Source organism: Schistocerca nitens, chromosome 1 (genome assembly GCF_023898315.1).
Source record: "Schistocerca nitens isolate TAMUIC-IGC-003100 chromosome 1, iqSchNite1.1, whole genome shotgun sequence".
NCBI lineage: Eukaryota > Metazoa > Arthropoda > Insecta > Orthoptera > Acrididae > Schistocerca > Schistocerca nitens.
In genome coordinates, this window is record NC_064614.1 from 1,234,332,014 (window position 1) to 1,234,404,102 (window position 72,089).

Sequence of the window (72,089 nt, forward strand, 5' to 3'; positions counted from 1 at the left end):
AGCGTGGACGTGAACCGTATGTGCAGTTGACGGACTTTGAGCGAGGGCGTATAGTGGGCATGCGGGAGGCCGGGTGGACGTACCGCCGAATTGCTCAACACGTGGGGCGTGAGGTCTCCACAGTACATCGATGTTGTCGCCAGTGGTCGGCGGAAGGTGCACGTGCCCGTCGACCTGGGACCGGACCGCAGCGACGCACGGATGCACGCCAAGACCGTAGGATCCTACGCAGTGCCGTAGGGGACCGCACCGCCACTTCCCAGCAAATTAGGGACACTGTTGCTCCTGGGGTATCGGCGAGGACCATTCGCAACCGTCTCCATGAAGCTGGGCTACGGTCCCGCACACCTTTAGGCCGTCTTCCGCTCACGCCCCAACATCGTGCAGCCCGCCTCCAGTGGTGTCGCGACAGGCGTGAATGGAGGGACGAATGGAGACGTGTCGTCTTCAGCGATGAGAGTCGCTTCTGCCTTGGTGCCAATGATGGTCGTATGCGTGTTTGGCGCCGTGCAGGTGAGCGCCACAATCAGGACTGCATACGACCGAGGCACACAGGGCCAACACCCGGCATCATGGTGTGGGGAGCGATCTCCTACACTGGCCGTACACCACTGGTGATCGTCGAGGGGACACTGAATAGTGCACGGTACATCCAAACCGTCATCGAACCCATCGTTCTACCATTCCTAGACCGGCAAGGGAACTTGCTGTTCCAACAGGACAATGCACGTCCGCATGTATCCCGTGCCACCCAACGTGCTCTAGAAGGTGTAAGTCAACTACCCTGGCCAGCAAGATCTCCGGATCTGTCCCCCATTGAGCATGTTTGGGACTGGATGAAGCGTCGTCTCACGCGGTCTGCACGTCCAGCACGAACGCTGGTCCAACTGAGGCGCCAGGTGGAAATGGCATGGCAAGCCGTTCCACAGGACTACATCCAGCATCTCTACGATCGTCTCCATGGGAGAATAGCAGCCTGCATTGCTGCGAAAGGTGGATATACACTGTACTAGTGCCGGCATTGTGCATGCTCTGTTGCCTGTGTCTATGTGCCTGTGGTTCTGTCAGTGTGATCATGTGATGTATCTGACCCCAGGAATGTGTCAATAAAGTTTCCCCTTCCTGGGACAATGAATTCACGGTGTTCTTATTTCAATTTCCAGGAGTGTATGTAGTGTCTGTTCTTTCAGACATGTTCGAAAGAACAGACACCACGTATGTAACTAAGGCGATGACGACCATTGACCGATTCAGTTCCGATGCACACCATGCTAGAACTCTTACAGGAACCGGCGAAATGCCGGACGTAGTAAGGATAATGGGCAAGGGGCACTACATGAGTTGTGTGTGGATAAGTTGAGAATCTGCGTCTGATGGGAGGCGCGCTAGGGTATTCCGTGTAGTTACAATGGTGACCGTGTCCGGATGGCTCAGTCGGATGCAGGCACGATAACTCAGCGTGTTCGGTCTGAGGGTTAGCTGCCCTCTGTAATAAAAAAACTGGGTTAATGGATCAACGACGACCCGAAACGGATGTCTTGCGACGTCCGCCCCGAGCAGATACAACGAACAAACTGAGATCAATTAAAAAAAAAATGAAGTGGACAGCGCATCTGCTTAGTAAGCAGGAGACCTGGGTTTGAATCTCGCTCTGGCACAAATTTTTAACTTCCCCAACGATTTAAATCAATGCCCATTGGTAGCTAATGTCATTAATTCCTTTGTGTCTCGTTTCTACTGTCTACTGTATTTCTACGTCTTAGTCAAATCATTTCACAATACATTTGACCATTTTTAAATAGTTTGTAGAAAGTCAAATAAAACAAAACATGAGAAGTAGAAGTCGAAGTCCATAAATTCATTCGAATCAGCACAATTACTGTCACTTTCGTCCTAATGATTGAGATCGAGGATATTCCAGCACACATAAGAACCGAAGAATGAATTACACTATTGCTCTCAAACGTACGTTAACTTATGACGTGGAATAAAGGAAACGAAGAAAATAAAAATAGAGCAGATTTTCTATATTATCAGAAACATCTGCTCTCTTACCGAATGAAAGAATGTTTGAAGAAACCTAAATTGATATTACAGACACCCTTTGCTTGTTCCAGTGACGGCCGAGATCGGTTACAAAACTTAATACCGTTCAAAAATGGTTAAAATGGCTCTGAGCACTATGGGACTTAACATCTATGGTCATCAGTCCCCTAGAACTTAGAACTACTTAAACCTAACTAACCTAAGGACGTCACACGAGGCAGAGAAAATCCCTGACCCCGCCGGGAATACTTAATACCGTTCTTTAAGCACTAATAGTGCTGGAGTGTCGTCGAAATTAGCCATCGCGCCATTCACGAATAAACCGAGGTCACTGCATACAGCTGCATGCCCTTTGACAGGACACAGGGAAAGTTTCGCCAGCAGGGAAGATTTATGCTCGCGCCGGCGGATCGCGGAGTGGGCTCGTGAATACGGGCTGCTGTTTGAACACGGCCGCGCAGATAAGCAGGCGGATAGAGAATTATTTATGGGCTGTCGATGCGGCTTCTGGCAGCAGGGCAGGGCAATGTCCCGGTCAGGCGCCATGTGTGCAGCTGCAGTCCGTCTGGAACACAGTGTCTCTCTGGCAGCTGCGTGTATGCAGTAAGATAACACTTCATAATAACCACTTGAAATAAGCTTCGAGAAACTGCAACCAAGTAGCTCACACTTGCTGACTCAGTGGAGTAGTTTCAATATTCGGCAGGCCATACAATTTTTCTTGCCTGGTACATGAAATATGTGCTTAGAATGTGAATAGAGATGATGTTCCATACGTCGCCACTGAAAGATGCCTAGTATTCTGGTTTGATACGTCACTGTCTACCAAAACTACATGGATTTGTTTCATTATGCTGTGCTGGTTCCATATTTTCATTCATCTCCTTTCACAGATCTCAACGAGAATATGAACATTAAATGAAACTACAAGTTTACTATTACCAGTCACTGTTTATTTATCCCCACGACGCGTTTTAAAGGTTTAAACCTCCATCATCAATTGGGTTTATATTTGTCAGTATGAGCGCACGTGTGTGTGTGTGTGTGTGTGTGTGTGTGTGTGTGTGTGTGTGTGTGTCGTGTTGTGATTTTTTGGAGGAACTTGTGACACTGTCTAGCGGAGAAACAAACAATATTTCAGAAGATGGTTTTGGGTTTCTTTTGACAAAAAACTAAACATAAATCTAATGGTAAAAATAAAATAAGTAAAATAGAGTACCTCCAGTGGTCAAAGGTTCCTTTCACTATCGTAACACATCACATGTATGCTGTCATTTTTTGTAAAGAAATTTGGTGTCTGAAAACTATTAGGTGCAATGATAATATAGCAGAAGAGAAACATTATCACTAAGTGCAAAGAATATACATAGTAAATGTGGGGACAAACCCACTCGTCTCGTGTATGGTGCCTAAAGGAAGCTGCGTTCTCGGAATGCTATACAACAGTTCAAATAATTTTGTTTCAATAAAGCATATTTGACAACACTTAACTCTGGATTTACACTACTGGCCATTCAAATCGCTACACCACGAAGATGACGTGCTACAGACGCGAAATTTAACCGACAGGAAGAAGATGCTGTGATACGCAAATGATTAGCTTTTCAGAGCATTCACACAATGTTGGCGCCCGTGGCGACACCTACAACATGCTGACATGAGGAAAGTTTCCAACCGATTTCTCATACACGAACTGCAGTTGACCGGCGTCGTCTGGTGAAACGTTGTTGTGATGCCTCGTGTAAGGAGGAAAAATGCGTACCATCAAGTTTCCGAGTTTGATAAAGGTCGGATTGTAGCATATCGCGATTGCGGTTTATCGAATCGCGATGTGGTGTCACCGCCAGACACCACACTTGCTAGGTGGTAGCCTTTAAATCGGCAGCGGTCCGGTAGTATACGTCGGACCCGCGTGTCGCCACTATCAGTGATTGCAGACCGAGCGCCGCCACACGGCAGGTCTAGAGAGACTTCCTAGCACTCGCCCCAGTTGTACAACCGACTTTGCTAGCGATGGTCCACTGACAAAATACGCTCTCATTTGCCCAGACGGTAGTTTAGCATAGCCTTCAGCTACGTCATTTTCTACGACCTAGCAAGGCGCCATTATCAGTTACTATTGATATTGTGAATCATGTACCGTCAAGACCGGCGTTCATCATTAATGGATTAAAGTTAAGTATTCCACCAGCTACGTCCGTTTTTCTAAATTGTAATTTCCTTGTCCTGTTCCAGACCTCACGCCAGCCTGCGTGAGCTAAAACGCGTGCCTTTCGGCATTCTCTAGTAACACGGTGTTGGCTCTCCTGCCAACCACAACAGCGACATTGCTGCTCGCGTTGGTCGAGATCCAATGACAGTTAGCAGAATATGGAATCGGTGTGTTCAGGAGGGTAATACGGAACGCCGTGCTGGATCCCAACGGTCTCGTATCACTAGTAGTCGAGATGACAGGCATCTTATCCGCATGGCTGTAACGGATCGTGCAGCCACGTCTCGATCCCTGAGTCAACAGATGGAGACGTATGCAAGACAACAACCATCTGCACGAACAGTTGGAAGACGTTTGCAGCAGCATGGACTATCAGCTCGGAGACCATGACTGCGGTTACCCTTGACGCTGCATCACAGACAGGAGCGCCTGCGATGGTGTAATCAACGACGAACCTAGGTGCACGAATGGCAATACGTAATTTTTTCGGATGAATCCAGGTTCTGTTTACGCAATCATGATGGTCGCATCCTCGGTGAACGCACATTGGAAGCGTGTATTCGTCATCGCCATACTGGCGTGTCACCCGGCGTGATGGTATGGGGTGCCATTGGTTACACGTCTCGCTCACCTCTTGTTCGCATTGACGGCACTTTGAACAGTGGGCGTTACATTTCAGATGTGTTACGACCCGGAGCTCTGCCCTTCATTAGATCCCTGCGAAACCCTACATTACAGTAGGATAATGCGCGACCTCATGTTGCAGGTCCTGTACGGGCCTTTCTGGATAGAGAAAATGTTCGATTGCTGCCCTGGCCAGCACATTCTCCAGATCTCTCACCAACTGAAAACGTCTGGTCAATGGTGGCCGAGCAACTGGCTCGTCACAATACGCCAGTCACTACTCTTGATGAACTGTGGTATCGTGTTGAAGCTGCATGGGCAGCTGTACCTGTACACGCCATCCAAGCTCTGTTTGACTCAATGGCAAGGCGTATCAAGGCCGATATTACGGCCAGAGGTGGTTGTTGTGGGTACTGATTTGTCAGGATCGATGCACCCAAATTGCGTGAAAATGTAATCACATGTCAGTTCTAGTACAATATATTTGTCCAATGAATACCCGTTCATCATCTGCATTTCTTCTTGGTGTAGCAATTTTAATGGCCAGTAGTGTAGAACAAGTGTCGCAAGCGATGGGCGATAGGCAATATAAATCAGAGTCCTGTGATATATGCAATGTTGAGGCAAGTCTGTCACACATTTGTGGATCACTACTAACTGTCGTCGTAGCACTCTTTGCTAGGCCGTGCTAATACTCCGCAAATACTTTCCACTAATGTCAGTATACGGATCGTATCTGAGCGACCGAGGCTCGCAGGAGCGGCGCTTACATTCACTTCGGCTTGAGGGCGCTCCTGTTGTGGTGTGGTCCTATTCCGCGCACCATTGGCCGAAGTCGTTCCACCGCCTTCTCTGGTCTTGCGTTCTTCGTCTTCGTTCCGGCACTTGTGGTTACGCCAGAACAGTAACAAAAATGTTACAGAATAGATTTTAAAGGGTTTTGGAGATGCGTTGCAATAAATATTTCAGGTAGTATGTAAATCCGATTTTGTCATGTCAATATAGTTCAATATTCGTACTCGTTTACATAATCAGGTGACATGTTACAACCTTAAAGCCCAACTGACATTGCGAAATGTTAAATCTCGTTTCTGCTCCCTTCTCCACATCTCGTGGCCTGGTCAGATATTTAAAATGTGAGAGGTTGCAAACATTTTCATCCATCATCAGCCTGAACTGCTAGTACTGGACCTCGATTAACGCTCGAGCAGCATTTAAACTACAAATCTAACCTGACTGAATTAACGAAACACTCCTAAATGCATAACACCTTCTAAAAATATTATTCCAGTCTGTTAGTTTGTTAACTGCGTGTACTTTATGTAATATTACTTCTCATTATGTTCTTGACAACGCATTATTGTCCTTTCTGTGCTACCAAAATATTGCTCCATTGTTCTACATAAGCATCAAACTTTGCTTTGGAGATAATCTGCTCTTGTATGTAAAACAGGCTACATTGCTTATATTTCGTTCATGCCAACCTGGGTTAAATTCTGTTAATGCCACGCAAAGAGTCACTAATCAACTAGTTATATATTCTTTTAAGGATGAAGTCCTCTTTGAACATTTTGAAGAAAAACAATGGTATTTAATTTTTTTATCTTCTCTGGGATGTCTTCTTTTTTTTGTAGCTTTCGTCCCAAGTTCGTCAGTAACTCCGTTACCATGTTAGTGCCTCCGAAAAGCATACACAGGGATGAAAATCGACCCTCGAGGGGACAGCATTGTCACCGGCCGCCGTTTTGCGCTGGTCCGCATACGACAGCTGTTTAAGCGGAAATACGGGGTATGTCCACAAAAGTAAGTTCCGTTTCGTTATATACATTGGTTATATACAACAAATTTTTCTACATAGCTTCCGAAATTTTGTAGGCACTTGTCATAATGTGCCACAAGTTTTTGTATGCCTTCTTCATAGAAGGTTGCCGCCTGTGTATTCAACCATGTGATAACGTGTTCTTTCAGCTCGTCGTCATCGAAGTGTTGACCACCAAGGACCGATTTTAGGTATAAGAAGAGATGAAAGTCGCTTGGAGCGTGGTCCGGGCTATACGGAGGATGATCAAACGAGTCGCAGTGAAATTCCCGAAGAGTTGTTTGGTCACATTCGCCGTGTGAGGTTGGGCATTATCGTGGAAAAAAACACCTTTTGACAGTAATCCTCGGCGCTTGTTCTGTATTGCGCGGCGCAGTTTCTTAATGGTCTCACAGTAACCATGTGCATGGTTGTTTCGCCTCGTGGTAAGAAATCAATCAGCAAAATGCCTTTTCGGTCCCAAAAAAATGGTGCACATGAATTTTCGAGGTGTTAAGATTTGCTTAGGCTTAACCTTTGTTGGGGATGGTGTGTGCCTCCATTCCCCTGATTGCCGTTTTGTTCCAGGGCTGTCGTACGATACCCAAGTTTCATCCCCCGTGACTATCCGAGAAAGAAAACCATCGCCTTCTTCATTGTAGCTTGTCAAAAACTGAAGTGCACTGCTCATCCGTTGTTTTTTGTGCTGTTCAGTAAGAATTTTGGGTACCCAAGGTGAGCAAAGTTTCCGTAATTTCAGTTTTTCAGTAACAATTTCATGAGTTAGTGATCGTGAGATTTGCGGAACTTCCATAGCAATGGCACTAAGTGTAAACTTACGGTTATGCTTAATCTTATCTTCAATTGTGTGAACCACTTCATCTGTAACTACAGACGGGCGTCCACTTAGTTCTTCATCGTGCACTTGATCACGTCCTTCACTGAACAGTCTGACCCATCTTCTAACCATTGAATCACTTATAACATTTTGTCCGTAAACCTCACAGATTTGCCGATGAATTTCCTTTGGTTTAACTTTCTTTGCATTTAGAAAACGAAACACAGATATGATTTCACACGCGGCGGCATTTTCAATTACGGCTGACATTATAAAGAAGCACTACAAAGCACACGTCGGCAGCAGCGATCTGAAAATGGCGTACATGTCATTTCCTTGAGGCAGAGTAACTGCCGCGCATGCTCGGAACTGCGATAGTAGCCCTGCCGCGGATAGAAATAGAAACGGAACTTTATTTGTGGACGACCCTCGTAAGTAGTCCAATTGCAGTCGCAATCCATATCTTGCACAACTCATTATTTTCTTATTTTGCCACGCAACTAGTGTAGCTCACTTTGATTATATTTGTGACGTCTTGTTGTAACACTGTACTTGATTACGCGAACAGCCCAGATAAGCAGTTATTGTGCACCAGTAGTTTGGTACCCGATACTGTGTTATAGACATTTTGTAATTCAATTTTAACTATACAGAAATTTGCTCTCTGTTAGTCTCATTGTGATTTACGTCAATCATTAGAGCAAATAAATAACTTAATCTTAGTCTTAACTTATTTTTCAAGACTCGTCAACTTGTCCCACAGCTTGTCCTCTCTAGACGACCTTTTAAAATAAATTTAACCGATTCTGTCACCAACTGGTTCACTACTCTGTGTCGGCGTTGTTCTTGGGTACAGTGACCCGCCACAAGGATAACCCATGTATTATTCTGTCATAGCAACGTACATTGCATTCGCTCCTTTTATACTCCTACGAGTTAACTTACTCTGATATTCAATATTAGTCCAACGAGCGTTACACTCGCTCGTCCTGCATTAATGCGTTGTTGTGTTGAAGCTACGAACATTGCACACAGCCCGAACTGCACCACCGCACGTGCACAAGAGGCCTAAAGTGCTTCGCTATGCTCCTTGCCTCTAATTTGTAGCTAAATGTTTACTTGATTTGCATTGGTATTTTTCGAAGAAAATTGTTACCTCCATCCGTAGGTACACAGTAGTGTTTACAGTACATTACTACAAATGTTACTGATAAAGTATTAATTATCAGGCTGCCTTCCATTAGGAAAGTGGGTGCACTCAGCGACTGTTAAGTGATTTATAAATTATAGAGCGCAGCAATCAGTCGTCCTTTTTTGTAAGTTTTATTACGAAAAACCAGATTTTGGCTAGTGCCTACCCATTATCAATGCACTATTTTCTAATCTCGATGCATGTTAGTTCCCTCTTGTTTGGGCGTCAGTCACTGTTGTTTGAATACTGTATTGTATTCAAAGAACTGTGACTGACACCCGAACAACAGGGAATCTGAATTTGAAGTAATTATAGGAAACAAAGTTATTTGTTCATTGGAAATCGAGTGAGGTATACGTACAGTATTCGTAACTCATTATATTCCATGAAAACCTGTTCTATGTTAAGGAAAGTACCTATCGTAATAACAATAGATAGCACCAGAAGTATAAACTTCTTAGTCAGAAAATACAATTTTTATGTTTTATTGATTTCGGTGGGGTACGCTGAGATTATATTCAGTTTTTAAGGTCTGCTTCTAATTCGAATTTATACGGTATCTCATCACGAAAATGTTGTAACTTGTCATGTCGTTCTCAAGTTTCGCCTGTGTCTACATTTATTATACAGTTATTAATATCTCATCATATTTTATTAATGCTTTGGACGCAAAAATATAATAAATACCATAAACGCCCCCCCCCTCCCCCCCACCCCTCCGGTTCTGCAATGACTGAAACTCCCATGTATTAAAAAGAAAATCTAGTGTTTCAGACACCTTACTGTTTAAGACCTCGTATCTACTGAACTATGTGTCGCACAATGATATAATTTAGCAGGTACGTTAAGTGTTAACGTCGGTAGTGTCTAGAAAATGTGTTCTGTATAGAGTTAGTTGTAAAGAAGTAATAAATGAAAACTTCGTGCCTGACGCTGAAGTTTTGCAGAATGAACAGCGAAAATGTAGTGAGCGATAAACTTTTTTCCTCTAATATTTACGTGGGTATTGTCAGCGCGAAAAAGTTACGTAGAGTTTTAAACTATATCTGTGGTTTGTTGGAAGTCGCTAAATACTGTCATTCTGAAGTACTGTATGAATTGCGCCATGACTTAAGCTGCCTTAAAACGTAAAGACAGTTTGTGACATTAATACTTCGGTTACTTAGTAAGCATTTAACGCAAGATTATACTTCATAATGACTACTTCATGCCAGCATTCTAAATTTTTTAAGATACAAGAATTTTTTTAAATTTAATCAATAATGATATCAAATTCTGAAAGTAAACTGTTGTTGTTCGTGGGAGCCATTATGATGGCAACGTCCATTAGACATCGGGTGACCGTTTTAGCCGTTTACTGATATAGATTTCGTAGTGTTATGTAGAAAAAGAATTAAAAGCGAAAACTATCCGTACAACGAATACGACTTCCTGCATCGTCCGGTTGGAGCGCTAGTTTCCATTCAGCTGCGAGGCGGCAACTACGTGAGTACTCTGCTATTCACAACAAAGTGCCTGGCAGAGGGTTCGATGAACCACCTTCAAGCTATCTACCGTTCCACTCTCGAACGGCACGCGGGAAAAACGAGCACTTAATTTTTCTGTGTGAGCACTGATTTCTCTTATTTTATCGTGATGATCATTTGTCCCTATGTAGGTAGGTGCCAACAGAATGTTTTCGCAATCGGAGGAGAAAACTGGTGATTGAAATTTCATGAGATCCCGTCGCATCGAAAAACGCCTTTGTTTTAATGATTGCCACTCCAATTCACGCATCATGTCTGTGACATGATATCCCCTATTTCGCGATAATACAAAACGAGCCCCCCTTCTTTGTACTTTTTCGATGTCATCCGTCAGTCCCACCTGATGCGGATCCCACACCGCACAGCAATACTCCAGAATAGGGCGGCCAAGCGTGGTGTAAGCAGTTTCTTTAGTAGACCTGTTGCACCTTCTAAGTGTTCTGCCAATGAATCGCAGTCTTTGGTTTGCTCTACCCACAATATTATCTATGTGATCGTTCAAATTTAGGTTATTTGTTATTTTAATCCCTAAGTATTTAGCTGAATTTACAGCCTTCAGATTTGTGAGACTTGTCGCGTAATCGAAATTTAGCCGATTTTTTTTTAGTACTCGTGTGAATAACTTCACACTTTTCTTTATTCAGGGTCAACTGCCACTTTTCGCACCATACGGATATCTTATCTAAATCATTTTGCAAGTCGTTTAGATCATCTGATGACTTTAGAAGACTGTAAATGACAGCATCACCTGCAAACAATCTAAGACTGCTACTCAAATTGCCCCCTATGACGTGAATATAGATCAGGAACAATAGAGGGCCTATAACACTTCCTTGGGGAACGCCGATATTACTTCTGTTTTACTCGATGACTTACCGTCTATTACTACGAACTGTGACCTTTCTGACAGGAAATCACGAATCCAGTCGCGCAACTGAGGCGATACTCCGTAGGCACGCAGTTTGTTTAGAAGCACTGAGGTGGCGGCCGTGTTAGATACTGGGCGACAATTATTGAACTATATGAAATAAAATCGTCGTAACTTCTGAACTGTTTGTGTTAGGAATTTCAAACTGTATATTTGGCCGCCTGGCGTACTGGGAATTAATATGCGCTGTATGTTTTGATTTAACGATGAAGTCCACTTTCATTCGGATGGGTTCGTCAATAAGCATTTAGGGGACTGAGAATCCGCATTCCGCTATCGAGAACTCTCTTCACCCTCAGTGGGTGACTGTGTGGAGTGAAATGTCCAGTTACGGAATCATCGGTGCGATATTCCTTGATGGCACGATGACTACCGAACGGTGCGCGAAGGTTTTGGAAGAAGATTTCATCCCCATTACCCATAGTGACCCTGATTTCGGCAAGATGTGGTTCATGGGACACGGAGCTCGACCCCATCGAAGCAGGAGAGTGTTTGATGTCCTGGAGGAGCACTTTGAGGACCGCATTCTGGCTGTGGGCTACCCAGAGGCCATTGGCGTGAGCCTCGATTGGTCGCCATATGATGAGGATCTGAACACATGCACCTCCTTTTTGTGGGGCTATATTTAAGACAAAGTGTGCAGCAATAACCCCAAAACCTTAGCTGAGCTGAAAACAGTCTTTCAAGAGGTCATCAACAACATCGATGTTCCAACACTTCAGCGGGTCAAGCATAATTTCTCTGTTCGTCAGCGCCACATCATCGCCAATGATCGAAGACATATGGAACATATCATAACCTAAACCTGAATATCTGTAGTGACGTTTAAATGTTGAATAAATGTGTGAACTCCATAGCTCGTAACGAATTTACGTTTTCTTTTTTTTTCTTTTTTTTTCATATAGTGAATATGTAGACGCAGGGCGTTGTCAGGTGTAGATGGTATCACGACGACAACACTGCCCTAGCCACTATGTATGGAACGTATGGTATTCTGCCTTATGGCAGGTCTTGTCATGGGTTAAGCCACTTCCACTTTTGTCTGTCAATAGCCAGTCTTTTCATTTTAGTGGTCCACAAAGTAATTTCTGTTTCCTCTTGAATCCTTCTTTTGCCATTGCAATTCTTTTCCTAATTTCTGTTGAGCAATATATATCATCCATTATTACACTTCCCAAGTAATTGAAGTTATTCACTTGCTCTATTTCCTCTTCCCCCATTTTCATATGGCATTTTCTCCCCTTTCCTCCAATTATGGTGCTTTTCGTTTTCTTCTTGTTGATCTTCAATCCATATTCTTATAATTTTGTGTTTAGATCATCTAACATTTGTTCCATCTCTCTTGCGCTCTCTGCCATCGCAACCATGTCGTCTGCAAATCTTATACACTCCACTCTACGACCCCCTGTACAAACTCCTCTCTTTCCATCAAAACTTTCACTTATAATTTCCTCCAGATATATACTGAACAGTATTGGTAATAAGCAACAAACTTGTCTTACACCTCTTCCCAGTTCAAATTCTTCACTCATCACACCTCCTGTTCTTACTCCATCTCTCTGGTCCAAATATAAATTTCTAATTAGTCGTCTATCCCTCCAGTCAACTCCATGTTTCCTTAGGGTTTCTATCAGTTTGTCCCATCTGATACAGTCAAAAGCCTTCTCAAGATCAATGAACACAACATACACCTTCCTTTTCTTCTGCATGTACCTCTCCCCTATCACTCTCAGTAGCCCAATGGCATCTCTTGTTCCCCCTCCTCACCTGAAACCAAACTGTTCATCTCCTATTACGCAATTCAGCTTTCCATATAGCCTTCTGTAGAGCGTCCTCAGCAAGAATTTGCCTGCATGCGATATCCGGCTCACTGTTCTATGTTCCTCACACGTTTTGCTGTTCTGTTTCTTTTCTACAGGTATTAAGACTTTCTGTAAAGTCCTTTGTCCACTTTCCTGTCATGTATATTTGATTACACAATTCAATCCACTCCCTTTTCCCTTCTTTCTCCAATGACTTTAACAGTTCCGCAGCAATCTCGTCAATTCCCATTGCCTTTCCATTTTTCATCTCCTTCATAGATTCATAGATTTTTCAGCCACTGCAATCTGTCAATCACAAAGCCATTTTATTCGAATAGCTTCGAAAGTACCCTCCACCACACAAAGAAAGGTGAATCGGGGAAGTGTAGACTTGGACGATGTGCTCGCAATCTGATTTGAAGGTATTTGCCGTGATACTGCAGGTGACGAACTGGAACCTGAACGCCTTTCTGCGGCAGAATGCACACTTGGAGAGCGGCAGGCGCGGTGTTTTCGCAGCAGCAGCGGCGGCCGCGCCGGCCCAGGTGGCAGCGGTCCTCCGCGGGTATCGGGGGCAGCGTGCCGGGCCGGGCCGAGGTCGCGGCGCAGCTGGCGCCCGCCTCCACCCTGGCGCGCCCCCGAGGCCCACCCCGGCAGCCAGCCGCCGCCCCCGCGTCCGGCCCGCAGGGAGGCGCTGCCCCCGGGCGCCGCGGAGCCGGCTCGCCGCCCCCGCCGCCACCAGGCGCCGCCGCCGCCGCCCACTTTCACCTCCCGTGGCGCAACAGCCGGTCCGCGCCGCGCTGCGCTGCGCTGCGCTGACTCAGCCGCGGCGGCGCTCGGCTCAGATTCCGCGGCGGAAGGTCGCCGGCCGCCGCTGCCACCACCGCTGCTGCCGGCTCCACACCGGCTGCCCGCCTGGATAGCGCGAGCATCCGCGCCAAGTGTCGCAACGCACGCTAGCTGCGCCGCGATAGCCTCGCGCTGCTGAAACCTGTCACCGCACTGCACCTAAATTGATCTCAACCATCTGGTTGACCCTTCTAAACCCTGGCAACAATATAAGTGCCAAAATGTTTTATCCAGCCTAACAATTAAATACAATTCACTAGGGGAAGCCACGACGTGGGTATCACAGATTTACACCAAAGTCTGCACATCTTTAACAGGCCACTAAAACAACATAAGGTGCAAAGAGTGAGATGTAGCACTCTGGTAGTTCTGAGAAAATTACAAGAGAGCTAGTACGCGTGTGTTACGTGGCTTATGCACCTGCATGTAAGCGCCAAATTTCAGAGTTCATGGTGGTCAAGAGATTGCCGTAAAAGTTTCGTAAGAAGAAAGTGTATGAGGCGACGGTTTGACTCCCGCTCAGACTTAATTAGCTCAAATGATTCAAATGGCTCTGAGCACTATGGGACAACATCTGAGGTTATCAGTCCCCTAGAACTACTTAAACTAACCTAAGGACATCACACACATCCATGCCCGAGGCAGGATTCGAAGCTGCGACCGTAGCAGTCGCGCGGTTCCGGACTGAAGCGCCTAGAATCGCTCGGCCACCACGGCCGACACTTAATTAGTAATCCATTTTTGTTTCATCACTGGTCATACACTGAAGCGCCAAAGAAACTGGTAAAGGCATACGTATTCAAATACAGAGATATGTAAACAGGCAGAATACGGCGCTGCCGTCGGCAACGTCTATATGAGACAACAAGTGTCTGGCGCAGTTGTTAGATCGTTACTGCCCCTACAACGGCAGGTTATCAACATTTAAGTGAGTCTGAACGTTGTGTTATAGTCGGCGCACGAGCGATGGGACACAGCATCTCCAAGGTAGCGATGAAGTGGGAATTTTGCCGTACTACCATTTCACGAGTGTACCGTGAACATCACGAATCCTGTAAAACATCAAACATCCAACCTCTCTATGGCCAGAAAATATTATGCAAGAACGGGATCAGCGACGACTCTAGAGAATCGTTCAACGTGACAGAAGTGCAACCCTTCCGCCAATTGCTGCAGATTTCAGTGCTGTGCCACCAGCAAGTGTCAGCGTGCGAAACATCCAACGAAACATAATCGACGTGAGTTTTCGGAGGCGAATGCCCACTCGTGTACCCTTGATGACTGTACGACACAAAGCTTTACGCCTCGTCTGGGATCGTCAACAAGACATTGGACTGTTGATAACTGGAAACAGGTTGCCTGGTCAGACGAGTATCTTTTCAAATTGTATCGAGCGGATGGACGTGTACGGGTATGGAGACAACCGCATGAATCGACGGACCGTGCATGTCAAAATGGTTCAAATGGCTCTAAGCACTATGGGACATAACATCTTAGGTCATCAGTCCCCTAGACGTAGAACTACTTAAACCTAACTAAGGACATCACACACATCCATGCCCGAGGCAGGATTCGAACCTGCGATCGTAGCAGTCGCTCGGTTCCGGACTGAAGCGCCTAGAACTGCTCGGCCACCACGGCCGATTTCTGCGTGTTAGCAGGGGACTGTTCAGGATGGTGGAGGAACTGTAAATGTGGGCCGTGTGCACCGGAAGTAATATGGGACCCCTGATACGTCTAGATACGACTGTGACAGGTGACAATGCGACACCCCATATGTCCAGAATTGCTACAGAGTTGCTTCAGGAACTCTCTTCTGAGCTGAAACACTTCCGCCTGCCACCAAACTCCCCAGACATTGAGCATATCTAGGATACCTTGCAACGTGCTGTTCACTAGATATCTCCACCCCGTCGTACTCTAACGGATTTATGGACAGTCCCGCAGGATTCATGGTGTCAGTTCCCTCCGCCACTACTTTAGTCATTACTCGAGTCCATGCCACGTCGTGCTGCGGCGCTTCTGCGTGCACGCGGGAGTCTTACACGATGTTAGGCAGGTGTACCAGTTTCTTCGGCTCTTCGGTTCAAATTACTCTTGTGGTCTTGCACATTGTGACTGTAAGTGATTGTGGATAACGTCATTCACATAATTAGTTATCGAAGTTTGACTTGGGTTTTCCAAGCCTGTTCTTCCTCCTTGAAAATTTAATTACAACTATCAAATATTCGAATAACGTATGACATTCACTACAACTGCATGAAAACGCACGTCAAATGACTTATAAATTTGTACAATGAGACCAGTGATGAAAAAAGTATAGCTTAAAAACAAAAAGCTAGGGTTGGCGGGACTCGAAATGTCGTCTCGTCGACGACCCTAATGCAATTTCCGTGCCCTTCTGCCCACGCCATTTGAACTTACAACCCACATCAGCGCCGCCTCGTAACACAGGTGCAGAACTACTTTTTTGCGTTTTGTTCGTTATTGTTGGTTGTATTTGGTCGTAGCGGACGTCAAATGACATCCATTGAAGTTCATTGTTAATCCCTTCTCTGAGTTTTTTTAATAACAGAGACGAGCCAGCCCTCTGACCGATCACGCTGAGCTACAGTGCCGGCTTGGCCACAAATACTTCCTGCTGCCGGCACCTCCCCACGGATACATCAGTTACACAATAGACGCGTAAAATTTCTCTTGCGATTTTCTCGTAATTAACAGAGTACTGCACCTTACTACTTGCACGTTTATGTTGTTTCAGTATCCTACTAAAGGTGCACAAAGTTTGAAGTATATACTTGATCCCAACGTTGTGGGTACGTCGGTACGCACTGTTTGCCGATAGCGATCAACGAAACCAGTGCTCGTCAACCGCTTTTACTCAAGAGCCGGTACCAACATTATGGGGCAGCGCCTCGTGCCACATACGTACCGCACTAGTTACTGAATAGTAACTTACATAAATTAGTATTATGTAAATTGAAAGTGGAGGGCTTGGGAAGAAAGGAAAAGGAACGGACTACTGATGTCAGCTGCATCGGGACTTTATGCGGAAGCGGCGGCGACGAGTGAAAATGTTTGCTGGGCCGGGATTCAAGCCCGGTACCTCCTGTTTAGTAGGCATCTGCACTAACCACTGCACCATCCAGACACAACGTTTATCGCAACTGCCCGGACTACCTCGGCACGCCTCTTGGTCGACCCACATTCCCACCTACCGCCACTTATCCGCAGTCCTTATCCATGTTCACTGTGCTCCCGCAGGAGGTCGGGCGTAATCGTGCATCCGCACTCGAGGTGGTGGATTTGTTGCCCGTCGAGGAGAATCAAATACGTGAATATGTGGTGTCCGAAAGAATAGACACCAAAGATTCATTAATAAATATTAATATCTTATGAGCTCCCAACAGACTGGTTATAGTAAGGGTGCTATAAGTTGGCCGCCAGCCCATCAGGTACTGACGGTTAAGGGCTGGCACCATTCGGAACACATCGAGTTTCAGGCTGGAGCCACGCTAATCGATGCAAAGTTGTAACACTGTAATAGCTTCTGAAAATGTTGTTCGTTGTACTTGGATGTGGATGATTAATTGATTAATAACAGTCATTGTACACACATCAAAAGAAGTTTTGTATCACCTCGGTTCCGAGAGTTGGAATAGAAATCAACATAAACATCATTTTATTGTTCATGAAAACCACACATTGCATGTTCTACCACCTTACAGCGAGACCTTCAGAGGTTGTGGTCCAGATTGCGGTACACACCGGTACCTCTAATACCCAGTGGCACGTCCTCTTGCGTTGATGCATGCCTGAATCCGTCGTGGCATACTATCCACAACTTCGTCAAGGCACTGTTGGTCCAGATTGTCCCATTCCTCAACGGCGATTCGGCGTAGATCCCTCAGATTGGTTGCTAGGTCACGTCGTTCATAAACAACCCTTTTCAATCTATCCCAGGCATGTTCGATAGAGTTCATGTCTGGAGAACAATCTGGCCACTCTAGGCCAGCGATGTCGTTATCCTGAATGAAGTCATTCACTAGACGTCCACGATGGAGGCGCATCCATGAAGACGAATGCTCGCCAATATGCTGCCGATATGGTTGCACTATTGGTCGGAGGATGGCATTCACGTATCTTACAGCCGTTACGACGCCTTCCATGGCCAACAGCGACGTTCGTCTGCCCCACATAATGCCACCCGAAAACATCACGGAAACTCCACCTAGCTCCACTCGCTGTACAGTGTCTCTAAGCCGCTCAGCTTGACCGGGTTGCCTCCAAACACATCTCCGACGATGTCTAGTTGAAGGCATATGCGACAATCATCGGTGAAGAGAACGTGATGCCAATCGTGAGCGGTCCATTCGGCATGTTGTTTGGCCCATCTGTACCGCACTGCACGGTGTCGTGGTTGTCAAGATAGACCTCGCCATGGACGTTGGGTGTGAAGTTGCGCATCGTGCAGCCTATTGCGCACTGTTTCAGTCGTAACACGACGTTCTGTGGCTGCACGAAAAGCATTATTGAACATGGTGGCGTTGCTGTCAGTGTTTCTCCGAGCCATAATTCGTAGGTGGCAGACAGCCGCAGCAGTAGTATAAATAACCCTTGGGCGCCCTGAGCGAGACATGTCTCTCTGTATCTGCTCCATGTCCGAACAACATCGCTACTGTTCACTCCCAGACGCCTGGACACTTCCCTTGTTGAGAGCTCTTCCTGGCACAAAATAACAATGCGGACGCTTACGAACCGCAGTATTGACCATCTAGGCATGGTTGAACTAGACAACACGAGCCGTGTACCTCGTTCCTGGTGGAATGACAGGAAGTGATCGACCTGCGGACCCCCTCGGGTGTAATAGGCGCTGCTCATGCATGGTTGTTTACATCTTTGGGCGGTTTTAGTGACATCTCTGAAAAGTCAAAGGGACTGTGTCTGTGATACAATACCCACAGTCAACGGCTATCTTTAGGAGTTCGAGGAACCGGGGTGATGCAAAACATTTTTTCATGTGTGTACTTATATTTAATTGTATTACTCAATATAAGTCGTGATCACAAATGCTTACTAAATATTTGAAACTCATTTTTCTTCTGCTCGTTGCTTTGTAACACAACAGCCGTAAATTAATTTCGTATCCTTCGTTACGATAACGTATTGCATTTGAAGACGACCTTCTCTGAAATGGGCATGCACGAATACATTTTACTACCGTCTGAAAATTGTACCGTAGAATCTGATCGATGCTCGTACCGCACACCTGTGAGTTGTGAGTACCGGAGGGCAAACAACAAAACATTCCCGCTCTCGCATCCTCTAACCCCACAGTGGCCCCGCTACTAACGCCTCCCGCCATGAGGTATGCAGCCATCATGACTTATTGCAGCTCATGGTGGAATTAATCGGAGTCAGTTAAAATTAAGAACATCGTAAAATATTACTCTCTCTATAGTTATTTTTGTTTGTTACGGACCTGGAAAACTACACTCTTATGAGGATCTTAACGTTTGACGGTTTAGGATTTAGCTGTTAGTTACTAGATGTATATTGTTATAAAACACGGCTGTGAACCACGAGCACCACGAATAGATCATTCGGGCCGTGTGTCGCAGTTTTTCGACCACTGAACAAAACTGCTCAATTTTTTATGCATTTCTAAGTCGACCATGAATTATAGGGTGGTAAAAATTCACACCAGTGAATGAGGAGGTAGTTTCACTGGTGTGTCGGGAAAAATCTGCAGGAAATTAGCAACGCCAACTTCAGTTAGTAAACATATACTCCACAGAGGAAGAAACTCCCAACGGACTGGGGTTCACAACCAGTTTTATACCATGGAGATAAATTCACATTTACAACAATTTCAGTAACAGAATCAATTTGCCGAACTTCATGAAATGCTTCTTCAGATACAGGCAAACAGCCTACCGCACCAACTGCTTCTGTACTAGACGTTTCACCTACAGGGACACATGACACTTTGTTACCCAGACAATGGCCAGTTACTGTAGTAGTGTTTGAAACTGTAGAATTAGTTGCTGCATGTGCATCGGTGTGTACTCCAAATTCTGAAACTTGTGCGTGCTCTTCTATAACCTCTTTACAGTAGTCCATTACAAGATAAAACAGAACTTAATCTCCAATGGAGCTACGCCACATCAATGGCATCATTCTTATAGCTCTTAAAGAAATATTCAAGAATGTCAGGATGGTCAAACTATAAAGACCAAACAAAAATACACTACTGACCATTAAAATTGCTACACCACTAAGATGACGTGCTATAGACGCGAAATTTAATCGACAGGAAGAAGATGCTGTGATATGCAAATCATTAGCTTTTCAGAGCATTCACACAAGGTTGGCGCCGGTGGCAACACCTACAACGTGCTGACATGGGGAAAGTTTCCAACCGATTTCTCATACACAAACAGCAGTTGAGCGGCGTTGCCTGGTGAAACGTTGTTGTGATGCCTCGTGTATGGAAGAGAAATGCGTACCATCACGTTTCCGACTTTGATAAAGGTCGGATTGTAGCCTATAGCGATGCGGTTTATCGTATCGTGACATTGCTGCTCGCGTTGGTCGAGATCCAATGACTGTTAGAAGAATATGGAATCGGTGGGTGCAGGAGGGTATTACGGAACGCCGTGCTGGATCCCAATGGCCTCGTATCACTCGCAGTCGAGATGACGGGCATCTTATTCGCATGGCTGTTACGGATCGTGAAGCCACAGTCAACAGATGGGGACGTATGCAAGACAACAACCATTTGCACGAACAGTTCGACGACGTTTGCAGCAGCATGGACTATCTGCTCGGAGACCATGGCTGCGGTTACCCTTGACGCTGCATCACAGACAGGAGCGCCTGCGATTGTGTACTCAACGACGAACCTGGGTGCACGAATGCAAAACGTCATTTTTTCGGATGAATCCAGGTTCTGTTTACAGCATCATGATGGTCGCATCCGCGTTTGGCGACATCGCGGTGAACGCACATTGGAAGCGTGTATTCGTCATCGCCATGCTGGAGTATCATCCGGCGTGATGGTATGGTGTGCCATTGGTTACACGTCTCGGCCACCTCTTGTTCGCATTGACGGCACTTTCAACAGTGGACGTTACATTTCAGATGTGTTACGACCCGTTGCTCTACCCTTCATTCGATCCCTGCGAAACCCTATATTTCAGCAGGATAATGCACGACCGCATGTCGCAGGTCCAGTACGGGCCTTTCTGGATACAGAAAATGTTCGACTGCTGCCCTGGCCAGCACATTCTCCAGATCTCTCACCAACTGAAAACGTCTGTCAATGGTGATCGAGCAACTGGCTCGTCACAATACGCCAGTCACTACTCTTGATGAACTGTGGTATCGTGTTGCTGCATGGGCAGCTGTACCTGTACACGCCATCCTAGCTCTGTCTGACTCAATGCCCAGGTGTATCAAGGCCGTTATTACGGTCAGAGGTGGTTGTTCTGTGTACTGATTTTTCAGGATCTATGGACCGAAATTGCGTGAAAATGTAATCACATGTCAGTTCTAGTATAATATATTTGTCCAATGAATACCCGTTTATAATCTGCATTTCTTCTTGGTGTAGCAAGTTTAATGGCTAGTATCGTAAGTAAATAATATGCCTTTTACATTAACTGCATGAACTGTTTTGGTCATGTTGCATATTTTCAGTAATCTTCCAACATGTGCATTATCAGCGGAAATAATTTATATTATCTAGCGGCTAAGAGTTTCGAGATAATTTGTGAGACAATATTATCTGCGACGTTCGTTCTTCATTAGGAAAACATTCTGATATCATATAACCAGTAAAATTGGCTGTAACTTGGAACTGGATTCACAATCTATTTGCGTTACAATTAGAGTTTTATAAATGTTGACCCAATTGAGAAAGAGGAATTAGAGTTTTACAAATATTGACCGAGATATTTGGGTCATCATTTATAAACTGTCACATTAATTGAGATAAAGGAATTAGCGGTTTACAAATGTTGACCCAAATATTTGGGTCAACATTTGTAAAACTGTAATTCCTCTCTCTCAAACTCCACCTTATGGGGAGAGAGGGAGAGTTTTAGTTTTACCGAATCAAAATTTACGAAGTAAATAAGTATTTTTTATTTATCCGTAACGATTTTCCACGTAAAAATGAGAATATGGATTTTCTTGAATTACAGCGCCAACTACCAAGAATCAAAACGAATTTTTAAGACAAAATGTAAGTAGTTTTTTCTGATCTGCAATAAGAAGGGGGTTTCCCATTTGAAATTTTAAAGTTGCCTCCCGTCCCACCCCCAGGCGGCTGGTGGGCGGTCTAATTTTAGCACCAGCAGGTGACCCCCCTCAAAAATAGTCAACTTTGGATTCCACACATTTTTTCGTGTGAAGCTTATTTTTCTAGTTATTCTGATTTGTCAACTTAAAATTTCCACCCTGTATATCAATTAGATTCCTTTCAGAGCACCATACTTAACAATCGTGTACAACCGCTCGCTCGACGAAAGATCCGTACCCAAAGACTAGAAAGTTGCACACGTCACGTCAATATTCAAGAAAGGTACAAGAAGTAATCAACTAAATTACAGGCCCGTACCATTAATGTCGATATACAGCAGTAGTCTGGAACATGTATTGTGTTCTAACATTATGAATTTCCTCGAAGAGAACGGTCTAGTGACACACAGTCAATAGGATTTAGAAAACATCGTTGTTGAGAAACGCAACTAGCTCTTTACTTACATGAAATGTTGATTCCTATTGACAAGGTATTTCAAACTGATTCCTTATTTCTAGATTTTTACAAGGCTTTTGACGCTGCACGAACCAAGCGGTTGTAGTGAAACTGGATGCTTACGGAACTGACGAAAAGTCATCGAGTAAAACAGAAGTGATTTCAGGCATTCCCCAAGGTAGTGTTATAAGCCCTCTGCTGTTCCTTATCTATATGAACGATTTAGGAGACACGCTGAGCAGCCGTCTTAGGTTGTTTCCAGATAATACTGTCGTTAATCGTCTAGTAAAGTGATCAGAAGTTCATAAACAATTTTCAAAACGATGTAGAAAAGATATCTGTATAGTGCGAAAATTTGCAGTTCACCCAAAATAATGAAAAGTGTGACGTCATCCACTTGAGTACTAAAAGAAATAGGTTAAACTTCGGTTGTACGATAAAGCAGTAAAATTTAAAGGCCGTAAATTCAACTAAATACCTAAAATTACAGTAATGAACAATTCAATTAGAAGGAATACACAGAATATGTTGTGGGGAAGGCGAACCAAAGACTGCGGTTTATTGGCAGAACACCGCACTCTTTTGGAGTACTGTTGCACGGCCTGTGATCCTTACCAGAGACGATTGACGGAGCACATCGAGAGGGTTCAAAGAAGAGCAGCACCTATTGTATGATCGTGAAATAGGGGAGAAAGCGTCACTGACGTGATACGGGGTTTAGGGTGGACAACATTAAAACAAAGGGGTTTTCGTTGCGGCGTAATTTCGTCACGAAATGTGTCACCAACTTTCTCCTCCGAATGCGAAAATATTTTGTTGACGCCGACCTACCATAGGGAGAAACGATCATAATAAAATAAATGAAATCAGAACTCGCACGGAAAGAAAAAGGTGTTAGTTTTTTCCGTGCGCTGTTCGAGATTGAAATAATAGAGAATTACTACGAACGTGGTTCGATGAACCCTCTGCCAGGCATTTAAGTGTGGTTTGCGGACTATTCATGTAGATGTAGATGTAGATGCAGATGAGGGGCCTTGTGTATGAAATACCTGTTATGTCGGCGGAGGACCTAGTGGGCAGGATTGTCGCGGCAGCAGGATATCTTCAAGCTGTATCAGGTATCTTTGTGACGGTACACCGTTCAATGCAGCGTCGATTTCAGACGTGTCTCGATGCATCTGGACAAACCTTCGAGCGTCTCCTGTAGTGGGCGTCCATTTGTAGCATATGAATAAATAACTGCAATTCTATTTAGTAACGCCGGATGGGCTTTGCGACCTCAGGTTCCTATGTGATTACTGATCCTTGTCGTATGCCGGATGTTACATGTCAGTCTGTATGTGAAGAACCGGGAATCATGAAAAAAGACCGGCGTATCACAGTCGAGGCGAAAGCAGAAAAATGGATAAGTTTTTCAATACTTATCACGGCGTTTTGAACTTGACGGAGGTCGCCGCCCGGTAGGTTCATCGAATGCTGACACCCATTGAAAAAGCTCGCCGAACTGAGGCAGTTGCGGAAAAGGTCTAGCTGTGTCAGATCAATGGACATGATGTCTTTAGAAGCGTAATCACGATTGACGAGTGATGTTTGTATCACTGTGGCCTCGAGACAAAGGAGCACAGCAAGCAGTGGCAATACGTGGAGTCATAGCCGCCGAAAAAGGCAAAGGTTCAAACATGGTAAACCAAACGAATGCTGCGTGTATAACACTCAACCGATCTTTGGGGATAAAGATTCGGTTACTGTTATCTCTTTTACAGAATTTTTGATTCTTGCGCGATGGTGCGTCTGATGGAATAAATCACTGGGACTTTACTGTGTAATAATGTATCTGGGGGATACTGGGCAATAACGTTGCAATGCAGGCAAGTCTACCTACGCGATGTTGAAGGGGATGCCTGCTCTCAGGCGCTAGAGCAGTGGCGAGGCTGACTGGGTATCGTCGAAGTCCTTGACAGCTAAATTTTAACATGCTCAGCAAAGGTGCTTGGTTGAGACTGAGGGTGTTGCCGAACTAGTTTTAGAGGGTCCCTTTGCCGTGTTATTCATGCGCATGTCAATTTTGCACCCCTGTCCTCATCCATCTCATCACAGAACAGAAGGGAGCGAAATCGAAGGGATGAAAAAGCGTAAATACCCATTGCTCCTTCGGATCACGTACAGATTTTGTCGAATGGTTTCGAAGGGTCCCTAAAGGTTTCCACCCTGTACACCAGAGCAAACATTGCGGTCGCACTACACTCCGAAGAGCTCAGTTCGCGCTCAGTGGGGCTGCAGACATCCGATGTCCTTAGAGTAAGTATGAAACCCCTAGGGGTCTCACAAGTGCCGAAGGTTGTCAAAAGCGTCATCCTGTTCCTCATCGCACTGTGAACTGTCGTTTTAGGCCGCGAAATGTGCGGAAATCTACGCCCAAAAAGAAGGTATGGATTCATTGGCGCCCTTTACGGCACCTCCTGGGGGCGTTTCGTATCGGCTGTGAGCGGCGGTGGTTCTGGAATGTTTTTCTCGGCCACCCATCAGAAAACCGAGTGATTTCAACATTGCGTTCTGACCTTCGTCGCGAAGGCGTCAACAAAAAGGATGAAACGTGTGTAAGAGGCGGTGTTACGATATTCTCATCGTGTGACACGTCCATTGTGGCTTTGGGCAGAATTGTGGTCAAATTTTGTGCCAATGTGACATCATTAATCGACTTTAAAACCCACATTAGCTTCTGAGCTGTGGCGTTCATTTTCGCATGTGTCGACACATTGTTGTCTGAAGGGTCTCCGAGCGCGAGAAAGACATCGCAGGGCACCACTCTTCTTCATCACTACAGAGAAACATTGTAGGCACCTTTGAGCCAGATTTCAGACTTACGCGTCGCAATGGGCGGCTCTTACGAGGTTTTGAAAAAGTGATCCTTTAACTTTGTTGCACAGTGCGATATGTGCCGTCCCCAGCAGAAACATTCCAAAAAACTCGAACGTGATATTTAAAAAACGAATATAATGAACGAGAGATTGTACCTTGATATTAAATATTATATTGTGCGTGAATACTGTCCTCTCAGGCGGTAGATAATTTTTCTCATGTATTATTATTACTATTATTATTATATAAAATTCTGTTAGAGACTTTCGAGTGCAAAGAAAAAAAGGATGCACTCTGACAATAATGGACAATGTAGATGAAAAAGGACTGTTCAGTTGCCTTCTTTTATCTGTTCACTCTCTCTCTTGTCTTCAGTGTGAGAAGTCGGACATATTGGCGACTGCTGTTGAATGTAAGATAAATTGTAATCTTAATTTGATAATATATTAGTTTCATGTTAATATTCATTTTTATTTGTAAGAGGTGAGCCCTATCTCATGTCCACTTCCTTTAAATACTTGTATTTCAAGTAATTTTCAGCGCAACAATTTGCAGCCGCAGCTGCAGCCATAGACGCCATTACGTGGCAATCTTAATTTATAAAATTAGTGCAAGGGAAGAATTCGCCCGCGTAAATTGTAATAAGCATTTTTTTCCACAGCCGACAAACGCGGGAGCAGAAGACGTAGTTTTTAAGATTTTCATTTTCAGTTCAATGGTTTAGATTTTCAGTTCAACGGTAGAGATCCAGAGCCACGACTCGGACAACAATGCACTATAAAAAAGTGGTAAGAAATAATTTTCTCGTGCGTGTGTGGGCAAATGCAAACAATAATCAAAGACCTCATGCTTGAGCAGAAACGTTTAACCGAGGCAAAAATATAAAAAAAGTTCATTTCATTTTGCAAGTTAAATGCAAAGTGTTTCAATATCACTGTGTCTTACAGTTATTAAATTGACTAATAATTTTGCTCAGGATTAACTTTTACTAAACAACCAATTTTCCGAAAAAGCAATTTGATTTAAATTCAAAAATCAAAACCAAAAACCAAATTATCAGTTTTGAGAAAATCCCACCACGTTACGAAAACAAAATAAAAATAAATATTTTATTATATTTCCTCTCACTTAACGACGTTGTCTGTGTAACGCGAGAGATACTCAGATACATAGGTTGGAACTTAAATAGTGGCAACTATTTATTCACAACCGATACAAAAGAGTCACATGTTTGCACCTGTTACTGTCCTTCAAACTAGTCACAGGCATTGTGTAGAACCCGTTGCCAGAGATGTGGAAGGCGTAGTATACCGTTAGCACAGCCTGTTCTGGGAATGAAGCGGTCTAAAGTTATGTTGATTCTCGTATACGACTGTGATGGTGTTATCCTAACGCAGTACGTTCCTCCACGCAGACCGTTGGTGGACAGTATTAATGTTCGTTTTTGAGCATCACCTGCGACAAGCTTTGCGAAAGAAGCGGCGACACTTTCTGCGCAACCCACCCATCATTTTGCACGACAATGTGCAATGTGCGGGCGCATACAGCGCAAGCTGTGGCTGCTCTGTTCGGACGATGGGACTGGGAAGTACTGTACCATCCACCGTACTACCAGGACTTCAGTCCTTGTGACTTTGATTTGATTCCGAAGATGAAGAAACCACTTCGTGGCATTCGCTTCAGAACTGTTCCAGAGATTCGACAGGCCGTAGACCGCTCCATTCGCACCATCAACAGAACAGGCTCTGCTAACGGTACACTACGCCTTCCACATCGCTGGAAACGGGTAATACACAACGGTGGTTACTACTTTGAAGGACAGTAACAAGTGCAAACATGTAACTCTTTTGTATCGGTTGTCAATAAATAGTTACCACTATTTAAAATCCAACCCTTGTAAATGCGGTAAAAACTGTCACTGTTACATTATTGATACCTAGTATACGTGTAACAAGTGTGTTTTTGTGATTGCTATGGTATGGTATTAACTGTTTATGCTAATAAGGGATGAATCGTAACAAGAATATACTAAAAGATTCTGACGAGGTTACAGGAGGCTTTTGAGACGAAGTGTTTCGCGAAGCTGTCCAAAGAAGTGCTTTTGCTCCACGTCAGCTCCCGAGCTCAATCTGCACAGGGTACAGTTATCACATGTTTGGGCTATCGAATTTTGCCTCGGCGTCGTATTCTCTTAATATGGCAGTAGCGACTTCTTCCTCTTTCATTAGATGTGAAATTCATTCCTACCACACTCAATACGTCGTCCTTGACCAGGCGAAACCGACCAGGTGTACAGGTAATTTCAGGATTACACCAAGGGAGTGATACTTGGCTGTTCTTGTTTCAAAATATGACCGATAGAATATTGTAGGAAGCTCTACAAAGCGGTTCATGGACGATGTTGTTGCATATACGAAAGTTACAGCAACCCTAGAGAACTGTAGTTGAGTTTACGAAGAAATGGAAGGAATCGACACTTGGTGCACGGACTGGCGGTAGATAAATGTAAATTCTTAGACACACAAAAGTGCGGAAGGACTCATTACTTGTCGATTACTCTCTTGGCGATAAATCATTGGAAACAACCGTAATACGAGTATATCTAGATTTATTGACATCTTAAAGGCTGACGATCTCATAAAATTCATTTTAGGAAAAGTAAATTCCAGGCTGAGATTTATTTAAAGAAACCTAATGAAATCTAAAATATTTAGCAGATAACGACGGTGAAGGGGCTTAAAAGGCACTCGTTCAAACGATCCTTGAGTATTGCTCGTACGACTAGGACCCTTACAAGGTGGGATTAATAGGAAAGCTTGAAAAGACATAACGAAGTGAGGCGTGTGTCGTCATGGAGTTGTTTGGTAAGCGCGAGACGCGTTACAGGGATGCTCAACAAACTCCGTTGGCAGAGGCTGCAAGAGAGGCTTTGCCGTTAATAATCAGAGAGCGAACATTTCAAGAAGAGCCAGCTAGGACATTACTCTCTCCTACACGTACATTACAAAATGAGCACGATGGGAGGGGCTTACCTTCAATGGCTCTTCACACGCACTGTTTGGATGTGGAACAAAAGGTGAGAACTGATATTGGTACCGAAAGTTCCTTTTGTGACACGCAGTGTGGTGCTTAAGGTAACTTTCGTGTAGATGTGGATGTTGTTGTACGGTAGCTACGGTAGCATATTTTGTCACAATGTTATCTGCTAACATTTTATATTATTTAGAGAAAATAATAATCGTATACAAAACTGAATTATCCCTACCTCTAGGTACGAGTTCCTGTTAATTAATTGAGTTAATACAGCTACTATTATTATTTATAAGACTTTATTTATGTTTACAGGTGTTTGGGATTAACACCCCTCTTTATTTGCAATAATACATTTATACCTTCGTGATTATTAACTTTACGTTGACGACGTTTTGAATGTAACAGTTGCTCTTTCGCAAAATTACGGTATCTATAGGTATCATATATTACGAGTCGTATACTTACACCTGATTTATAATAAAGTGTAGTTACTTTTATCCCATACCTTGTAACTCTTCGTTTCACATCTCTCTCTCTCTCTCTCTTCACATTTCTATAAAATATAATCCTCTATCCTTGTATCTGTGACCTTGCACACATATGTACACATATTGCGCACATTTCCTCCTTCCAGCTCTTCTCTGATCCATCTCCTCCTGCCCCCTCTCTGTGTCCATCCCTTCCTTCCACCTATCTCTGTCCTGCTCTTCCTCCGCCCTCTTTTTGCCCATCTATTCCTGCCCTCTCTCTGCCCATCTCTTCTTCCCCCTCCCTCCGTTCAGCTCTTCCTCCCCAGTCCCTCTGTCCATCTACTCCTCCACTCACTCTCTTTGCAGCTCTTCCTCCCCCCTCTCTCTATCCATCTCCTCCTACCTCTCTCTGTTCATCTCCTCTCCACTTCCACTACCCACCTTCTTCTTCCCGCTCTCTCTGTGTGCACCTCGTACGTCACGCCTGGGCCAATCGAGTGGGAGCTACGGGGTTCTCACCTCTGCAGTACATCTTTCTAGACAATAAGTGTTACGTGTGGCTGAAACAGATCTTGGGCTTTTGTTGGCTTTGTGTAAAACACTCACACACAAACACATATACATACATCCATTCATATATCTATATGATGATGAGCCGAAACATTATGACCGGTGCCCACATCGATACTGAATGAAGCCTGATAGCTTGTCGGGCACGTGACGCTGTAAGGACAGTATATGAACGGAGCAGAGATTAGAGCGTTATCATTCTGGCGACGATGCGGGTCGCAAAGTAGGAGATTCACTGACATTAGCGACTTTGACAAAGTGGAATGTTATGGTCTGGCGCCTGGAAACGTGGATCTCGGAAACGGCGAAGCTGGTGGGCTGTTCGCGTATTACTGTTGTGAGTATCTACGGGATTTGCTAAAAGGGCGGCGAAGCAACGAGTAGGCGACTCGTGTTGGTCGCCACACATCACACAATGTGGAGGTTGGAAGCTTGGTTCAAATGGCTCTGAGCACTATGGGACTCAACTGCTGAGGTCATTAGTCCCCTAGAACTTAGAAGTAGTTAAACCTAACTAACCAAAGGACATCACACACATCCATGCCCGAGGCAGGATTCGAACCTGCGACCGTAGCGGTCTCGCGGTTCCAGACTGCAGCGCCCAGAACCGCACGGCCACTTTGGCCGGCTGTTGGAAGCTTGCTCGCTCTGTAAAGAAGGATACGAAGTACAATGCTGATGCAGTCGCAAGAGTTTCGAAGCACACCGTTTAGCACACGTTTTTAAACATGGCGCTCCTTAGAACATATGTGAGGGGAGGCGCTTACCAGGGCTTCGGTGGAACCTGTGGTAGAAATAGAAAATATCATGACAGCTGTGGATTACTGGAACATTATTGCGGACCTCCTGCATCCCGTCATGCTTAATGTATTCCCAGATGGTGGGGACGATGACATCTTTCAGCAGGAAGAGTCATACTACGGTGATTTTCGGAGCCTTACGGTGAACTTAAATTTGTGTCAGTGAAGCGAAGTGGAAGGAAGACAAGGATTCAGTGACCGGGTTGTTCTAATCAGAATCGACAGCAGACCAACACCGACATCGATAGCTGTATACATGCCGACGTCGCAAGCTGAAGATGAACAGATAGAGAAAGTGTATGAGGATATTGATAGGGTAATGCAGTATGTAAAGGGGGACGAAAATCTAATAGTCATGGACGACTGGAATGCAGTTGTAGGGGAAGGAGTAAAAGAAAAGGTTACAGGAGAATATGGGCTTGAGACAAGGAATGAAAGAGGAGAAAGACTAATTGAGTTCTGTAACAAGTTTCAGCTAGTAATAGCGAATACCCTGTTCAAGAATCACAAGAGGAGGAGGTATACTTGGAAAAGGCCGGGAGATACGGGAAGATTTCAATTAGATTACATCATGGTCAGACAGAGATTCCGAAATCAGATACTGGATTGTAAGGCGTACACAGGAGCAGATATAGACTCAGATCACAATATAGTAGTGATGAAGAGTAGGCTGAAGTTCAAGACATTAGTCAGGAAGAATCAATACGCAAAGAAGTGGGATACGGAAGTACTAAGGAATGACGAGATACGTTTGAAGTTCTCTAACGCTATAGATACAGCAATAAGGAATAGCGCAGTAGGCAGTACAGTTGAAGAGGAATGGGCATCTCTAAAAAGGGCCATCACAGAAGTTGGGAAGGAAAACATAGGTACAAAGAAGGTAGCTGCGAAGAAACAATGTGTAACAGAAGAAATACTTTAGTTGATTGATGAAAGGAGGAAGTACAAACATGTTCCGGGAAAATCAGGAATACAGAAATTCAAGTCGCTGAGGAATGAAATAAATAGGAAGTGCAGGGAAGCTAAGAAGAAATGGCTGCAGGAAAAATGTGAAGACATCGAAAAAGATATGATTGTCGGAAGGACAGACTCAGCTACAGGAAAGTCAAAACAACCTTTGGTGACATTAAAAGCAACGGTGGTAACATTAAGAGTGCAACGGGAATTCCACTGTTAAATGCAGAGGAGAGAGCAGATAGGTGGAAAGAATACATTGAAAGCCTCTATGAGGGTGAAGATTAGTCTGATGTGATAGAAGAAGAAACAGGAGTCGATTTAGAAGAGATAGGGGACCCAGTATTAGAATCGGAATTTAAAAGAGCTTTGGAGGACTTACGGTCAAATAAGTCAGAAGGGTGTAAGACAAGGAAGCAATGATGGAAATAAAAGAAAGGTTCAGGAGTGGAATTAAAATACAAGGTGAAAGGATATCAGTGATACGATTCGCTGATGACATTGCTATCCTGAGTGAAAGTGAAGAAGAACTAAATGATCTGCTGAACGGAATGAACAGTCTAATGAGTACACAGTATGGTTTGAGAGTAAATCGGAGAAAGACGAAGGTAATGAGAAGTAGTAGAAATGAGAACAGCGAGAAACTTAACATCAGGATTGATGGTCACGAAGTCAATGAAGTTAAGGAATTCTGCTACCTAGGCAGTAAAATAACCAATGACGGACGGAGCAAGGAGGACATCAAAAGCAGACTCGCTATGGCAAAAAAGGAATTTCTGGCCAAGAGAAGTCTACTAATATCAAATACCGGCCTTAATTTGAGGAAGAAATTTCTGAGGAGGTATGCCTGGAGTACAAAAAAATGGCTCTGAGCACTATGGGACTCAACTGCTGTGGTCATCAGTCCCCTAGAACTTAGAACTACTTAAACCTAACTAACCTAAGGACATCACACACATCCATGCCCGAGGCAGGATTCGAACCTGCGACCGTAGCAGTCGCACGGTTCCGGACTGTGCGCCTAGAACCGCGAGACCACCTCGGCCGGCTCTGGAGTACAGCATGGACTGTGGGAAAACCGGAAGAGAGACTAATAAGGTAAGGAATGAGGAGGTTCTACGCAGAATCGGAGAGGAAAGGAATATGTGGAAAACACTGATAAGGAGAAGGTTGGTTCAAATGGCTCTGAGCACTATGGGACTCAACTGCTGAGGTCATCAGTCCCCTAGAACTTAGAACTAGTTAAACCTAACTAACCTAAGGACATCACAAACATTCATGCCCGAGGCAGGATTCGAACCTGCGACCGTAGCGGTCTTGCGGTTCCAGACTGCAGCGCCTTTAATCGCACGGCCACTTCGGCCGGCGATAAGGAGAAGGGACAGGATGATAGGACATCTGCTAAGACACGAGGGAATGACTTCCATGGTACTAGAGGGAGCTGTAGAGGGGAAAAACTGTAGAGGATGACAGAGATTTGAATACGTCAAGCAAATAATTGAGGACGTAGGTTGCAAGTGCTACTCTGAGATGAAGAGGTTAGCACAGGAAAGGAATTCGTGGCGGGCCGCATCAAACCAGTCAGTAGACTGTTGACAAAAAAACAAACAAAAAAAAATTGTGTCTTGGCCACCAAACCTACCTGATTTGAACCTGGTGGGAAACATCTGGGTTTCCAGGTTCGCGCACAAAAAAGAATCAACGAGAAATTTACGGGAATTGCGTGACATATACTTCTGGAAAATTTAAAGAAAACTTGTCGAATGCATGTCACGCAAAAGAGATGCTGTATTGCATTCCAGAGGTGGGCCAACACTGTATCAAGCATGTGGTCGTAATGTTTCGGCTGCTGTGTAAAATACACTGTTAGATTCACTGGTACACCGATGCAGCACAGGATGCACCATATGACCAACGTATGTGTTTGCTTACATAGGAAAATAACCTGGAGGCCAATAAATCATTTTCGCATGTTTTCAAAAACTACTTCTGAAGGCAGTTGTATTTGTGTATTTAATATTACCAGCTTTCACAGTTACAACAAGTTCTATAGGAATGCAAACATAAACATATAAATGGTGTCATATTTATTCACGTAATGTGCGCACTTTAATGACTGACGCAAGATTACTTTGCAGGCAGACATTTCCTTACGCAAATTAATGAAGCACAAATAAACACTGACGCACTGGATTAACTATTTGATTATGACCATATTAAAAATTAATGTACTGGAAGGCATGCTTTAAGGGAGTGCCCCACTTTGACGCATGAAAAATAGGTGCTCAAGCAACATAAAAAGTAATGCTAAACCTGATCATATATCACTATTACTTATGAATTTGTCTTTAAGAAACCATTTTTGTGTCTACATCGGACTTTCCCTGTAACCATTGCACCAGGAACATCGGTGATCGGCGGGAATTCCCGAAGCCCTCCTACTGGATTTGTAACAAAATAATCTCGTATGAGTCCTTTTCAATACATTTTCTGTCGGCATAAATACAGTAATTGAAAAATGTTGAGTCCTAACTCAATAATATGCTGAACTAAACGTCATTTTCTTCACCAACAAAACTGAGACAAAAGCGTTCACTGAAAATAGACTTTTGGAGATATTACAAAACTGTTAGATATACTAACAGAGAATTCAATTTAGAATGTAGGCCTAAAATCCGATCAAAATCGCATTTACCTTTATCACGTTCTGTTTCCGGTCAGTTCACAAAAATACGGTTTATAGTAAAACGCGTCAAATTTTTGTTCACATTTCCTGCAGTTAAGTTAAACATATCTTTAGTCAACGATACCTGGAGAACACAACAATCCTTGCAGATTCAAGAGGAGGCCCTCCTCCATATTCTTCGTGGCCTCTTTGGCAGAATTTGTCACCTGCTGCTCAGCTCCGCTTTCGAGTAGAAATTGTAACAAGTTGGTCCAGTCTCAAGCTCGAACTCGTACGTAATTTCCATAATGTCTATTAAGCTTGTCGAAGATTCACCCCCCCCCCCCGCCCCCCGTCTCCCCCTCCCCCCTGTGAATGGTTTTCAGAGGCACTAGATCGGTAACGGAGTTTCTGACGACAGACGAACTTGGGACGACCAAACATCCCAGATACCACTAAATAAATAAATAAATAAAATACAGGATTTTTTGTCAAAATGTTCAAAGAGGACTACACAATTAAATGATTATATAACTAGTTGAGCAGTGACTGTTTGCCTTGTATTAACAGAATTTAGCCGAAGTTGGCATGAACGAAATAAAAGTAATGTGGCGTGTTTTACATAAAAAAGTAGAGTTCGGTGATTATATGGAACAACGGAGCAATATTTTGGTAGCACAGGAACGACAATAATGTGTTGTCAAGAACATAATAAGAAGTAACATTACACAAAGTACATGCAGTTAACAGACTAACATATTAGAATACTGGAATAATATTTTTGGAAAGAAGTATGCGCTTTTTGAACGTTTCGTTTATTCAGTGAGGTTAGATTAGTAGTTAAAAGGTTGCTCGAGTGTTGATCGAGGTCCAATACTGTGAGTTCAGCTCGATGTTCGATGAAAATGTTGGTAACTTCTCGCGTTTTAAATATCAGACCAGGCTACGAGACGTGATGAAGGGAGCAGGAATGAGATTGGAACATTTCGCAATGTCGGCTAGGCTGTGTCGAAACAGCTGGGAGGTAGGCGTTTGTTTGTGGTGGACTGGGTGACTCAGGGCCTCGTCTTATTCGACGTAAACACGATTAAGGTCACCACATCTTGTCTAGCGCTGTCATCAGCTCCGTTGATCTAGAACTAGACACTCTCAGACATTGCGGTGACGACAACCAGCAGTCATTACTGTTCCAGTTGTGAACTTTGCATTTACAACGGAATTGATGGCTGAAGGTTATATCACCTGTAGATCCATGTGAAAAGAAGTACTGATATCAAGTGGGAGCCTATACGCGAAACAGATCGTCACAATTACTTGCTTAGAGAATAATTACGATCAGGTGTTAACAGCGATATATCATGTGTCCTAATAACGGAGGTCCCAAACAGACAGAATACCACATAGAGGTAACCCTGCGACCAGAGAGAGGAAAACTGAACAACCCTCAGCCACGTTTTCAGATGTCAAAAAATAGGCCATTCCTTTGTCAGCAGCTTGATTTTCAATGGAAACCTAGGGTAAATTAATAAATTCACATCTTCACTTAAGGTAAAACTCGTGAAAGTATTTTCTGTGCCAGTGAATGATACAAATGTGAATAAAACCACTAACAGATAATGCTTTTAAACGGCAGGAGATAAGAAATATTGGTGGAAAGAAATATTTGTAGGTTTTTAATTTTATCCATATTTCGTCGCTTCGAAAGTGACCGTATTCACTACACTGGAGGTATGAATTAAAAAAAAAGCCTTTAGACACAACTTTTCGTTTTGTATGAAAAACACGATGCATTTTGGACCCTGTGGGTCCATCATCAGGTGTAATTTGTCTTAATACATGCATTTTTTTTTGAATAAGGTGAAATGCATATTGGTGTTAGGTTATGAATTTCGTAAGTCAAAAGCCAAAAGCGCAAAATATGTGCGAAATAGTGGAAACGGTGAACAGTGTAAACTTACCACATCTGCATATGGAGAAAAGACTGTATGCTAGTGCTAAAACATTAAGAACGCTTTTCTTGAATTACACTATTTATTCACCGTGTCCGTCAATCGACCTGATCGTGTAATTCGTTAACAGCAATACTTTTGCAACAATATTAGCAACTCTGATGCTGTCTTTCAGTGCTCTTAGCAGCTAACTAGTCTTCTGATTAGTCAATAAGATTACCTTGCTAAGGCCTTAACTTTAAGAGAATGTTGCAAACTGTTTCACCTACACTCCTGGAAATGGAAAAAAGAACACATTGACACCGGTGTGTCAGACCCACCATACTTGCTCCGGACACTGCGAGAGGGCTGTACAAGCAATGATCACACGCACGGCACAGCGGACACACCAGGAACCGCGGTGTTGGCCGTCGAATGGCGCTAGCTGCGCAGCATTTGTGCACCGCCGCCGTCAGTGTCAGCCAGTTTGCCGTGGCATACGGAGCTCCATCGCAGTCTTTAACACTGGTAGCATGCCGCGACAGCGTGGACGTGGACCGTATGTGCAGTTGACGGACTTTGAGCGAGGGCGTATAGTGGGCATGCGGGAGGCCGGGTGGACGTACCGCCGAATTGCTCAACACGTGGGGCGTGAGGTCTCCACAGTACATCGATGTTGTCGCCAGTGGTTGGCGGAAGGTGCACGTGCCCGTCGACCTGGGACCGGACCGCAGCGACGCACGGATGCACGCCAAGACCGTAGGATCCTACGCAGTGCCGTAGGGGACCGCACCGCCACTTCCCAGCAAATTAGGGACACTGGGGTATCGGCGAGGACCATTCGCAACCGTCTCCATGAAGCTGGGCTACGGTCCCGCACACCGTTAGGCCGTCTTCCGCTCACGCCCCAACATCGTGCAGCCCGCCTCCAGTGGTGTCGCGACAGGCGTGAATGGAGGGACGAATGGAGACGTGTCGTCTTCAGCGATGAGAGTCGCTTCTGCCTTGGTGCCAATGATGGTCGTATGCGTGTTTGGCGCCGTGCAGGTGAGCGCCACAATCAGGACTGCATACGACCGAGGCACACAGGGCCAACACCCGGCATCATGGTGTGGGGAGCGATCTCCTACACTGGCCGTACACCACTGGTGATCGTCGAGGGGACACTGAATAGTGCACGGTACATCCAAACCGTCATCGAACCCATCGTTCTACCATTCCTAGACCGGCAAGGGAACTTGCTGTTCCAACAGGACAATGCACGTCCGCATGTATCCCGTGCCACCCAACGTGCTCTAGAAGGTGTAAGTCAACTACCCTGGCCAGCAAGATCTCCGGATCTGTCCCCCATTGAGCATGTTTGGGACTGGATGAAGCGTCGTCTCACGCGGTCTGCACGTCCAGCACGAACGCTGGTCCAACTGAGGCGCCAGGTGGAAATGGCATGGCAAGCCGTTCCACAGGACTACATCCAGCATCTCTACGATCGTCTCCATGGGAGAATAGTAGCCTGCATTGCTGCGAAAGGTGGATATACACTGTACTAGTGCCGACATTGTGCATGCTCTGTTGCCTGTGTATATGTGCCTGTGGTTCTGTCAGTGTGATCATGTGTTGTATCTGACCCCAGGAATGTGTCAATAAAGTTTCCCCTTCCTGGGACAATGAATTCACGGTGTTCTTATTTCAATTTCCAGGAGTGTATTCTGTCTGACTGGATCGATATCATCGTCGCCTGTTCCGAAGAAATACTTTATACTATCAGGTCCTTGTGTAACAGGACTACTGGACATTATTAACTGCGTAACTACGATAAATGAATCTGCTCATGTTTCGCGCAATAACATATTTTCGCAGCTCGACGTGTAGTTGTCTTCCGCTGCTAAGGCAACCAACGATATTAACAAATGCAACTAATCCGTCGTGAGCGTAATTATGTAATTCATATCTCTGAGCTTACGTTACGTCACTGTCAAAAATTAGAGCCATTACCACTTTCGAAAATCTAGATTACTTAAAGAGCATGTAATAGCCTTTCAGAACTGATCGTGCATGTTAATGCTGCCTCCGAAACCCAAAATCACTTCATCGATAGTAATCATCAGTCTTGAAGAGAACTCCTGCCCTTTTTCTCAGCTTCACTCAATTAATGATTCGGCTTCTGTTCAAGAACATTATCAGGATAAGCTTTAAGCAGATGAGCATCTAGCAAACATACTGTTGCAACAAATAACTTCTCAAAACAAGTTATAAATTTCCATTAACAACATCATCTGTTCAGTTCTTATTCGTTCTTCATAATACATTTCTGTCGTCTGTGTAATAACGAAAACTCTGGTTGCTCATATGTATGAATGCAGCTGAATGCTGTGAAGACAACCAAGCAACAACTGATACAAGAATTAAGATCATACATAGCTATCATCTTCTTCCTCCAAAATAATACAATATGTTTTTTTAATAACACTCAGAGGCGGCTGTTCCAACGACGACGTGTTTCAGATTGGCATGGCCGTCGGCTTCGTGCGTATGGTAACCAGCTTTCAACGACGCCGTACCATTTTGAAGCAAGTCCGCCACCGTTGATCCAGCGTCCTCGAACCAGTGTAACAGAAGGAAACAGCAGCGCACAGTACAGACAACTTATAACATAAAAACTACACCTGTCATAGATATACACATCTTTGATACTACGACCCGACACAGCTTAATCACGTTTCCTTTCATACGGACATTACATACTTTGTATATCATGAGTTCTTACCACAAACCATGTATCGAACCGCGTCGCTGAAGGAAGACAGTGCTGACTAAAGATGCAATATATTCTCTCATGAATATCAGGACAGTATTTGGCAATATCCGCGCATAATGGACCTATTTACAATATTAAACGGCAATAAGACTGTTTAGAATAGAATTTATTGACGACCGCACTCCACCCCGCACTAGTGGTGGTGTGGCGTCAAAGTGACTGATCAGGAAAAAAATTCAAACAGGAGTCCTGCAGATTTTTCAAAAGCTCGGCGGACAGAAACAAATAACTGCACTGACAGAATGACAACAGCTCATAAATCTCCATCGTCAGGCAAACAATAATGTCACGTCGACTGATCCGAAGCTGAATATTAATTACAATGGATCATTCACGCTGTCTCTTGAGTGTCAGCAAGTTCACACAATACACAGGCTAGTGACACAGCGAGCATACGCACATTAGCAATAGCTGTTTCACTGATCTCGTTGAGCCATTATTATGCAAGGCGTTGTTATGTTTGGCATTTATGCGAACAGTAAGGCGTAACTTTCGGTAACGAACTATAAAAAGCGACGTTACAGTGCAAGGTGGCCGTACTGATTAAACAAACTACAATGAAAATAATAATTTCCATAGTCTGTAAAATAATGAAACTGAATCAACGGAAACGTCGTATATCATATTCGTGCTGTGATTACTACAGTTCACTGCTTACCACAGAGGTCATTATTTTATTATCACATAGTAGTTACCTATTTATGCAGTACGATACATATTACACACTAGTAGAAAGTCCCTAAATTTCTCTATAGATAGCTCTCGTTACAAACAGTAACCTATTACTGCAGCGTTATTTATACATTGTGTCGGAAATGTACTTCTACACCGTGGATTTTCTCTGTTTACCACCTTACTGTCGACTCTGTCGCACACTAGATCGTGAGACGTATGCACCTAGCTCTCCAGTCTTACACTGCAAATCAGGATAAAATGTGTAACAGATTATCATTTTTATACCTTGTATTAAAATTTCTCTGAGTTATCGTAAGAATAGCGGAATGTGCGAGAAAATCTGCGACAGATAAGGGCAGCACGCGGAACATTCACAGACACAGTTTTTAAAAAGTGTGTCCTGTGTCCTGTTTCAGCAACAGTGACTAAGTAATGAAAAATGACTATCATAGGAACAGTGTTTGTAGCGATTCATGGACCAAAATATCAGATGGATGACAAATAATACAATTGCAAAAGCATCCGAATATGTTACTATGCCATAAATTAAACGATCATCGCCGGACAAGACAAATCTCTTTTGAGGCGTCTTCTCGTGTTAACCGAATTGGACAAATTTTTTTAACATTACATTAAGACGATGCTGTTACTCGTCCTTGGTTAATAACTCGGTCGGATTTCGTCTGTGAAATCCAGCAGTCGCTAATTCGGTTTTTCTTTCGGAGTATTTTCTCTGGTACAAGGTTAGTCATCATTGTAAAGGGGTGTAGGAGCCTGTGCGCCTTACGCCTAATCGCCGTGCATCTGTGCTTCCTTTACACGCTTTTTTTTTGGTCATCAGTCTACTGACTGATTTGATGCGGCCCGCCACGAATTCCTTTCCTGTGCTAACCTCTTCATCTCAGAGTAGCACTTGCAACCTACGTCCTCAATTATTTGCTTGACGTATTCCAATCTCTGTCTTCCTCTACAGTTTTTGCCCTCTACAGCTCCCTCTGGTACCATGGAAGTCATTCCCTCATGTCTTAGCAGATGTCCTATTATCCTGTCCCTTCTCGTTATCAGTGTTTTCCACATATCCCTTTCCTCTCCGATTCTGCATAGAACCTCCTCATTCCTTACCTTATTAGTCCACCTAATTTTCAACATTCGTCTAAGGCACCACAACTCAAATGCTTCGATTCTCCTCTGTTCCGGTTTTCCCAAAGTCCATGTTTCACTACCATACAATGATGTACTCCAGACGTACATCCTCAGAAATTTCTTCCTCAAATTAAGGCCTGTATTTGATATTAGTAGACTTCTCTTGACCAGAAATGCCTTTTTTGCCATAGCGAGTCTGCTTTTGATGTCCTTCTTGCTCTGTCCGTCATTGGTTATTTTACTGCCTAGGTAGCAGAATTCCTTAACTTCATTGACTTCGTGACCATCAATCCTGATGTTAAGTTTCTCGCTGTTCTCATTTCTACTACTTCTCATTACCTTCGTCTTTCTCCGATTAACTCTCAAACCATACTGTGTACTCATGAGACTGTTCATTCCGTTCAGCAGATCATTTAATTCTTCACTTTCACTCGGGATAGCAATGTCATCAGCGAATCGTATCATTGATATCCTTTCACCTTGTATTTTAATTCCACTCCTGAACCTTTCTTTTATTTCCATCATTGCTTCCTCGATGTACAGATTGAAGAGTAGGGGCGAAAGGCTACAGCCTTGTCTTACACCCTTCTTAATATGAGCACTTCGTTCTTGATCGTCCACTCTTATTATTCCCTCTTGGTTGTTGTACATATTGTATATGACCAGTCTCTCCCTATAGCTTACCCCTACTTTTTTCAGAATCTCTAACAGCTTGCACCATTTTATATTGTCGAACGCTTTTTCCAGGTCGACAAATCCTATGAAAGTGTCTTGATTTTTCTTTAGCCTTGCTTCCATTATTAGTTGTAACGTAAGAATTGCCTCTCTCGTCCCTTTACTTTTCCTAAAGCCAAACTGATCGTCACCAAGCGCATTCTCAATTTTCTTTTGTATTCTTCTGTATATTATTCTTGTAAGAAGCTTCGATGCATGAGCTGTTAAGCTGATTGTGCGATATTTTTCGCACTTGTCAGCTCTTGCCGTCTTCGGTATTGTGTGGATGATGCTTTTCCGAAGGTCAGATGGTATATCGCCAGACTCATATATTCTACACACCAACGTGAATAGTCGTTTTGTGGCCACTTCCCCCAATGATTTTAGAAATTCTGATGGAATGTTATCTATCCCTTCTGCCTTAATTGACCGTAAGTCCTCCAAAGCTCTTTTAAATTCTGATTCTAATACTGGATCCCCTATCTCTTCTAAATCGACTCCTGTTTCTTCTTCTATCACATCAGACAAATCTTCACCCTCATAGAGGCTTTCAATGTATTCTTTCCACCTATCTGCTCTCTCCTCTGCATTTAACAGTGGAATTCCCGTTGCACTCTTAATGTTACCACCGTTGCTTTTAATGTCACCAAAGGTTGTTTTGACTTTCCTGTATGCTGAGTCTGTCCTTCCGACAATCATATCTTTTTCGATGTCTTCACATTTTTCCTGCAGCCATTTCGTCATAGCTTCCCTGCACTTCCTATTTATTTCATTCCTCAGCGACTTGTATTTCTGTATTCCTGATTTTCCCGGAACATGTTTGTACTTCCTCCTTTCATCAATCAACTGAAGTATTTCTTCTGTTACCCATGGTTTCTTCGCAGCTACCTTCTTTGTACCTATGTTTTCCTTCCCAACTTCTGTGATGGCCCTTTTTAGAGATGTCCATTCCTCTTCAACTGTACTGCCTACTGCGCTATTCCTTATTGCTGTATCTATAGCGTTAGAGAACTTCAAACGTATCTCGTCATTCCTTAGTACTTCTGTATCCCACTTCTTTCCGTATTGATTCTTCCTGACTAATGTCTTGAACTCCAGCTTACTCTTCATCACTACTATATTGTGATCTGAGTCTATATCTGCTCCTGGGTACGCCTTACAATCCAGTATCTGATTTCGGAATCTCTGTCTGACCATGATGTAATCTAATTGAAATCTTCCCGTATGTCCCGGCCTTTTCCAAGTATACCTCCTCCTCTTGTGATTCTTGAACAGGGTATTCGCTATTACTAGCTGAAACTTGTTACAGAACTCAATTAGACTTTCTCCTCTTTCATTCCTTGTCCCAAGCCCATATTCTCCTGTAACCTTTTCTTCTACTCCTTCCCCTACAACTGCATTCCAATCGCCCATGACTATTAGATTTTCGTCCCCCTTTACATACTGCATTACCCTTTCAATATCCTCATACACTTTCTCTATCTGTTCAGCTTGCGACGTCGGCATGTATGCCTGAACTATTGTTGTAGGTGTTAGTCTGCTGTCGATTCTGATTAGAACAACCTGGTCACTGAACTGTTCACAGTAACACACCCTCTGCTCTACCTTCCTATTCATAACGAATCCTGCACCTGTTATACCATTTTCTGCTGCTGTTGATATTACCCGATACTCATATGACCAGAAATCCTTGTCTTCCTTCCACTTCACTTCACTGACCCCTACTATATCTATATTGAGCCTTTGCATTTCCCTTTTCAAATTTTCTAGTTTCCCTACCACGTTCAAGCTTCTGACATTCCACGCCCCGACTCGTAGAACGTTATCCTTTCGTTGATTATTCAATATTTTTCTCATGGTAACCTCCCCCTTGGCAGTCCCCTCCCGGAGATCCGGATGGGGGACTATTCCGGAATCTTTTGCCAATGGAGAGATCATCATGACACTTCTTCAATAGCAGGCCACATGTCCTGTGGATACACGTTACGTGTCTCTAATGCAGTGGTTTCCATTGCCTTCTGCATCCTCATGTCGTTTATCATGGCTGATTCTTCCGCCTTTAGGGTCAATTTCCCACCCCTAGGAACCTCTATCCGCTCCTCCGCCCTCTTTGACAAGGCCGTTGGCAGAATGAGGCTGACTTCTTATGCCGGAAGTTTTCGGCCGCCAATGCTGATTATTTATCAAAATTTAGGCAGTGGCGGGGATCGAACCCGGGACCGAAGACGCTACCCCTAGACCACGGGTACACGCTAGAAGAGGTATGTATGTTAACAGCACGACTTGTTCTCAACATGTTCATATGCGTGATTCAGTTCACACCTGCACGCTTTTCCAGTGATCAAGATGTTCTCTTTTCGAGCAGCAGGTGCCACCGCAGCCGGTTCTTTTCAGAGAAAGACGAAATCGTAGAAAGAAGTCTACGTAGTAAAACAGTTAGTCCCTCATGCGCAGTGCATGTGTGAACGTGGTCGAAGAGGTGAGTAGTGTGTTTAATAGCTGTACATCTGCTTTCAAAGTATTACTTCATCCTGTTGGCTCACTGACAGCAAAGGAAATTACACAATACTAGGACGATGTACCAGTGGCGACAAAGTTAGCTCAGACACATAGAACTCTTGGTACGGGGACAGTTATGGCTGTCTGAAGTTTCAGTTCAAGGTACCTGCTGCATCTAAATCTAACATCATTCCAGAAGTTTTCCAGACTCTGGCGAACTCTTCGGAACACTGCGTTAAGTTCGGTTAGTGAACACTTGTGGTGCTCGAAAAAACAGACACAATATCCATATACACTCCTGGAAATGGAAAAAAGAACACATTGACACCGGTGTGTCAGACCCACCATACTTGCTCCGGACACTGCGAGAGGGCTGTACAAGCAATGATCACACGCACGGCACAGCGGACACACCAGGAACCGCGGTGTTGGCCGTCGAATGGCGCTAGCTGCGCAGCATTTGTGCACCGCCGCCGTCAGTGTCAGCCAGTTTGCCGTGGCATACGGAGCTCCATCGCAGTCTTTAACACTGGTAGCATGCCGCGACAGCGTGGACGTGAACCGTATGTGCAGTTGACGGACTTTGAGCGAGGGCGTATAGTGGGCATGCGGGAGGCCGGGTGGACGTACCGCCGAATTGCTCAACACGTGAGGCGTGAGGTCTCCACAGTACATCGATGTTGTCGCCAGTGGTCGGCGGAAGGTGCACGTGCCCGTCGACCTGGGACCGGACCGCAGCGACGCACGGATGCACGCCAAGACCGTAGGATCCTACGCAGTGCCGTAGGGGACCGCACCGCCACTTCCCAGCAAATTAGGGACACTGTTGCTCCTGGGGTATCGGCGAGGACCATTCGCAACCGTCTCCATGAAGCTAGGCTACGATCCCGCACACCGTTAGGCCGTCTTCCGCTCACGCCCCAACATCGTGCAGCCCGCCTCCAGTGGTGTCGCGACAGGCGTGAATGGAGGGACGAATGGAGACGTGTCATCTTCAGCGATGAGAGTCGCTTCTGCCTTGGTGCCAATGATGTTCGTATGCGTGTTTGGCGCCGTGCAGGTGAGCGCCACAATCAGGACTGCATACGACCGAGGCACACAGGGCCAACACCCGGCGTCATGGTGTGGGGAGCGATCTCCTACACTGGCCGTACACCACTGGTGATCGTCGAGGGGACACTGAATAGTGCACGGTACATCCAAACCGTCGTCGAACCCATCGTTCTACCATTCCTAGACCGGCAAGGGAACTTGCTGTTCCAACAGGACAATGCACGTCCGCATGTATCCCGTGCCACCCAACGTGCTCTAGAAGGTGTAAGTCAACTACCCTGGCCAGCAAGATCTCCGGATCTGTCCCCCATTGAGCATGTTTGGGACTGGATGAAGCGTCGTCTCACGCGGTCTGCACGTCCAGCACGAACGCTGGTCCAACTGAGGCGCCAGGCGGAAATGGCATGGCAAGCCGTTCCACAGGACTACATCCAGCATCTCTACGATGGTCTCCATGGGAGAATAGCAGCCTGCATTGCTGCGAAAGGTGGATATACACTGTACTAGTGCCGACATTGTGCATGCTCTGTTGCCTGTGTCTATGTGCCTGTGGTTCTGTCAGTGTGATCATGTGATGTATCTGACCCCAGGAATGTGTCAATAAAGTTTCCCCTTCCTGGGACAATGAATTCACGGTGTTCTTATTTCAATTTCCAGGAGTGTAACTAAGTATATAGTTCTGGCAATATCAGCCATGACCTTCTCCTTCTGTGCGGATGCACACATATTACCCGAACTCTTACGGGACTTGGTAAGAATGTCTTCCATGAGTAATGAGTGTGTTGGGTAGGGACACTACGAATGTAGCGTGTGGACATATAAGGTCAGAACGTGGGTCCCGCGGGAGGCGTGAGTGAGATAGTCCCTGCAGTTTCACGATCCTCTCTGCCCTCGGAGGATCAGATGGATAGAGCGTCTGCCATATAAGCAGGAGTTCCCGGGTTCGAGTCCCGGGCGGGGCACACATTTTCACCTGCTCCCGTCGATATATATCAACGCCTGTCAGCAGATGAAGGTATTAATGTATAATTCTAACTTGTGGTGTCGTCCGAAGACCAAGGTGCTACAGCAAGGCTGGTACCTCGCAGCGTAACTGCGAGGAAGGATAGCCGCTACAAGAGGGATCGACAGAGTAGGCCAGCTATGTGATCGATGTGTTAGGCGAAACTCTACGACAAAGTTATTGTCATATGTACTCTGAGAAACTTGTATTTCGTCTGTATCTAGCGAGAGTCGAAAGTACTAATGACCTTCCTGTGGAAGTGAATTATACAAAGCTTTGTGTCCTGTTCGCTAGACAAATAACTCGTATTAATGAGTTTTATTACAATAAGAACAATTACAATACTTAACTTTGGCAACTGCATAGATCTGTCGCAAGCAGAGGACGTCATACAAAATACTGAGTCTTTGCAGTGACTGCTGACCTCTGACAAAAGTCTGTCCTGAACTGCTATCGAAAAAAAATGGTACAAATGGCTATGAGTACTTTGGGACTTAACATCTGAGGTCATCAGTCCCCTAGAACTACTTAAACCTAACTAACCTAAGGACATCACACACATCCATGCCCGAGGCAGGAGTCGAACCTGCGACCATAGCGTTCGCGCGGTTCCAGACTAAAGCGCCTAGAACCGCTCGGCCACACCGGCCGGCTACTGCTGCCGAAGTCGCTGTCGTTGACCCTGCTATCCAACTGGGACGGCTCCAGTCGGACGCGGCGCTTATGTACTCTTCTTCTAGGCTTCTAGGCGCTACAGTCAGGAACCGCGCGACCGCTACGGTCGCAGGTTCGAATCCTGCCTCGGGCATGGATGTATGTGATGTCCTTAGATTAGTAGGTTTAAGTAGTTCTACGTTCTAGGGGACTGATGACCTGAGAAGTTGAGTCCCATAGTGCTCAGAGCCATTTGAACCATTTATGTCCTCTTCACATAGGGGCCGCTGCTGTTGCATTGTCGTCCTGGAATGGGGTCGGTCAGCGTACGATTGGCTGACCTCTTCTCACAGCCTTTTCTTCCCTGTCATTCCCGACTGGCGTGCCGGCGGTTAACTTTACGCCGTAACACTAAGTAAAGTAATTCTTCTTATCTACGTTATAATAAATTGAACTAATATTTTATGTATCATAGTGTCCACTCAGTCTGCTCCTGGAGCAAAGTATGAACCCACTGTTGTACCGACAAGTATATTTTCGTCCGGTGCAACAGTTTGTTTCGTTGGTAAGCTCACGACTATTTCATGCTTAACATTTTCGGTCAGTAGTCCAAGAAAACGCGAATCTTTGTTTACTTCGGAACATACAGCACTGTAAATATACTCAAACGATAACATACTTCTGTCTACGTACATCTTAGTAACACCTCGTCAGCGTTGGTGCTTTTAATTGCTCTTCATAATCAGAGCAGCTCGTAAAGGAACCAGGAAGGTTTCGGCTCATCGACGGACCGTGAATCATGCCTCTTCTCCTGTATGTATTCGTCGGGAGTAGGAACGAAGGGATTCTGGTTCAAATGGATCAAATGGCTCTGAGCACTATGGGACTCAACATCTGAGGCCATCAGTCCCCTAGAACTTAGAACTAATTAAACCTAACTAACCTAAGGACATCACACACATCCATGCCCGAGGCGGGATTCGAACCTGCGACCGTAGCGGCCGCGCGGTTCCAGACTAAAGCGCCTATAACCGCTCGGCCACACTGGCCGGCAGAAGGGATTCTGTTTCGGTCGGCATTGCCTTTGTTCTTTCTATGCTGTTCCTATTTGTGAGAAACTGTGGACAGTCATCTAGTTTAACTCTGTCTTTTTTTACAATCCGCGGAATTAACCAATCACAAATAAGGAAATGCACATAGCACTTCTCAGATTGCATGCAGCTCTCGTTAGAATACTCGGCCGAAGTGTTAAGGCAAAAGTAAATTTGAATGCTTGCGAAAAACTTAATATTTTAATATGAGGCGTCAAAACAAAACACCAGACGTATAGAGCCGTATACAACTGAACGATTGCTACACCGGTTCCCCGTCGAGGATTGGGAGACTCCTTTGTATGCAGCGTATTCGATGAAACGTATCGCTGTTTGGAAATGGATGAACAGAGTAGCGCTAGATCTGTTTTTTAAAAAAAAAATTTGTAATCGGCGCGTCGCCCAACAAATTCCTCTTTTTTGCCGACCTCTTCATCTCAGAGTTGCAAGTGTTTAGTCATTTATAGTATGTATTCCAATCTCTATCTTCCTCTACATACCATCTACAACGACATATGGTTGCATTATGGAAGCCATTCCCCGTTGTCTTGACAAATTTCTTGTCAACCTTCTTTTTGTCAGTGTTTTTCAAATGTTCCTTTCTTCTAGCATTCTGTGAAGAACCACCTCATTCCTTACCTCATTAATCCAAATTTCCAACATCCTTATGAAGCAGAACGTCGCAAACGCTTCGGTTCTCATCTGTTCAGGTTTTCCTGGAGTCCATGATTCACTACCACACAGTGCCGCGTTCCACACGTAAATTCCCAGAAATTTCTTCCACAAACGGATGTCGATGTTCCACCCAAGTACTGTAGACCTCTCTAGACCTGGAATACCTTCTTTGCTATTGCTGATCTCCTTTTTATGTTGTCCTTGCTACGTCCGTCATGTGGTAGTTTGCTTTCAAGGTAGCAAAATTACTTAACTTTCTTTACGTCGAGGATCCCTATTTTGATAATGCTTACATCGCAAATCTCATTTCCGCTACTCCTAATTACCGTTACCTTTTTTCAGTTTTGACGCGCGGTGTAGCCGCGTGGTCTGGGGCGTCTTGCCACGGTTCGCGCGGCTCCCCCCCGTTGGAGGTTCTAATCCTCCCTCGGGCATGGCCGTGACTGTTGTCCTTCGCGTGAGTTAGTTGCAGTTAGGTTAAGTAGTGTGTAAGCCTAGGGACTGATGACCTTAGCAGTTTGGTCCGATAGGAACTTACCACAAATTCCCAAAAAAAAAAAAAAAATTCGTCGGTTTACGCTCTATCTACATTCTGTGCTAATTAGAACGTTCATTTAATTCAGCAGGTCCCCTAATTCTTCTTCATTTTCATTCTGGACATCAGTGCCATAAGTTAATCTTATGAAAGAGATCTTTCACTAAGGATTTTAATGTCATTCTTGAATTTGTTTTATTTCCATCATTGCTTCTTCGATGTACAGCTTGAATAGCAGGGACGAGGGGCTAAATCTTTGTCTTAACACCCTTTAATTCCAAGCACTTCGTTCTTCCTCTTCTATTCTTATCGTTCCCTCTTGTTTTTTGGTACAAAGTGTATATCCGCTTTTCCCTTGTAGCTTACGCATCTTTTTCTCAAAACTTCGAAAATATTTCACCATTTTTACTAGTACATTTCCGAACGCTTTTCCCATGTCGACAAATCCTAGAAAGGTGTCTTTGGTTTTTCGTAACTCTTGCTTCCGTCATCAGTCGCAGTATCATTTGAATCTGATCAAACAGCAAAGAGTAAATAGCACCGCAAACCGTAATCCGACCGTCACGAGAAGAGGTTCAACGTAAGTCAGCCCTACTGCTCGAAACGTAAGTACATACGTGACTCAGTTGGGTTCTTAAAATGCTGACTTTGTGCACTCATATCCAAACATATTATAACAACTGATGTGTGTATGTTTGTATGTATGTAGACTAAGTATGTTATGCACTACTTCTCCTAAACTGCTGGACCAATTTCAAACAAGCTTGGTACACATGTACCATAGTGTCAGGCAACAATGGCTGTGTAGTTAAGAACCACCTACCTACCAGAGGGGAGGGGGTGGGGGTGAAAAAGAAGCGTAGCCCGCGATAAGTGAATTCCTAGATTTTATTCACCTAATATTTGAGAATGAAACCACTTAACCACTTGCAACAAACTTCACACACAATTTCAAACCCTTAACAATTTTTTCCTCGCCGACAACCATTGAAAAATAATGAAAGGAAAAAAAAAAGTTTATCGCTTACTGTTTGCAGTAAAAGTACCAAGTGAGGCATTTTACAGACAGTATGCACATATAGTACTGAAGGTAACTTCAAAATTGTATCATTGTACGACACGAAAAGAAAAGCTAGGTCATAAACAATTAGGTGCATAAAAATCTGTCGCATCATGCATCACATTTAAATTTATTAGATCTTTACTACTGCCTATATTCTCAATATATTTCGCAGACAGTATCCTGATATGTCACTGAATGTACCTACAAAATTATGCCAGTTCATGAGATGACGTCATCAACATTAAGCTCACTACCAGAGCGCACTGCTTTAAACAGATACCTCGGCAGCACCACGTTCCTCTGCTAGTATGCTATAAACAATACTGCATGCTGAATTTCATATGGGGTTATTGCCGCACAGGCCGATACTGTACGGCATTTCCTGTCTTCCGGAGTCGCCGATGTTTCCTTCTGGACTTCTTATTTTCATTTTACCCACAATTAAGTATTAAATCTGGCTCGCGTACAATCCATCTTCTGTTTCCCTATCGACCGATGCAACTATCTCCTAATATTCTACTACAAAGGTCAGACTACTGCGGTTTGGTTCAAATGGCTCTAAGCACTATTGGACTTAACATCTGAGGTCATCAATCTCCTAGACTTAGAACTACGTAAACCTAACTAAACTAAGGACATGACACGCATCCATGCCCAAGGCAGGATTAGAACCTGCGTCCGTAGCAGCCGCGTGTTCCGGACTGAAGCGCTTAGAACAACTTGGACACAGCGGTCGGCTGTGCGGTATGAGTTGGACAGCGGTTGGTACCACATGAATTGACCTATGTCGAATGGTAAGTCTTTCAATAATTGCGGCTTCATATTTGTTAGAACTGTAGATACTTTTAGATATTTTAAGTATCATCAACAAAACAATACTAATCATGCGAATCTTGGATTGGCCACACCACAAACTGACGGACCAAGGTCAGGGTTAACCATTATTCGTCATTTGACCATTGGGCAGACTCCCGTATGGACGACGTAGTAATAAGCATCTCTACAGCAAAGAAACAACTGAAAGATTTGAACGCAAATAAATCACCAGGTCCGGACGGAGTGCTAGTTCGTTTCACAAAGAGTACTCTACGGCATTCGCCCCTTACCAGTCTTGCATTTATCGTGAATTTCTCGCACAGCACAAAGTTCGAAGCGACTGGGAAAAAGCGCAGGTGACTTATGTATAAACGTAGGGTAAAATAGCGGATCCGAAAAATTACAGATCAATATCCCTAACTTCGGTTTATTGCAGAGCCCTTGAGCAAATCCTCAGTTCGAATATAATAAACTTTCTTGAGAATGAGAGCCTTATGTCCATGAATCAGTATGGTTAAAGCATCGCCCGTGCGCAACTCAGCTTGCCCTTTTCTCACATGATACGCGGCGGACTATGGTTCTTGGACGACAGGCTGATTCCATATTTCTAGATTCCCGGAAAGCATTTGACACGGTGCCACACTGCAGGCTGTTAAAGAGCGTCGGAGCACATGGAGTAAGTTCATTGATATGTGAGTGGCTCGAAGACTTGTTAAGTAATAGAATCCAGTAGATTGTCCTCGACGGCGAGGGGACATCAGAAACAAATGTATCGTCAGCAGTGCCCCAGGGAAGTGTGATTGGACCACTGTTCTCTATATACATAAATGATTTGGCAAACGGGGCGGGCAGCAACCTGCGGTTGTTTGCTGATAATGCAGTGGTGAAAGGCAAGCACTATGGGACTTAAAACCTGAGGTCATCAGTCCCCTAGACTTAGAACTACTTAAACCTAACTAACCTAAGGACACCACACAGATCCATGCCCGAGGCAGGATTCGAATCTGCGACCGTAGCAGCAGCACGGATCCGGACTGAAGCGCCTAGAGCCGCTCGGCCATAGTAGCCGACGTTTATATTGAAATATACTTTTCTTTTGTTGGGCACTTTTTCTGTGTTACAGATATTAATTTGTAGAAAACAAACCTCATGTATACCGTATACCAGAACAGATATGGAATTCGATTGAAAACTTCTTTGCCAACAGTGTTTAACAGAGAGAGATTTGTTGGTGATCAGCGTCTTGACCAAACATTGACAGCTGGCTCAGCATATGTTGTTGTTGCTGTGTTCTTTAGTCTGAATAGTGTCCGCCTGAATCTATGCAGTGCAAATCGCTTCATTTTTGCATGACTTCTGCTAACCTACAACACTTCATTCTGTTTAGTGTAGTCAATTTTTATCACCAATCCTCAAACCCACACCTTTCCGCCGTTACGAAATTATATATTTCTTGATGGCTGGCAATGTTTCTACAACTTTACTCCGCATGCTACCTTACGATATGAGGCGGAGGCTACATATCGTACCGCTATTAATTTTCTCTCTCCTTTTTTCCATTCAGGAATGGTGCATGGGAAACGCGGCTGTCGATAAATTTCCGTAAAAGTTCAAATTTCTCTGATGTTCTTGTCGTAGTAATTTCACAAGACATGCCTCGCGAGTCCAAAAGTTTCGAAACTAGATTAGGCTAATAAAAAATAGAGAAAAGTAGGTAGATCGTTGGAGGGAGTTGGCATTACATCAGCACACTCAAGTCACGTAATTCCCGTAAATACAGGGAAGGGGCCGATGAGCTCTGATGCCACGTTCAATCACATCCCAAATGTGTTCGATCGGGTTCAACTCTGGCGATTTGCGATGTCAGCACATCAACTGGCATTCGCCACTGTGTTCCTCGAACCACTCCAACACACTAGTATCCATGTGACATGGCGCAATATCTTGCTGAAAAGTGCCACTGCCGTCTGGACTGATGAATGCCCCCATGAATGTTCCCCAAAGCACAGTGGAGCCGCCGCAGCGCTCTGCCACGGCGCCAACGTCCAGTGCCGACTAGAGAGCCTGTATAGGGAGAGAGTGGCCATAGGTGAAGTTGGCCGTGATTGGTTGATTAGCTTTGGCGCCATTTTTCTGCCAAACGTCTCTCGCGCTTCCTACGTTCGCCGTGCTTTTGAGTTGAATTGAAGTTCAGAGGACTTTTGGAAACGATTAAAAGGTATTTGAATTATTCAGAGACTTGTTATGCGTTGTACATGCATGTTCGATTAATTTGTATATAGTTTTAGTACGTAATTAGCGTTTGCGTGCATACTGGTAGCATCACAAGCTTTTTGAAGCCAATATCTGACAGTCCTTGCTGGAAACGGAAAGTTCGTGTAATCGTTGTGCCATGCTCATTCGACTTTATAGCGTCAAACTTTATTTCGTTCCGAATCAGATCGCTAGGCATTATTTTGGTTTCAGTGTTATTGCCTGACTGTTGACGCAGGCAAGTTGTAGGCACATTTTCCGCAGTTGTCGTGGTTGCTGAAACATTATTCGTAGTAAATAATTGTAGGTACTCTTGAAGACAGTTTTTAATAGGCCCACTTACTGTGGGGTAGAAGGGATACGGTAGTTTTCTTGTTATATTTGGTCATTATTACAGTAGCCTGCATTACATTACTTGATTTTTGTAATCTTTTTCGTTTGTTATCTACGAGAGGTACCGAGCGAGGTGGCGCAGTGGTTAGCACACTGGACTCGCATTCGGGAGGACGACGGTTCAATCCCGTCTCCGGCCATCCTGATTTAGGTTTTCCGTGATTTCCCTAAATCGCTTCAGGCAAATGCCGGGATGGTTCCTTTGAAAGGGCACGGCCAATTTCCTTCCCCATCCTTCCCTCACCCGAGCTTGCGCTCCGTCTCTAATGACCTCGTTGTCGACGGGACGTTAAACACTAATCTCCTCCTCCTCCTCTACGAGAGGTATTCCAGTTGTTTACTTGTGACATGCAAAAAGTTTGTGGACGCGTCAAGAAGTACTAATACGTCTCACACTTTTTTGCATGTCACAAATAAAGAACTGTTTACGACTTTCATTCATCTGACGTAATACAGGTACGTTAAATCTTTTGCGTTAAGCACTTCCGATAGAAAACAAATGCTATACACTATATTATTTACGTTACTTTCATTGCAATATGTCTAGTAAAAGAACTTTAAAGGAGACAAATGCAAGTAACGAATAATTTTTACAGCCACTGTGTCAAATTTTCCTGTGCTGTACGTAGTAGGCTACTGTGAGTATTTTATAGCTGTAAAGAAAGGCATTTAACGAATGATTTCGCCATATTGTCTTGTGCTTTTGATTCGGTGAGTGTGTACTCTACTACTGGCCATTCAAAAGTCTCGCCCGCAGTTAGGCAGAAAAATGGCCGCCGTATCGTCCGGTTGGCCACTCTCTCCCTATACAGGCTCTCTAGTGCCGACGGTAACGGGCCTATTTCAGTCGTAGTTGCCGATGTGTGCTGTTAACATTGGAATAAGCATGGACCGTCGACCGTGGAGATCCATCGTTAGGAGCGGTGGGTGCTCTGTGTGTGCGGACACACTTGTAGTCTGACCAGCAATAAAGTCTGACGTTAGTTCCGCCACAGTTCGCTACCAATCTGCAGAGCCTACGACGTCCGACGTATGTAACGGAGGTTGCAGTCTAAACGTCTGGACATGTTTTCACCTTGGTTACGTCACGTGTCGAAGACACTCACCACAGCGCTCCTCGAACGCCTGACAAGTAGTGCAGTTCCCGAAAAGCTTCGTGCCGAGCCTCCAGGCCTTCTATCCTCAGTCAGACTGAGGTAGACCCCTGTTCTACACACGGTCAGCACGCTCCCTGACACTACATGTACCCTCTGTGTATCTGACTGGCAGTCATTCCTCGCCGGATGACACTACTATCGCCTGGACGGGTTTATATGGGTGGTAGGTCGGTGGTAGTAATGTTCTGGCTGATCAGTGTACATCTGTACTTCACAAGCTACCTTGCGTTGTGTAACGGAGGATACATTAGTACCACTGTCAATCCCTCCCTTTCACGTTCCAGACTCAAATGTTTCATGGGCAGACTGATTGTTGGTAGGCCTTCGTGTGCGCTCGATCCCTCCAGTTTAGCCTTGGTAGTCTTTTCACGACACGTACGCACGAGCAAGCAATAGATTGGTTGACTTTTCTAGGAAGGTGCCATTTCGAAATTTCTACAGTAAACCTAACCCTGATACTGCATTTGGTTGAGCATCTCCATGACGCTTTCACACTTGCAAAATGAACTTCTACAAAAGACGCTGCCCGTATTTGGACCTTTCCTCGATCATTTCCTTGGGGTACGGATCCAAGACCGACGCGCAACATTCAAGTCTATAAAGAGATTTCCAAGCTGCCTCCTTTGCGGGCGCACTACACCACCTGACGGTTCTGCCACTGAATCTTACGTTGACAGCCGCCTTACCGGCGATTAGTTTTATCTGGTCTTTCCACTTTAAACCAAGCTGTACGCATGCTTTGAGTGACGTTTTGCAACCCTGTAGGCTTACAATGATGAGTTTCACTGCCTATTTACGGGCAATATGTTACATTTGTTTGTATTGAGGAACAACGTCCAGTCTTTGCACCAAACGTAGATCCTCTTCAAGTCTTCGTGTGCACCCTACAGTTTTGCCGCAGTGCGACTTCTCTGTATACAGCAGCAGCAGCAGCGTAAAGCCACATGGAACTTCCCATGTTACTGTGGCGCTCCTCTAGCCTGCCACGGCGGTATCGCAAGTATTTGTTGTTGTTTCTAAATTTTTTCTCACGTAAGTTTTCGTTTAAAATGTTCAGTTACAATTCACTTTGGCCTGTGAGCCGAGCAGGATCGCTGCTTCCACCAGAGGTTGTTTGATAACGTAAAATGCTGACCAACAAGCTCCAACGCGCCGCTTTCGAACACTCAATGAGGAACACGGGAGAAAAATAATGTGTTGACTGCGGACTAGGTGCCGTTTCTCGTTCTAGCTTTCAGCTAGAAATGATGTGTACCATCTCGTCCCTCTCCTCTGGTACCAAAACATCTTTCCATGGTCATCTTGACTGCTGACGGTCTCACATTTCGACTCGTGCGTGCCCATATGTATTCCATACGTGAGAATATAGGTACATGTTTTAAAATGAACTCTTTTCGTTAAAATGTGCTCCCATCAAATGCCGACATACTCGTCTATCCTGCCCAGCCCCAACTGCACCTGTACAAGTGTAATTGTCTTATGACACTCCGTTCTGGTACGTCCCAAGTTACTTTTACGTCTGAAGCCTCATCTTCATTGAGAACGACGTCCTCTGTTCTATTTGCTAAAAACCATTCAGTCACAGAGCTAGTGTGAAATTTCGTGCGCTCGTATATTGTTCATCAGGCAATATTCCGGAACTATATGGAATGCCATCCCAAAATGAAGGAACATTACGTCAACCTGGGTGTCAACATCTACTGCTCTTTGGCTCTCGTGGACGACCAGAGCGACCTGAGTTTCACACTATCGTTGTTTTAGGAACTTATTTTGATTCCTACAGAGAAGATTTTCGGTTTGGAGAAATCTCATAATACGTGAGAATAAGACATGTTCCAAAATTTTACAGCAAATCACCGCGAGAGATTAGAGTAGAGCGTGTGTCTATTCGGTGAACCTTCTTGAAAATGGAATACACTGCTGCGAGAGAGGGGCAACTTCTTTCACGTACTCTGTACAATCGTGTTGGGATCCTGTCATCTCCAGTGGCCTTTGCTCTGTTGAGCGAATTCAGTAGTTCTTATATCCTGTGGTTAGTTATTGGGATATCTGTCATTTCGACGTACGTGCGACGCTTGAAAAAGGAATCAAAGTGCGATAACCCCCATGAAACAGTTTTGGAAAAAGATGTTTAGTACTTTTGGCCTTCGCTCTATTATTGTAGATTACGGGAACCGCGCGACTGCTACGGTCGCAGGTTCGAATCCTGCCTCGGGCATGGATGTGTGTGTGATGTCCTTAGGTTAGTTAGGTTTAACTAGTTCTAAGTTCTAGGGGACTGATGACCTAAGATGTTAAGTCCCATAGTGCTCAGAGCCATTTTATAGATTTCGATACCATTATGGTCACAGAGTATTTGGACTCACGACTTCGATCCGTACAAAGATTTTCCATAAAATCAAAACTTATTAGGATATTCTTTCAAGCCCATAGACAGAATTTTACTTTTCAGTTCGCTGAACGCGTTCACGAATGACTCTCCTTACGTTAATTCTGTCTTCGATCTGCGTTTGTTTGTCTGTGATGCTTTAGCTGCGCTTAAACTTGCAGTGAAGCTCTCTTTGCTTTAGCAGGAGCATTCTAACGTGGCTGTCCCATCCCTGGCAACTTTGTTCGGCACATAACCTGTCGATCAACACGCGAGTATTACGGAAATGTTTCGTGAACTGAACTGGAGATTTCTCGAGGGAAGATGATGTTCTTTTCGCGAAACACCGTTGACAAAGTTCAGAGGACAGTACTTGTAGCTGATTGCAGAACGATTCCACTGTCGCTGACCTATATTTCGAGTATGGACCGCGAAGATAAGATAACAGAAATTAGTGCTGTTACAGAGGTATACAGAAAGCCGTTTTTCCCTTCCTTCACCTGTGAGTGGAATATACAAGGGAGTGAATAGTGTCTAGGGGCTGATACATGGTACTCTGCGCTGTACACTGCACCGTGTGGCTCTTGTGGAGTGTGTATGTAGGTGTAGATGTACATGAACAATGTTATAGAATTTTGTTAATCGACGCTCAACGCTGCCAGTGCTGCACACGAAATTTTCGTCTCTACTGTTCAGATAATCTGAAATCTCCTCCTGCCACTTTTCCTACGCGCCTTTCTTTATATTCCCATTCACATCCGTTTGATTCTGTGACGGCCTTATCATCACTTACTCCCTGGTCTACACTAACTGAGTCGAAAAGTTCCAGCAAGCTGGTGACTAGGAGATCTACTGCACGCCTCTTAATGGAATCGTTATTTATTCTTGCACAGCGTGTCTCAGAAATGCTGCGACAAAATCCGAGGGATTGTAGAGGGTGTTCTGAGGAACAAATCGAGGATAGGAAGCCGTGTCCGCAAACGTCATCGAACGGTGCTACAGAGCGTAGAAGTTATAGACGCCAGCGCCTGCAACTAGGCCACCCCTTGTGCAGAAAACGTGGCTTTGAACGCTGAAGGATCATAGACGGAACATCTAACAATTTTGTTTGTTATTCTGTGATCGCGACTGATTGCCACGATCGTCAGTGAAGCAGATGGAGGTAACTGCTGCATAAAAAGGCATTGTCTCCTATAAGTGCGATGCACTGTTGCCCCAGTGGAAGTTTCAGGCATGGGCTTCCATCTGCAGTTTGCTTCTCTCCTTGGACTCTCTAAAATATCCAAAGTGTAGAGGAGAAAAATGAACTGCAGGTGGAGACTTGGGCCCGGAACCGTCATCTGCCAAATTTTTGGGACACCCTGCCGTAGTGTGTCTTTCCGATGGCAGTTTCCCTTTGAGAATTATGTACCCTCCCCGTTGCAACCGATATGATGGCGTGCGAAGTGATGGTGTAGTTGTGGATGTGTCGAAGCAGCTGCTGGGCCAAAACCTGCCACGCCGCATCACATTCCTCACGCCTCCCAGCGCACTTACCGCACCTCTGGCACGCCGGGTCTGGTGCAGCGGAAGTTTGCTGGCCCGGTTTCCCTCCTCTGTCACGGGGTCATTATCAGGATGTGCAAGATGGTGGGCCGCAGACACAGTAACGGGACACAATGTCTGGCGACCCAGACGATGGGCGATCGCTATCGGTCCGTCGGTAGCTTATAACGCATGCTAATCGCCGGCCCCGTTTTCTGCAAAGTATCGCCAGGCCTCCGCCTAATTACTCGCAACAGGTTCCGCCGCCGATGTGGGACGCCTTCGACTCCGCCCGCACGAGCAGCGGTAACAACTCTGCTTTTGGAAGCATTCGACAGTTTCTTCTTGGGGTGATTGAAATAGCTGGCGTAATGGACTGAAAAGAAGTTTTTAGGTGATAAATCAGATGAATATAGTGAGTGCAACATTAATTACATGTTTTTTGTTCTCCTTCACTGCATCGTAGTGAAACACGGTTTTGTAACATTTTTTTGACTACAGACATCTGCTGACACGTCTTGTGCACTGTACGTGATATTTGATTTTAAAATACGGCAAGAATTGTTAATCTCGTGTAAAAATAAATAGTAGTCACACTCTCATAGATATATTTGCAACGAAATCCGCAAACAAAGTAATTCGTACTTCCCACACACCTGCAGCTGGCAAGTCCGACCCTGAAGTAATTTTCATGACGAACACGTTACAATCTCCCAGAATGACTTCGCAACTAACTACATACCGAGACATCAAACACAGTAAGTTATCGGAACATGCAACTGAGACCCAAGAAATAACTTAGGGGCCGTTTTCTACTCCTTTCTCGGACATAAACGAAAAAATGGGTTTTCTAAAAAAGCTACTAGGCGATACGACAAATATGCCCACTTAAACCGAGCGAGGTGGCGCAGTGGCTAGCACCCTGGACTCGCGTTCGGGGGGACGATGGTTCAATCCCGCGTCCGGTCATCCTAATTTAGATTTTCCGTGATTTCCCTAAATCGCTCCAGGCAGATACCTGGATGGTTCCTTTGAAAAGGCACGGCCGACTTCCTTCCCCGTCCTTCCCTAATCCGATGAGGTTGATGACCCCGCTGTCTGGTCTCCTCCCCCAAACAACCCAACCCAACCCCAACCCCACATAAACACCGAAAAAGTTAGGCGGAAACCTGCACTTCGGCTAACTGAAGAACTAAAACAGCTGATGTATCTCAGAGGTGCTATACATTGGGCATATAAACAACACCCAGTCCAGAGTATGATATTACTTACAAGCAGATGCGGAACAGAGTCAATCGAGTTACGAGAAATGCAAAACTCAGGCATGTCCACGGATTAACCGACAACGGAAACAGACCACCTGTCCTGTGGGAAAACATTCGCGATCTTGATATAGGCAAAGTAAATGCTGCAGCTGATCCCATTGCACCAGTCAATCCACTGACAACGACAACTGAACCGCAAACGAAACAAAGATTCGTTGATTACTTCAAAGGATTAAACGCCTGTAGCCACGAAAAATTCTGTCTAAAGGATTTTAAGCGCAGCACAGTAAAAAACTCCAACTTATTGTTGATCCACTAATGCCCAATACAATGTATATCTTCAAGCTCTCCTTAACTACAAGCGTTTTACCTAAGACCTGGAAACAGAGACTAGGTAACCCATTACCTAAGTGGGGCACACCGAGCAAGGTAGCACGGCAGTTAGCACACTAGACTCGCACTCGGGAGGACAACAGTACATATCCGCGCCCGGCCATTCAGATTTAGGGTTTCCATGATTTCCTTAAATCGCTCCAGGCAAATGCCGGGATAGTTCCTGTGAAGGAGCACGGCCGACTTCCCTCCGTATCCTTGACTCAGTTCAAGCTCGTGCTATGTCTCTAGTGACCTCGATGAACTTTTGCAGTTCACTTGCCAAACTTAGCAGCCTAAATCTTTTACTAAGTGCAGTGCAATGATTTCGCTCATACCTGACATCTCGCCAGCAATGCGTTTCGTCTTGTACTATAAAGTAAAAATGGAGGCGGGTACTATAAAGTGTCCTGCAAGGTTCAGTATTAGTTCCCATACTCTTTTAATTGTTTTTCAATGATGTGTCGTCAGGTTTATTTTACAGCAAATACCATATATTCTCATATGAACTCCAGTTACATCTAAGCGCAAAACGAATAAAACTGAAGACAGCATTCGAGGATTTCAGTATAGATCTGTGGACGCAGGATATAGAATTAAAGTTCAGCCTTTCCAACACCGAAACTGTACTGGTTGGTCATTCTAGGCTCATTAACCCGAAATATCGGGGGTTCCTACCATCATTAACCTTAAATTGGACAAATATCAACTTCTCTCCCTCAGAAAAGAGTGTAGAAGTAAAAACAGATGAAAATTTAAATTGGACCTAGCACGCAACTGTAATATGCAAGCAGGCGTCAGCGTCTCTCCATGCTCAACAAAAATATAAAAAGCTCTCCCCTCTTGATCTAATAAAGAAACTTGTACAAACACTTATACTTCCAATTATTGATTACAGCGATGTTACCATGCATGGCCTTTCTCAGGAAAGCTCACGGAGCATGGAACTGGTTATAAATGCCTGTATTCGTTACATCCGTGATGTTCGACTCTTTGACCACATTTCACCATCATATGCACAGTTATCCTGGCTGCGTGCAGACAAGCGCAGAGATTTCCATACCCTCTGTCTTCTATACTTTCTTATTAATGAACATTGTCCCTCATATCTCTCCTTGAACTTAAAGCTCTAGCGTGAACAACACCGCAGAAACACCTGTTCCCGTCTGATCAAAGTCATTTCTGTCCCAGTCCATCGTTCAGCCACATTCTCGATGGCCTTCTCAGTATCAGCAATCCGACTCTGGAACTACCTCCCTCATTATACTCAGATGCGAAGCGTTCATTAAGACTCTAAGGCTGAGCCTGCACAAAAAATTCCAAAACAATTCTTACAATCTGAATTTAATTCGATCTGATCACGTACCTTCATAAATGTTTTCAAATATTTTACATTTTAACTTCGTATATGCCCCACCAGTACAATGCTTTGCAGCTAAAAGCAGCTCGGAATTCCGCGCTTGTTATGAGCATGTGCAGTAAGCCCGTTTCTTTCGCGTGGCGGACTGAGGCTTCTACACCGGAATAAGGTTTTCAAAAGCTGGCGTTTGGCTTGTTTCTATTCTCGCCAGCAGATGGATAGACGCCTAACTAGAATGACAAATTATTCAGCAGTTCCGTGACAGATAGCTCTACTTCGCGTCGTCCCGCACACTAGCAAAAAATGGTTCAAATGGCTCTGAGCACTATGGGACAACATCTGTGGTCATCAGTCCCCTAGAACTTAGAACTACTTAAACCTAACTAACCTAAGGACATCACACACATCCATGCCCGAGGCAGGATTCGAACCTGCGATCGTAGCGGTCACGCGGTTCCAGACTGAAGCCCTAGAACCGCACGGCCACACCGGCCGGCTCGCACACTAGCAGCAAGCCGAACAGAACGAGAAACCATCAATACTTAATTTAACTGTTTATTTAAAACAAGGAGACATCTATAATTTATAGAAAATAAATGAGAATGCATCATTGGATGTTGTTGCAATATGATGGGAAATATCCTAAGTATTTTCATTGTTCCTCAGATTAAAATTTAGTAGTCTTACTTATTTCAAACGTTGGTAGATCCGTAGTGTCTCTGAAGGTTTTGATATCAACAGTACTAGATGTGCTTATGGTGAAGCGCGGAAAATTAACTTTGTATTTAAAATGTAGTGATTAACTGATTAGTGAAGTATATTTCGATGTGACCTCCTGTCACATGTGAGGTGATATTATCAATATATCTTGTCATTGTGTTGCCGAAAGGAAAGCTGTAAGTTGTCTACCTTTTAAATTATTATTCTGTAAGAAACGGTATTGCTGACTACGCCACACTGCCATGGACATATTTATTTGGCGATCTTTTGCAGAACCTTGAAATTCAGCGCGGACTTCGATGCAAGAAGCTTATAACAGGTTCCACAACGAAACTTTGTTTCGAAACCTGGCAGAAAATCCGAAGAGACTCCGGTCGTGTGTGAAGTATGTTAGCCTCAAGAAAGAATCAATGCCTTCTCTGCGCGGTAGCAATGGAGATACTATCGAAGACACTCTTGCCAAAGCAGAGTTACTAAACACAGCCTTCTGAAATGCCTTCACAAAATAAGACGAAGTAAATATTCCAGAATTCGAATCGAGAACAGCTGCTAACATGAGTAACGTAGAAGTAAATATCCTCGGAGTAGTATAGCAACTTAAGTCACTTAATAAAAACAAGTCTTCTGGTCCAGACTGTATACCAATTTCCTTTCGTAGTATGCTGATGCATTAGATCCATACTTAACAATCATATACAACCATTCTCTCGACGAAAGATCCGTACCCAAAGACTGGAAAGTTGCGCAGGTCACACCAATATTCAAGAAAGGTAGTAGCAGTAATCCAATAAATTACAGGCCCATATCGTTAACGTCGATATGCAGCAGGATTTTGGAACATATATTGTGTTTAAACGTTATGAATTACCTCGAAGAAAACTGTCTATTGTCACGCAGTCAACATGGATTTAGAAAATATCGTTCCTGTGAAACACAACTACGAGTAGCTCTTTATTGTCATGAAGTGCTAAGTGCTATTGACAAGGGATTTCAGATCGATTCCGTATTTCTGGATTTCCAGAAAGCTTTTGGCACTGTACCGCACAAGTGGATCGTAGTGAAATTTCGAGCTTATGGAATATCGTCTCAGTTATGTGACTAGTTCTGATATTTCCTATCAGAGAGGTCACAGTGTGTAGTAATTGACGGAAAGTCATCGAGTAAAGCAGAAATGATTTCTGGCGTTCCCCAAGGTAGTGTTCTAGGCCCTTTGCTGTTCCTTATTTATATAAACGATTTGGGTGACAATCTGAGCAGCCGTCTTAGGTTTTTTTGCAGATTACGCTGTCGTTTATCGACTAATAAAGTCATCAGAAGATCAAAACAAACTGCAAAACGATTTAGAAAAGATATCTGAATGGTGAGAAAATTGGCAGTTGATCCCAAATAACGAAAAGTATATCATCCATATAAGTGCTAAAAGGAATTCGTTAAACTTCGGTTACACGATAAATCAGTGTAATCTAAAAGCCGTAAATTCAACTAAATACCTAGGTATTACAATTACGAACAACTTAAATTGGAACACACAGAAAATGTTGTGGGGAAGGCTAACCAAAGACTGCACTTTATTGGCAGGACACTTATAAAATGCAGCCGACCTACTAAGGAGACTGCCTACACTACGCTTGTCCGTCCTCTTTTAGAATACTGCTGCGCCGTGTGGGATCCTTACCAGATAGGACTGACGGAGTACATCGAAAAAGTTCAAAGAAGTGCAGCTCGTTTTGTATTATCGCGAAATATGGGAGAGAGTGTCACAGAAATGATACAGGATTTGGGCTGGACGTCATTAAAAGAAAGGCGTTTTTCGTTGCGACGGAATCTTTCCCTGAATTCCGATCACCAACTTTCTCCTCCGAATGCGAAAATATTTTGTTGACACTGACCTACATAGGAGAAAAACGATCACCACGGTAAAATACGGGAAATTAGAGCTCGTACGGAAAGATATAGGTATTCGTTCTTTCCATGCGCTATACGAGATTGGAATAATAGAGAATTGGGAAGGTGGTTCGATAAACCATCTTCCAGGCACTTAAATATGATTTGCAGAGTATTCATATAGATGGAGATTTCATAGGAAGACCCACTGAACGTTGTAATTTTGATAACCCTGCATTCTTTTCTCTTCTTTCTTTGGACGATAAACTCCTGGTGAAAAAAAAAAAAAAAAACGAAAGCCGACGCCAAATCTGTCTATTAAAATATCTTAAGGCAAATTTTTAAAGCGTTTCCAAACACAATCGTACAATTCAATAACATATACATATTGTTGCAAGCGTTCTAATCAACTCTGCAATTATTTTTTTCCACAACGATGTTCGTCAAAAACGTCGTTTTCGGAGAATTAAACAGTTTCCTTAAATGCTAATAATTGCCATACATGTATATTTTTTCTGGCGTAAGAGTACAAAAAGACGTCCATAAAATAGGCGAATACGGGCAATGAGACATTAATAAGCTGTTTTCGTCTGTCGAATAATGAACTGTTTGATGTGCTGTGTTACAACTGTCATTTTCATCACAAATAATGATGAGGTTCTCGATTGTTTTTGTTGAATTCATCGATGACTTGACGCCAATAAATTAGTGTATACCATTCAGCAGTAACTGTTCATAGATCCCATATAGAAATGGTCGCGACGCGTCCAGCAAAGAAACAAGTGATCATCTACTTGGAAGAGCTTCGTCAACAAACCACTTCTGTTGTATATAAATACAGATAAATGCGACCAGCGACTTTCGAAATACGCGTTTTTGTTTAATCAAATAAACTAGTATTCGTGCTTTCTCAGATTCTTCTTCAGATGGAGCATATCGAAGTTATATGTTTAGCTCCGTAGCATGATACCGAGTACTAGATTTCGGCGGTAAGGATGGTACTGCCGTTAATACCCACCTCACAGCTTCCGTTTTTATTATCTACCACTTTTAATGCCGCAAGCGAGATCCTAGTGTCGCGGAGCGAAAATAGATATGCAACATCTGTGTGCCTCATCTGGGGATGCACGTGAAAATCTTATAAAACTATTTAGTTTATGGAAGAAGAACAACGACTGGTAGTAGTTATTTGTATCTATATTCAGTTAGCACACTGTCGAGGTTTCTACAGTATCCATAATTTAGAAGAGTGACTCACTTTTTTTTGGTTATCCTCGTCGCGGAACATTCAAACAGCTGATTGCCGCTTAGTTAGTAAGTCAAACTCTTTCACCAGTTCTTCACACCAGTAGAGACGAGCCCGTATTGAGTTTCCGTCAAACTCTGCGGAATCCGTAGCGAATAGAACGTTTTCACAGCTAAATGTTCATGCAGAATCGAATGTACTGCAGTCGTCGATATGCCTAAGGACTCCTTTATCTCACAGTAAGTCACATGTTGATGCTGTTAAACAATGTTGCGCGGAGATCCATGTTATTTAGTGCAACAAACGAGTTTGGCCGACATTCGCGCTCTTTATCGCTAACGGAAGCACAACCTCGACGAAATTCGGCAAAGCGAATTGTGGCAAGTCTTGCCAAAATGTATGTGATTAAGAAAAGTTGTATGAAATCATTAGAGGCGTTATTGTTTAGTTTGGTTTTACGAAAGCCGAAAACTGATAACACAGACTTGCAATTTCCATATTAATGCTGGGCTCCATGTGCTTCCCAAGTTGTGCAACGACCGTAAACCATAAAATTACCAAAGAAGCATCAACCAGTCGCAAAATCATGTTTTATTTATTCACTATTGCAAATCGATTACAACTGATTAACAGCCACCATCGGTGCTACAAATACAAGAATAAAAATAAAAATTAATAATAACAGTTACCAAATGAATAAATGTACATAAAGCAACGTAAAACCAGTTAAATGTATATAGACGTATTAAATCATTTAAAATACACATACAAATTTACCTTTCAACGAATATGTGCCCTGTGTAGTAAAACTGTCTTAGGCAGAGGTCAAACATCGAGAATTGACTATGACAACTAGAAACCATAAGGGGGCGCTGCAAAGCAAACCCGCCCTCTATGCGAAAAGATAGAGATAAAATAAAAATGAGAAGAAGAAATGACATACAAAGTGAGGTAAAATATAATGATATAATACTAAAATATTTAGATAAAATGGATATATTGACAAAGATTTTATCAACCACATAGTACAGTTATATACTCCAAAAAGCGATTGTACAAATTAGTAAAAAGGAACAAACAAAGATGAGAAGTACACCTTAGAAAAAATTTTATAAAAATTAAAAAAAAAATTTTTCATATTATCGAAGAGCAAAAATTAGTCATAATGCCAAAAACGTAAAACGGTGTTGGCATCCATCTAGCGTACAGTTAATGATATTCAGGAAGATCGGATTTTTTTCGGCAGACGGCGTCATTTTCTGAATGCACATGTGAGGTGAGATAAGAAAATTACGGACACGAACGAAACAAATGTATTAAAGAAACAAGACTAAATGCAAACATAAAGTGCTAGCACACTTCATACATGGGAAAATTAACACAGGCTCGATAGGATGAGTTGAGAACTCGTAGGGGCTCTTACGGTGTGCTCGTATATCATGAGACATAAATCCACACCATATGTCTATTGGTGCGGCCGACAAGACGGCAAAAGCCCAATTAAAGGGCGTGTACGCAAACTTAGTCACAATAATATCATATCACCAATCTATTTATCTCCCCCCCCCCCTTCACTCTTCCCTCCTCCACCCCCCTCTCGTCTTTCCTTGTCCTATCGTTTCCATTCCAATCAAGCAAATGCTCGGCGAAGAGCTCCCAAAAATGAACTCGGCGAAGAGCTCCCAAAAATGAACTCCCCTCACATACACCTGCTGATTGAAGGCGCACGCTAGCTCATCTATGATGACAAAAGATCTCCAAATCAAGATAATTTCCCTTTTCCGCTCTATGTAATAACCTCACATGCGTCTCTATTCGAGGAAGTTCATGTCCACTATTTACAATGTGGGCTGCAAAACTCGACCTATCAGCCGCGTCCTTTGTGTCAACGGCCACATGTTTAGCAAATCTAGTTTCAATTTTTCGTCCAGTCTGACCTATGTAATATGCTTTACAGCTTGGACAAAGTATTTTGTAAACCCCCGACTGGTGTAAAACTTTTATTTTAACTACGCCATGATCTAAAATTTGTCCCAAATTATTCATAGTTGAAAAAGCAATCTTAACCTTGGGTTTCCTAAAAACAGCTGCAACTTTAGGACTAACTGCCCCATAGTCTGGTAAAGAAATATTTCATTGTTTCATTTTTCCCTACAATTACTTCATTTGCTCCCATGTCTTAATATTTATTGGCAAATTTTTCATAAATTTTTTGAACAAACGGGTAGCGGATAATCATTAGATTTAGCTATGGAAAAAATAATATCTAACTCAGTTTTACGATCCTCTTCAAAAAATGGGGTACAGAAAACACGATTAAATGCAAATCTGAAAAACGCCATTTTATGCTGATTAGGGTGGGCTGAATGATAGTTTATGGTACAGTCAGTATATGTCATTTTTCGAAATATGCCAATATTAAGCCTTCCGTCACTATCCCCTGTGTATATATTCGTGAAAGACAATTTTCTTAGCCAACTCAACATTCTCATGGAACCATCTGGTTTCAAGGTAATTGATGAACACGTCAGCTAAAAAAACAGAAATTGCGTTTCCCATACTGAGACCATCTTTTTGCACATAAATTTCGTCGTTGAACCGGAAAAAGTTGTTGTTGTTATTGTTGTTGTGGTCTTCAGTCCTGAGACTGGTTTGATGCAGCTCTCCGTGCTAATCTATCCTGTGCAAGCTCCGCCATCTCCCAGTACCTACTGCAACCTACATCCTTCTGAATGTGCTTAGTGTATTCATCTCTTGATCTCCCTCTACGATTTTTACCCTCCACGTTGCCCTCCAATGCTAAATTTGTGATCCCTTGATGCCTCAGGACATGTCCTACCAACCGATCCCTTCTTCTAGTCAAGTTGTGCCACAAACTTCTCTTCTCCCCAATCCTATTCAATACCTCCTCATTAATTACATGATCAACCCACCTATTCGTCAACATTCTTCTGTAGCACCACATTTCGAAAGCTTCTATTCTCTTCCTGTCCAAACTATTTATTGTCCATGTTTCACTTCCATACATGGCTACACTCCATACAAATACTTTCAGAAACGACTTCCTGACATTTAAATCTATACTCGATGTTAACAAATTTCTCTTCTTCAGAAACGCTTTCCTTGCCATTGCCAGTCTACATTTTATATCCTCTCTGCTTCGACCATCATCAATTATTTTGCTCCCCAAATAGCAAAACTCCTTTACTACTTTAAGTGACTCATTTCCTAACCTAATTCCCTCAGCATCACCCGACTTAATTCGACTACATTCCATTATCCTCGTTTTACTTTTGTTGATGTTCATCTTATATCCTCCTTTCAAGACACTGTCCATTCCGTTCAACCGCTCTTCCAAGTCCTTTGCTGTCTCTGACAGAATTACAATGTCATCGGCGAACCTCAAAGTTTTTATTTCTTCTCCATGGATTTTAATACCTACTCCAAATTTTTCTTTTGTTTCCTTTACTGCTTGCTCAATATACAGATTGAATAACATCGGGGAGAGGCTACAACCCTGTCTCACTCCCTTCCCCACCACTGCTTCCCTTTCATGCCCCTCGACTCTTATAACTGCCATTTGGTTTCTGTACAAATTGTAAATAGCCTTTCGCTCCCTGTATTTTACCCCTGCCACCTTTAGGATTTGAAAGAGAGTATTCAGTCAACATTGTCAAAAGGTTTCTCTAAGTCTACAAATGCTAGAAACGTAGGTTTGCCTTTCCATAAACTTTCTTCTAAGATAAGTCCTAAGGTCAGTATTGCCTCACGTGTTCCAACATTTCTACGGAATCCAAACTGATCTTCCCCGAGGTCGGCTTCTACCAGTTTTTCCATTCGTCTGTAAATAATTCGCGTTAGTATTTTGCAGCTGTGAGTTATTAAACTGATAGTGCGGTAATTTTCACATCTGTCAACACGTGCTTTCTTTGGGATTGGAATTATTATATTCTTCTTGAAGTCCGAGGGTATTTCGCCTGTCTCGTACATCTTGCTCGCCAGATGGTAGAGGTTTGTCAGGACTGGCTCTCCCAAGGCCGTCAGTAGTTCTAATGGAATGTTGTCTACTCCCGGGGCCTTGTTTCGACTCAGGTCTTTCAGTGCTCTGTCAAACTCTTCACGCAGTATCGTATCTCCAATTTCATCTTCATCTACATCCTCTTCCATTTCCATAATATTGTCCTCAAGTACATCGCCGTTGTATAGACCCTCTATACACTCCTTCGACCTTTCTGCTTTCCCCTCTTTGCTTAGAACTGGGTTTCCATCTGAGCTCTTGATATTCATCCAAGAGGTTCTCTTTTCTCCAAATGTCTCTTTAATTTTCCTGTAGGCTGTACCTGTATCTATCTTACCCCTAGTGAGATAAGCCTCTACATCCTTACATTTGTCCTCTAGCCATCCCTGCTTAGCCATTTTACACTTCCTGTCGATCTCATTTTTGAGACGTTTGTATTCCTTTTTGCCTGCTTCATTTACTGCATTTATATATTTTCTCCTTTCATCAATTAAATTCAATATTTCTTCTGTTACCCAAGGATTTCTACTAGCCCTTGTCTTTTTACCTATTTCATCCTCTGCTGCCTTCACTACTTCATCCCTCGGAGCTACCCATTCGTCTTCTACTGTATTTCTTTCCCCCATTCCTCTCAATTGTTCCCTTATGCTCTCCCTGAAACTCTGTACAACCTCTGGTTTAGTCAGTTTATCCAAGTCCCATCTCCTTAAATTCCCACCTTTTTGCAATTTCTTCAGTTTTAATCTACAGTTCATAACCAATAGATTGTGGTCAGAGTCCACATCTGCCCCTGGAAATGTCCTACAATTTAAAACCTGGTTCCTAAATCTCTGTCTTACAATTATATAATCTATCTGATACCTTTTAGTATCTCCAGGATTCTTCCATGTATACAACCTTCTTTTATGATTCTTGAACCAAGTGTTAGCTATGACTAAGTTATGCTCTGTGCAAAATTCTACCAGTCGGCTTCCTTACTAGCATCCCATATTCACCAACTACGTTTCCTTCTCTCCCTTTTCCTACAGTCGAATTCCAGTCACCCATGACTATTAAATTTTCGTCTCCCTTCACTACCTGAATAATTTCTTTTATCTCATCATACATTTCTTCAATTTCTTCGTCATCTGCAGAGCTAGTTGGCATATAAGCTTGTACTACTGTGGTAGGCATGGGCTTCGTGTCTATCTTGGCCACTATAATACTTTCACTATGCTGTTTGTAGTAGGTTACCCGCACTCCTATTTTTTTTATTCATTATTAAACCTACTCCTGCATTACCCCTATTTGATTTTGTGTTTATAACCTTGTATTCACCTGACCAGAAGTCTTGTTCCTCCTGCCACCGAATTCACTAATTCCCACTATATCTAACTTTAACCTATCCATTTCCCTTATTAAATTTTCTAACCTACCTGCCCGATTAAGGGATCTGACATTCCACGCTCCGATCCGTAGAATGACAGTTTTCTTTCTCCAGATAACGACGTCCTCTTGAGTAGTCCCCACCCGGAGAACCGAATGGGGTACTATTTTACCTCCGGAATATTTTACCCAAGAGAACGCCATCATCATTTAACCATACAGTAAAGCTGCATGCCCTCGGGAAAAATTACGGCTGTAGTTTCCCCTTGCTTTCAGCCGTTCGCAGTACCACAACAGCAAGGCCGTTTTGGTTAGTGTTACAAGGCCAGATCAGTCAATCATCCAGACTGTTGCCCCTGCAACTACTGAAATGGCTGCTGCCCCTCTTCAACAACCACACGTTTGTCTGGACTCTCAACAGATACCCCTCCGTTGTGGTTGCACCTACGGTACGCCTATCTGTATCGTTGAGACACGCAAGCCTCCCCACCAACGGCAAGGTCCAAGGTTCATGGGGGGGGGGGGGGGGGGAAGTTGTATTTGAACATAAAAGACAAAAGGTCTATAAACTCCTCAATGTCATTGTCTTTCAAATTACTCAGCGTCTTATCGAGCCTGTGTTAATTTTCCCATGTATGAAGTGTGCTAGCACTTTATTTTTACATTTGGTCTTGTTTCTTTAATACATTTGTTTCGTACGTGTCCGTAATTTTCTTATCTCAACTTAGTTTACATCACATGTGCATTCGGCAATATGGTGCCATCTGCGGAAAGAAATACGATCTTCCTGAATATCATTAACTGTACGCTAGATGGATGCCAACACCATTTTACGTTTTTGGCATTATGATTAACTTTTGCTCTTCGAAAATATGATAAAAATTTTTAAAAATTTTTTTAAATTTAATTCTATGGTCTGCTTCTCATCTATGTTTGTTCCTTTTTACTAATTTGTACAATAGCTTTTTGGCGTATATAACTGTACTATGTGTTTGATAAAATCTTTGTCAATATATCCATTTTATCTAAAAATTTTAGTGTTATATCATTACATTTTACCTCATTTTGTATTTCGTTTCTTCTTCTCATTTTTATTTTATCTCTATCTTTTCGCATAGAAGGCTGGTTTGCTTTGCAGCGCCCCCTTATGGTTTCTAGTTGTCATAGTCAATTCTCGAGGTATCACTTTATGTTTGACATCTGCTTAAGACAGTTTTACTACTCAGGGCACATATTCGTTGAAAGGTAAATTTGTATGTGCATTTTAAATGGTTTAATGCGTCAATACAAATTTAATTGGTTTTACGTTGCTTTATGTACATTTGTTCATTTGGTAACTGTTATTAATAATTGTTATTTTTATTCTTGTATTTGTAGCACCGATGGTGGCTGTTAATCAGTTGAAATCGATTTGCAATAGTGAATAAATAAATCATGATTTTGCGACTGGTTGCTGCTTATTTGGTAATTTTAATTTCCATATTTCTTGCGCTCACTTTAAAGGAAGTATTGAGCGAAATTCTGAGCTAATATTGTTTTAACAAAACTGAGTGACTAATTTTAAAACAATAGT